This window comes from Cucurbita pepo, unplaced genomic scaffold, assembly GCF_002806865.2.
Source record: "Cucurbita pepo subsp. pepo cultivar mu-cu-16 unplaced genomic scaffold, ASM280686v2 Cp4.1_scaffold000258, whole genome shotgun sequence".
NCBI lineage: Eukaryota > Viridiplantae > Streptophyta > Magnoliopsida > Cucurbitales > Cucurbitaceae > Cucurbita > Cucurbita pepo.
The window spans coordinates 43,679-96,191 of NW_019646506.1; the positions used below are offsets into that span (position 1 = coordinate 43,679).

At 36.6% G+C, this 52,513-nt stretch overlaps 6 protein-coding genes across 6 annotated transcripts; 4 read left to right on the top strand and 2 right to left on the bottom strand.

Annotated features, from left to right (window-relative positions):
• The first annotated feature begins 1,659 nt into the window (after positions 1-1,659).
• LOC111784659 (protein NUCLEAR FUSION DEFECTIVE 4-like) lies at positions 1,660-3,294 on the top strand. The gene has a single exon (XM_023665293.1). The coding sequence runs from the start codon at positions 1,660-1,662 to the stop codon at positions 3,292-3,294; it is 1,635 nt and encodes a 544-aa protein (XP_023521061.1).
• Positions 3,295-9,002: 5,708 nt separating this feature from the next.
• Positions 9,003-10,490, top strand: LOC111784661. The gene has a single exon (XM_023665294.1). It carries the CDS (start codon positions 9,003-9,005, stop codon positions 10,488-10,490), a length of 1,488 nt encoding a protein of 495 aa, XP_023521062.1.
• Positions 10,491-12,953: 2,463 nt separating this feature from the next.
• On the top strand, positions 12,954-13,736 carry LOC111784662 (probable transporter MCH1). The gene has a single exon (XM_023665295.1). The coding sequence runs from the start codon at positions 12,954-12,956 to the stop codon at positions 13,734-13,736; it is 783 nt and encodes a 260-aa protein (XP_023521063.1).
• Positions 13,737-35,242: 21,506 nt separating this feature from the next.
• LOC111784663 (berberine bridge enzyme-like 26) lies at positions 35,243-38,058 on the bottom strand. Its single transcript, XM_023665296.1, has 3 exons — positions 38,055-38,058; positions 36,529-37,314; positions 35,243-36,084 (listed from the first exon to the last, which is right to left on the bottom strand). Exons 1-3 carry the CDS (start codon positions 38,056-38,058, stop codon positions 35,273-35,275), a joined length of 1,602 nt encoding a protein of 533 aa, XP_023521064.1. The 3' UTR covers positions 35,243-35,272.
• A 965-nt stretch (positions 38,059-39,023) lies between these two features.
• Positions 39,024-41,060, bottom strand: LOC111784664 (berberine bridge enzyme-like 18). The gene is made up of 2 exons (XM_023665297.1): positions 40,193-41,060; positions 39,024-39,984 (listed from the first exon to the last, which is right to left on the bottom strand). The coding sequence occupies exons 1-2, from the start codon at positions 41,058-41,060 to the stop codon at positions 39,206-39,208; spliced, it is 1,647 nt and encodes a 548-aa protein (XP_023521065.1). The 3' UTR covers positions 39,024-39,205.
• Positions 41,061-47,174: 6,114 nt separating this feature from the next.
• Positions 47,175-50,054, top strand: LOC111784665. The gene is made up of 2 exons (XM_023665298.1): positions 47,175-47,604; positions 48,727-50,054. Exons 1-2 carry the CDS (start codon positions 47,175-47,177, stop codon positions 50,052-50,054), a joined length of 1,758 nt encoding a protein of 585 aa, XP_023521066.1.
• The last annotated feature ends 2,459 nt before the right edge of the window (positions 50,055-52,513 follow it).

Here is a 52,513-nt window from a genome sequence, read left to right on the forward strand (position 1 = left end):
CATTGTTTATATCATATACAAAAGTGGGCCGCATCCATAGTGTCCCCAGAATAAGGTACTCAGCCTTATCCTTATACTATAGATCATTTTGACTATATACTTGAACTTGATCCACTCTTATGTCTCTACATATAGTTCAAGTAATCATACTATAGCCAGAGTGTTCTTAGTTTATTGGATTTAGATTAATGATCGTAAAGTTCACTTTATTCAATAACAATTTTTACTGAATAAACATCAATAATAACTTTATTGAAAATAGAATATATCTTAGTTTACAAACTATGAGTTTTAGGACATAAAACCCAACATATATATATATATATATATAAACCATACAAAAAGATATTTAGAGAATCTACCTGAAAATTGGTAGAAAATGTGGTAACAAACCAATAAACAAATAAAAAACTCAATCAAATCAAAACTAAATCTAATTCTTAACTATAAGGAGATTTAATCAGATAGAACAATCTAAACAAATATGTCATCTTTAACAAAACTGAATAAACTTTGAAAAAGCTTTAGTTTTGTGTTCTAAGAAGTATGCCCAACTAAAATGAGAGAAATCATCCACAAACACCATCACGTACTGAAGGCCGGTATAGCTTGCTNTTTTAGTTTTGTGTTCTATGAAGTATGCCCAATTGAAATGAGAGAAATCATCCACAAACACCATCACGTACTGAAGGCCGGTATAGCTTGCTGTTCACGTTGGATCCAAAAGATCAGAATGGATCAATTCCAATACTGTTGAAGCTCTACTCCTTGAGCTTGGGAAAGGAAGACGATGAAACTTGCCATATTGGCAGCCTCGGACAAATCTCATCATGTTGAATAGCTTAAAAAACAAGGACACCATTAAGAAGTTGTTTTGTGGATATTTTCTACAACAACTAAAAATCCACATGACTCAAATGAGCATGCCAAAGCGTTGAGCTTGCATTATGACCAATTTTCTTGATAGATTCAGCACTAGCTAATAAAACAGACAAGATTGTTTTCTTTTTCCACAGAATATGATATCAGCGACAACATGAATTTGAATATCTTTAAGACCAAAAAAAAGCATAGCTTCCTGAATCTGTTATTTGTGATATAGAAGCTAAGATTTTTGTTCAAACCAGGAACATGATAATTCAACGTTGTCTAGAGTATCTGCTTGAATTTCTGTGTCATCACATTCAATTAAATTAATTAGAATGATAAATTAATTGCTAATTAAATGTGGGTTAAGAAAAATTGGTGCTTAGTTTTGATGAAATGTTTATTAAAGTAGAATGGACTAAACTTGTAACCTACAAAGGAATGAATGTCTTATTTTGGTGAGAGCATGTAGTTATGCTTTGGGTTATTTTAGGGTAACAAAAAGAAAATGGTTATGCGGACAATAATGATGAAGATGAGGAAGTTTGAGTTTGGTTTGTTGTCCATTAAAATTTACCAAAGGGCACCAAAGTATCGAACTGAATTGGTTTTAAAAGAGTGAGGCACAGAATTGCTTGGCACCAAGAAAAGATATGGGCAACAAGGGAGGATTAGAAGCTTGGGCTTTCATCAAACAAGTGGTAGCAGGACCATGGTTTAGTGTATTCGCGGGACTGATAATGATGATCGGCAACGNCAGGACCATGGTTTAGTGTATTCGAGGGACTGATAATGATGATCGGCAACGGCACCACTTACGTGTTTCCAACATATTCCAAAGTCATAAAAACCCAATTTGATTACAGCCAAACCCAAATTAACACATTGGGATTCGCCAAAGATCTCGGGTCGAACATCGGAATTATCGCGGGGCTTCTGGCGGAGGTGACTCCGACGTGGGTTCTCTTCATAATTGGGGCATTTCAAAACTTCACCGGCTTCTTCTTGATTTGGCTCTCCATAACTGCCCGGATCGCCAAGCCAAAATTCTGGCAAATGTTCATTCTGGTTTGCTTCAGTACTAATTCTTCAAATTGGGCCAACACTGCCATTATGGTGACGAGCGTGAGAAACTTCCCCGACCGACGAGGGATCATTTTGGGTCTTCTTAAAGGGTATGTGGGTATTGGAGGTGCCATCATAAGCCAACTTTATTTAGCCATTTACGGCCACAATGATCCATCCAATCTGGTTTTTCTTTTCGCATGGCTCCCCTCTCTCCTAATCCTCATCCTTTTCCCCTCAATTCGACCCATCCGTATCCGTAAGCATCCCGATGAACTCAAAGTGTTTTACCAATTACTTTACGTCTCAATTCTTCTGGCCATTTTCATCTTGTTTTTAACCATTGCACAAAAACAAGTGGTTTTCTCTCAAGCTGGGTACGTAGGTGGCGCATCCTTTGTGGTTTGCTTACTATGCGTACCCATTTTAATCGCATGTAGAGAAGAGTTGTTGCTCTACAAACTCAACAAGCAAACCGCTGGTCCTTCTATCCCAGTCTCCATGCTTCACCAAAACCCTCCTACCCTCGCTACCTCTGCCAGTTCGGAAGTCCCCGAGGTTTCGCCCTCGTGTTGCCAAAACATATGGAACAAGCCTGAAAGAGGGGAGGATTTCACCATCTTGCAAGCCGTGTTCAGCAAAGATATGGCTCTTATTTGGTTAGCTACATTTTCTGGATGTGGGTCCTCTCTAGCCGCTATAGATAATCTAGGTCAAGTTGGGGAATCACTTGGCTACCCACAACGAGCCATAGGCATCCTTGTTTCGTGGGTTTCCATATTCAATTTCTTCGGCCGAGTTTTCTCTGGCTTCATCTCAGAAACCCTCATGACCAAATACATGTTGCCTCGTCCTCTAACCTTTGCTTTTGCCTTTCTCATCACTTGCATTGGCCAGCTTTTCATCGCCTACCCTTTCGCAGGCTCCGTCTACTTAGCTGCCATAATTATTGGGTTTGGATTTGGAGCACAAAATCCAATGCTATTTGCCGTAATATCTGAGATGTTTGGTCTTAAACGTTACTCGACGCTGTTCAATTGTGGGCTATTGGCAGCCCCATTTGGGTCTTACATACTGAACGTGGATGTTGTTGGGAAGTCGTACGATATGGAAGCTTTACGTGAACATAAGCAGATTGCGGGGAAGGGGTTAACTTGCACCGGAGCTCATTGCTTTGGTGGGTCTTACACAATATTGGCTGCAACCACATTGTTCGGAGCTGTGGTTATGTTTGTGTTGGCTTACCGGACTCGAGAATTCTACAGAAGGGATGTGTATAAGAACTTTAACGAGGAGATATGGATTCCCCAAACCGAAATGGAGTTCTATCGGTTAGATAACAAGAAGAACATTAAGGATTAAATTCAAACCATTAATCTTTCAAACCTCCCATGCTTACTCAATTTGAGGACACCCTAAGGGTCCTTTGAAAAAGATATTTGAGAGGGAATATTCAAATCTTTGTAAATTTTTTAAAATTTCATTTTAATATGATTATCCATTTCATTAATAAATGTTGACCAAATATTTGAATTTTTTTATATTATTCCAAAATATATATAAATATCTAAAACTTTTTAGAGAAACTTCTAAATAGTGAACTCATGCTCTAACGAGACCGATTAATCTTCTTAAATTAGTGATGATCTTTTAAGATAAAACTTTATTAGAAGACCTTCTGGTGGATAGAATATGAAGTATTGGAAAAAATGATTGTTCAATACATCATACAATGATTGTTGATTATCTAGTAGACGCATTTTAAAAACCTTGAGGCGAAGCTCGAAGAGAAAAGCAAAATAAGGAGAATACTAGCTAGCAGTGGGTTTGGGCTGTTACATTTAAAGGGACAATTCTTTTAATAAAATCGAAGGGAAATAAAAAGCCAAGCTTTTCATAGTTATTTGAGCCAAGTTTTTGATAGTTAATTAAATGGTATGAAATTAATTTTTATAGATTCTGTGTGAAAAACTACTTTGATGGAGGACAAAGTTTAAATGAGTTAGGTGGAAAAGATATGAAAATGGGTGAAATGCTAAAGAATAGAACTTGATATGTGCGGTTAAAGAATAGAACTTGATATGTGCTAGTATCATACGTTAAAATAGACATGGGTCTCCCAATAGAGCTCCTACTTTTTCGCCTGCAAGCTCGAAGAGAAATCATACGAGTACTTAGTAGTTGGTAGACACAAGGGTCATTCCCTCTTAAAACTTGACACGACATTATGGATTTGTTCACCAACCAATTTTTTGTAGATAAAAATTCGGTATTGATCAAGTTTATTCCACGATGACCCTAACAAATCATTCAATATTGGAACTAAAACGAGGTAGCGCCTCATAATTATAAGATACACAGGATCACGACATAGACATAAATAAAGTGACTAACTAATTTATCTTAAGGATCCTGTACTCAACCCTAAGGATCATATGTGCTCTAAGAAACTTTGTGGTCAAATGTCACCTCTATTGAATGGATATGGCAACCTAGAGGGTGAATAAGGTTCTAAAAAAAAGTATTTAAATATGTTTAATTTTCCGAATTATTTAGATCAATTAAAAATCACAATTAATAATTAACACATCAAGTAATAATAGTTCTATTCAAAACCATAAATAATTATGAAAGATTTAGAATAAGGAATAAATCACAATATTAATTTCACACTTCAATAGTGTTAGAAGAGAATATAACACTGTAGCTTTACCGTGGTTCAATCAAACTCGACTTACTCCACTCAATAAGTACCTATTAAGAATTTTGAAAATAATCTTTCTCGACTCTTTCCACACATAAGAGTAAAACTGCTACAAATCTTTCTTGACTCTTTCCACACATCAGAGTAAAACTGCTACAAACTCTTTTTACGAGTTTAAAAGCAAACTCAATTCTTTCAACGACTCAAGATCAAACCGTTATAGATGTTGAAATTTTGAAGAATACAACACAGCTGAGTTGAGGAGTAGATTTACAATTTGAATACTCAAAACAATATCTTCAAAACAACTCTCTCTAAAGAATAAGATTAAAAAATAAAAGTGAAAATTTGGAGAGGTCGACAAACTTTAGAAAAGTATAGAATTCAAGAAACATAAAAATTATGCATAAACTAGGGAGATTAGGATGAGTTTAAAAAGGAAGATGGATCAGCAAAAATCATGGTATAAATTGATGAAATTATATTGGTTTGAAATTATATAGTTGTGAACCTATCTAAAAAGATATATGGTGTAGGAGGGAAGTGACGCTTGAGCAAACGTTGAAAAGATCAAGAGCTATCAAAGAACCAAATAGGTATGTCTCTTCATTACATTATTTGTTGCTGATGATTCAAATCTTTGTATCAAGCGTCAGAACATGAACCAAATAGGGATGTCCCTTCACGTCCTTTGAAAGATATATTTTCTAAGAGGGAAGATTCAAATCTTTGTATCCTTAACTTTTTTTTTTTGTTAATTTCATTTTAATATGATTATTCATTTCATTATTAACCTAAGACTTTATTATAAAACTTTTTTGTCGCCAGAACTATAAAAAAAAAAAAAAAAAATGGCCTTTCTCCTAATTGTAATGACCATATTTTCTTTTGAAATAGAGCTGCTACTACATGCATCACATGACTGTTAACTCACGACAACATATTAAGACATTTAACATACATAATGTCACGACCCGATTTTCGAGGCTTCAAAAAACCAAATCGTGACTAAAAAGATAAAATAAAAAACAAATGAAATTAAAAAGAAGATAAAATANAAAAGTAAAGAATTGAAGAAAGGTAAAAATTGTGCATAAATTAGGAGAGTTTACAAAGGAAGATGGAGCAGCAAAAATCAGGGTATAAATGGTATATTTCATGAAATCATGTTGTTGTGAACATATCTAAAAAGATATATGGTGTAGGAGAGGAAGTTAGTGTTTGTTTCCGCTTGCGAAACCATTTTCCATCATTAAACTCTATCTATGTTGCGTTAGGTAAGATGTTTGGAACTGAATTTTCGGCACCAAATTGGGGACTCAAAATCTCATTCCCAATTTTCATTNCAAAATTTAAACAAGAAAAAGAAGTCGACACCAAAATTAAATACACAATTAAAATCAAATAAAATACAATTATGAAGAAAAATACAAAAGACTCTAAAAAAAACGACAAGGGACTAACGCTCCGGAATGACATCTCTCTGTGACAGTGCAGCTCTCGAACACCTCTCCGTATCGACGAGTACTTGAAAAAAAAGGGGAGAAAGGGGTGAGTATAAAAATATACTCAGTAAGCAACCTACTTGTAGTCTCTTTTCGCATCCTTATCTACGTATCCACGGTCTTTCTCAGGTTTCTTAGGAGAGTGATCTAAGCTACAACTCTCTTTTCTGTATCTTAGGAGGCTTGCCCATCATATGCAGTGAAATGGCCAGTGTCCTGAGGTGAGGCGACCTCATAAGTAAATCTGAGGGGATCGTATGGCTGGATCTGAATACATCTCTCTCTCTGAACATCATCCGAAGAGGTTAGCTGACAACCCTCTCACGAGACCATACATCCACTAAACTCGGGGTGCGACCCCCTGTGTGCCGGTCAGCTACTAAGTCATCCTACGTGGCTCCACGTCACAGAAACTTTAGAAAAGTATAGAATTCAAGAAAGGAAAAACTTTTGCATAAATTAGGACGAGTTTAAAAAGGAAGATGGAGTAGCAAAAATCATCGTATAAATGGTATATTTCATGAAATTATGTTGTTGTGAACATATCTAAAAAGATATATGGTGTAGGAGAGGAAGTTAGTGTTTGTTTCCGCTTGCGAAACCATTTTCCATCATTAAACTCTATCTATGTTGCGTTAGGTAAGATGTTTGGAACTGAATTTTCGGCACCAAATTGGGGACTCAAAATCTCATTCCCAATTTTCATTCTTCATTCTTTATTCTTCATTCTTTATTCCTCATTCTCGTTCTCATTTTCAGCCAATTCTCGTTCTCATTTTAAGCCAATGTTGACACCTCTTATTCCTAAATAATAATCAATTTCTAGCGCCCATTAGTCCAGTTAGTGACCATGGGCGACAACCGTGAAACAGAAAGTTGGCTATTTGAGAAACAAGTTGTCGAAGGACGATGATTTTCACTGTTCACCTCTTTTCCGATCATGATCGATTGCGGTTCACCTTACTTGTTCGGAACATACTCCAAACTCTTGAAAACAAAATTTGNGAGGTGAGGCGACCTCATAAGTGAATCTGAGGGGATCGTATGGCTGGATCTGAATACGTCTNACTTTTCGCCGAGGTTGCTCCTCCGTGGATGCTTTTCCTTGTGGGGATATCCTCCAATTTCTTCAGCTACTTTATGATTTGGCTCTCCGTTTCTAACTATCTCCCAAAACCCCATNAACCATACATCTACTAAACTCGGGGTGCGACCCCCTGTGTGCCGGTCAGCTACTAAGTCATCCTACGTTGCTCCACGTCCCCCGCTCAGNACTATCTCCCAAAACCCCATTTATGGCTAATGTTTGTTTACATCTATATTAGTTCTAATTCACAAAACTTCCCCAACACCGCCGTTATGGTCACTAGCGTTGGAAATTTTCCTGATCAACGGGGTATCATTTTGGGCCTTCNTGCTCTGTCTCAACGGTACGGTATCGGAGTAGAGAGGAAAGTGGAGGCTCTGATGATACTACCCACACTGCTCAACTCTAGCGGGCTACCTNGGGTATCATTTTGGGCCTTCAAAAGGGTTTCGTTGGCCTCGGTGGTGCCATCCTAACTCAAATTAATTTAGCAATCCACGGCAACCAAAATTCTNTGTGGTGTTTTACTATTCTTTCTAGGGTGGAACTTGGTGGCTTAGACTTGGATTCATGCATCTCTAGGATTCTCGTGCCTACTCTCACANCATAGCGGTGTTCCTCTTGTTTCTCACCATAACCAAGAGAAACATTGCTTTCTCTCAGGCGGGCTATGCCGGTGGCGTCGCGGTCATCGTTATCTTAATCTGTCTACCCCTTCTGATAGCTATTAAAGAAGAACTTTTTCTCTTCAAACNAAGTTCACACGCAACAGTTCATGAAATAAATCACAATATTAATTTCACAGTTAAATAGGGAAGAGTANTATTCCCCGTGAAGAACTTAAGGAAATTTCAAAAAATTCTTTGCCGAGTGTCTCAAATGTATGTAAGGAGCCGCAAAGAGGAGAAGATTTCAGCANCTCCTTAGAGTGGTTCGATCAAACTCGACTTACTCCACTCACCAATCACCTATTGAGAATTTTGAAAAGAATCTTACTTGACTCTTTCCACGTATCAGAGTAAAACTGCTAGAAACTCTTTTTACGAGTTTAAAAGCAAACTCAATCCTTTCTACAACTCAAGATCAAAGCGTTATAGTTGTTGAAATTTTAAAGAATACAGATGAGTTCAAGAGTAAATTTATCATTTGAATATTCAAAACAATATAATCAAAATATAATATAACTCTCTCTCAAGAATAAGATTAAAAAAAAAAAAAAAAGTGAAAGTTTGGAAAGTCAACACAGAACTTTAGAAAAGTAAAGAATTGAAGAAAGGTAAAAATTGTGCATAAATTAGGAGAGTTTACAAAGGAAGATGGAGCAGCAAAAATCAGGGTATAAATGGTATATTTCATGAAATCATGTTGTTGTGAACATATCTAAAAAGATATATGGTGTAGGAGAGGAAGTTAGTGTTTGTTTCCGCTTGCGAAACCATTTTCCATCATTAAACTCTATCTATGTTGCGTTAGGTAAGATGTTTGGAACTGAATTTTCGGCACCAAATTGGGGACTCAAAATCTCATTCCCAATTTTCATTCTTCATTCTTTATTCTTCATTCTTTATTCCTCATTCTCGTTCTCATTTTCAGCCAATTCTCGTTCTCATTTTAAGCCAATGTTGACACCTCTTATTCCTAAATAATAATCAATTTCTAGCGCCCATTAGTCCAGTTAGTGACCATGGGCGACAACCGTGAAACAGAAAGTTGGCTATTTGAGAAACAAGTTGTCGAAGGACGATGATTTTCACTGTTCACCTCTTTTCCGATCATGATCGATTGCGGTTCACCTTACTTGTTCGGAACATACTCCAAACTCTTGAAAACAAAATTTGACTACAATCAAGCCCAACTTAATACCTTGGGATTTGCTAAAGATCTCGGCTCCAACCTCGGAGTTTTTGCCGGACTTTTCGCCGAGGTTGCTCCTCCGTGGATGCTTTTCCTTGTGGGGATATCCTCCAATTTCTTCAGCTACTTTATGATTTGGCTCTCCGTTTCTAACTATCTCCCAAAACCCCATTTATGGCTAATGTTTGTTTACATCTATATTAGTTCTAATTCACAAAACTTCCCCAACACCGCCGTTATGGTCACTAGCGTTGGAAATTTTCCTGATCAACGGGGTATCATTTTGGGCCTTCAAAAGGGTTTCGTTGGCCTCGGTGGTGCCATCCTAACTCAAATTAATTTAGCAATCCACGGCAACCAAAATTCTATCGATCTTCTCCTCCTTTCATGGCTACCCTCCATTGTATGTTTCTTGTGTTTTCTTCCAATTCGGACAATCAAAGCTCGAAAGCATCCACAGGAGCTCAAAGTGTTCTACCACTTGCTTTACGTGTCCATAGCCATAGCGGTGTTCCTCTTGTTTCTCACCATAACCAAGAGAAACATTGCTTTCTCTCAGGCGGGCTATGCCGGTGGCGTCGCGGTCATCGTTATCTTAATCTGTCTACCCCTTCTGATAGCTATTAAAGAAGAACTTTTTCTCTTCAAACTCGGTAAACAAACCATGAATCCTTCTGTTGTTGTTTCTATTCCCCGTGAAGAACTTAAGGAAATTTCAAAAAATTCTTTGCCGAGTGTCTCAAATGTATGTAAGGAGCCGCAAAGAGGAGAAGATTTCAGCATCTTGCAAGCTCTTCTAAGCAAAGACATGGCTCTTATTTTCATAGCGACGGTTTCTGCATGTGGGTCGTCCATTGCAGCCATTGACAATCTTGGGCAGATCGCCGAGTCACTTAAATATCCAAATCATTCCATAAGTATTTTGGTTTCATGGATTTCCATATTCAATTTCTTTGGTCGAGTCTTCTCCGGTTTCATCTCTGAGACCAAATACAAATTACCCCGTCCTTTCCTATTCGGTCTTACCCAAGTTTTCACTTGCATCGGCTTGCTCTCCATCGCATTCCCTTATATAAATTCAGTCTATGTAGCTTCCTTGATCATTGGGTTTGGCCTTGGAGCCCAAACTCCATTGATATTCGCCATAATCTCTTATCTCTTCGGCCTCAAACATTACTCGACACTGCTCAACTGTGGGCAACTGGCTGTCCCACTTGGATCTTATATAATGAACGTAGAAGTTATAGGGAAGTTTTATGATGCAGAAGCCACTAAAATTGGAAATGTGAAGAACGGGAAGGGCCTGACTTGTACTGGAACTCATTGCTTTAGTGAATCGTTCATGATTTTGGCTGNTTATTTTCATAGCGACGGTTTCTGCATGTGGGTCGTCCATTGCAGCCATTGACAATCNGTATCAGAGTAAAACTGCTAGAAACTCTTTTTACGAGTTTAAAAGCAAACTCAATCCTTTCTACAACTCAAGATCAAAGCGTTATAGTTGTTGAAATTTTAAAGAATACAGATGAGTTCAAGAGTAAATTTATCATTTGAATATTCAAAACAATATAATCAAAATATAATATAACTCTCTCTCAAGAATAAGATTAAAAAAAAAAAAAAAAGTGAAAGTTTGGAAAGTCAACACAGAACTTTAGAAAAGTAAAGAATTGAAGAAAGGTAAAAATTGTGCATAATCGCCGAGTCACTTAAATATCCAAATCATTCCATAAGTATTTTGGTTTCATGGATTTCCATATTCAATTTCTTTGGTCGAGTCTTCTCCGGTTTCATCTCTGAAACCCTTATGACCAAATACAAATTACCTCGCCCTTTCATGTTCGGTCTTACCCAACTTTTCACCTGCACCAGCTTGCTCTCCATCGCATTCCCTTATATAAATTCAGTCTATGTAACTTTGTTGATCATTGGGTTTGGCCTTGGAGCCCAAACTCCATTGATATTCGCCATAATCTCTTATCTCTTCGGCCTCAAACATTACTCGACACTGCTCAACTGTGGGCAACTGGCTGTCCCACTTGGATCTTATATAATGAACGTAGAAGTTATAGGGAAGTTTTATGATGCAGAAGCCACTAAAATTGGAAATGTGAAGAACGGGAAGGGCCTGACTTGTACTGGAACTCATTGCTTTAGTGAATCGTTCATGATTTTGGCTGCAGTGACGTTGTTTGGAGCGATGGCTTCATTTGTGCTAGCTTATAGAACTCGAGACTTCTACAAAGGAGATGTATATAAGAAATACAGAGATGACATGGAGGTTAAGCATTCGAACGTTGAATTATATTCTTCCGATGATAAGAACAATGAACACAAAATGAAAACTGATGATCATAGTAAATAAGAGAAACTACTCAACAAAAGCATACTTACTTTAGGACCTTCTACTTTAGTTTTAACCTTTTGATTTTGTGTTGTTGATGTTTCATTCTTTTGTAAGGATTGCTNCAATATAATCAAAATATAATATAACTCTCTCTCAAGAATAAGATTAAAAAAAAAAAAAAAAGTGAAAGTTTGGAAAGTCAACACAGAACTTTAGAANAGTTATAGGGAAGTTTTATGATGCAGAAGCCACTAAAATTGGAAATGTGAAGAACGGGAAGGGCCTGACTTGTACTGGAACTCATTGCTTTAGTGAATCGTTCATGATTTTGGCTGCAGTGACGTTGTTTGGAGCGATGGCTTCATTTGTGCTAGCTTATAGAACTCGAGACTTCTACAAAGGAGATGTATATAAGAAATACAGAGATGACATGGAGGTTAAGCATTCGAACGTTGAATTATATTCTTCCGATGATAAGAACAATGAACACAAAATGAAAACTGATGATCATAGTAAATAAGAGAAACTACTCAACAAAAGCATACTTACTTTAGGACCTTCTACTTTAGTTTTAACCTTTTGATTTTGTGTTGTTGATGTTTCATTCTTTTGTAAGGATTGCTTTAATAGGTGACCATTTATAAATTTATTATCAAGAAAGTTAAATGACTAGTAAAACAATTTGTGGACATGGGAGGAAGGGAGTTTGAAATTTAATGTTTTTTGAACATTAGTGGCACCTGTCTTTTTATTTCTAACCATTGACATAGTTTACATTTGATATGTCATATACAAAATAGAGACGGTTACTTTTGATTTAGAATGAAAATCGACTCGATAATTTCTATAATTTAAAAAATAATAGTTAATCAAATAGATTTTTATATAATTCAACAAAAATTTACAAAAAGTAGGTTGTGAAAATCATTAACGAACATATCAAAAACAAAGTATATATTCAAAACATAAACTATCTAAACAATGACTTATATCTATATTCTACCGTGACTCGTTTTCTGAAATTAATTTGAGTTGGATGATTGAGAGTAGTCACCATTTTTTGAATAAGTCTCCTGAACCACAAACATTCTTGAGTAGCCATTGTAGCAGCTACATATTTTGCTTCACAACTGAACAAAGATACAATGCTTTGCTTTTTACTTCACCAAGAAATTGCAGTTGAACTTGTTGTGGAGCATCTGTCCTTCACATCACCAGCCCAATCAGCATCCACAAAACTACTTAAGAAAAATGACTTTGATTTCTCATACATTAATCCATAATTTAGAATGCCATCGATGTAACAAATAATCCTTTTTGCTGCAATTAAATGAGTCTCATGTGGCTTATCCATAAATTGACACACAACTCCTACTGAAAAAGCAATGTCTGGCCTCGTGATACGTAGGTGGCGCATCTTTTGTGGTTTGCTTACTATGCGTACCCATTTTAATCGCATGTAGAGAAGAGTTGTTGCTCTACAAACTCAACAAGCAAACCGCTGGTCCTTCTGTCCCAGTCTCCATGCTTCACCAAAACCCTCCCACCCTCGCTACCTCTGCCAGTTCGGAAGTCCCCGAGGTTTCGCCCTCGTGTTGCCAAAACATATGGAACAAGCCTGAAAGAGGGGAGGATTTCACCATCTTGCAAGCCGTGTTCAGCAAAGATATGGCTCTTATTTGCTTAGCTACATTTTCTGGATGTGGGTCCTCTCTAGCCGCTATAGATAATCTAGGTCAAGTTGGGGAATCACTTGGCTACCCACAACGAGCCATAGGCATCCTTGTTTCCTGGGTTTCCATATTCAATTTCTTCGGTCGAGTTTTCTCTGGCTTCATCTCAGAAACCCTGATGACCAAATACAAGTTACCTCGTCCTCTAACCTTTGCTTTTGCCTTTCTCATCACTTGCATTGGCCAGCTTTTCATCGCCTACCCTTTCCCAGGCTCCATCTACTTAGCTGCCATAATTATTGGGTTTGGATTTGGAGCTCAAAATCCAATGCTATTTGCTGTAATATCTAAGATGTTTGGTCTTAGACGTTACTCGACGCTGTTCAATTATGGGCTATTGGCAGCCCCATTTGGGTCTTACATACTGAACGGGGATGTTGTCGGGAAGCTGTACTATATGGAAGCTTTACGTGAACATAAGCAGATTGCGGGGAAGGGGTTAACTTGCACTGGAGCTCATTGCTTTGGTGGGTCTTTTACAAGACTCGAGAATTCTACAAAAGGGATGTGTATAAGAACTTTAACGAGGAGATATGGATCCACAAATCGAAATGGAGTTCTATCGGTTAGATAACAAGAAGAACATTGAGGATTAAATTCAAACCATTCGACTTTCAAACTCAAACCATTCGACTTTCAAACCCCGCATGCTCACTCAATTTGAGGGGAGATATTTTGTGAGAGGATGGATTCTTTCTTTGTATCCCACCACTTTTTTGTACTAAATTTTTTTACTTTTCATTTTAATGTAATTATTCATTTCATTTATGTAGGCCAAACATTTGTCCTTTTCTAAATTATTTAAAAAATATATAAATATTTAAAACTTATTAGAGAAACTTCTAAAAAGTGAGCTCAGTCTTAAGTTGACGGATTTGGTCTTTTTAAAAATTGAACTCTCTAGTTATTGGGCTTGATGTCATTAAACTAGTGATGATCTTTTAAGATAAAATTTCATTAGAAGACCTCTTTGTCGACCGAAACATGAAGTATCGAAAAAAATGATTTTTCTACTAATTATAACGACCATATTATTCTACTGAAATAAAGCCGCAAACCACTATTACAAACATCACATGACTGTTAAGTGCAGAAACATTCATTTAAAATAGTTCATAAACGATGTCTTGGACTTAAGTGTTCCAAGTAATAATCTTTAAAACAACGTACAAAAATATATATAAAATGAAAATAAATGTCGTAACAACTGTGACAACATCAGAAAAACAAAAGAATGTCCTAATCTAACCTAAGGCTACAAAATAGACAAAAATGCAACTACCTAACATTGGTTTCATGACCTCCACCCTGACGCGGTTGTCATTTTTATAGGGGTGTCTTACCTTTACCTAAAATGTAAGAGTAGCACATGGCTGGAGTGTTTTAAGAAATACTCAGTAAATAATCCCACTATTGGGGTCGGGTAATGCAAACACATGGAACGTGATGGGACCTATCCTTTTAATATATCATAACATAATGTGGCATAACATGACATAACAAAGCATAACATCGAACAACATAGCATAACTTAACATATCATGCATACATACGACACGTGTCGGGGCCTCGGGGCACGGGTCATCATACATTATGCAATTCATCCAACTAAGTCAATAATAGAGCCACTTACTTGGCTGGCCTATGCCCAAATCACTCAACAATCCTAAAACTTGTTTGAACCGAAGTTCAATTCAACCTATGTAACTCACGACAACATATTAAGACATATGACATACATAAATTACCTAAAAGTACCCGTTCATTTAACATTTAGCTTAAAATATAATTTATATTGGCCATTTAAAAGTCATACTAACTTTAAATGACTCTAATAAGGTCAAAATAGCTTTAGAGGGGCCAAAAACGTACGGAAGGAGGCCAAAAACCTTAATCCAACCCGAATAAGCAGATTAGAAGTCGTGGAGCACTGAGTCGATTTTAAGCTAAGCCAAGCTGAAGACAGTGGCATGTACAGGTCAAAATTGTGATCGAGTTCGATTTGTGGGTCGATTTTTGGGACAGGAGTGCACGCGAGTTGTAGAACTGAGTCAGGGCAGGAGCGCACGCGATGTGCCATCGAGGAGGTTGAGTCCCGAAGGGGGGTTGACACGAGGCGGTGTGCCAGTAAGGACTTTGGCCCCAATGGGGAGTTGATTGAGGGGTCCCACATTGATTGGAGAAGGGAATGAGTGCTAGTGAGTACGCTTGGCCCGGAAGGGGGGTGAATTGTAAGATCCCACATCAGTTGGGGAGGAGAACAAAACACCCTTTACAAGGGTGTGGAAACCTCTCCCTAGCAGACATGTTTTAAAAACCTTGATGGGAAGCTCGAAAAGGAAAGTCCAAAGGACAATATCTGCTAGCGGTTGCTCGGGCAAACCTCTCCTTAGCAGACGCATTTTAAAAACCTTGAGAGAAAGTTCGAAAAGAAAAGCACAGAGAGGACAACATCGACTAGTGGTGGGTTTGGATGGTTACATTTAAAGGGACAATTCTTTAAAAAAAAATTGAAGGGAAATAACTTTTGGAAAGCCAAATTTAGCCAAGTTTTTCATAATTATTTGAGCCAAGTTTTTCTTGGTTAATTAAATGGTATGAACTAATTTTTTATAGAATTTTTTATGAAAAACTTTTCAACTTTGATGAAGAACAAAGTTGAAATGAGTTGGGTGGAAAACATATGAAAATGGGAAGAACTGAACTTTAATGAGTTATGCTCAAAAATAGAACTTGATATGTGCTGGTATCATACGTTCAAATAAACATGGTCTCCCAATAGAGCTCCTACTTTTTTGCCTCTCAAATGGAAGAGAGGCCATATGTGTACTTAATAGTTATCAGATACAAGGGTCGTTCTCTTTTAGAACTTGACATGACGTTATGGATCTGTTCACCAACTAATATTTTGTAGATAAAAATTTGATATTGATCAAATTTATTCCACGATGATCCTAGAAAATCATTCAATATTAGAACTAAAACGAGGTAGTGCATCATAATTTTAAGATAAACAAGATCACGATGTAGGCATAAATAAAGTGGCTAACTAATTTATCTTAAAGATCCTATACTAAACCTTAAGGATCAGATGTGCTCAAATGTCATCTCCAACCATGGATATGACAACCTTAGAAGGTGAATAGAGTTTTAAATAAATAAAAAGTATTTAAATATGCTTAATTTTCCAAATTATCAAACTTTTTAGATCAATTAAAAATCACAATTACACATCAAGTATGGAAATAATTCAAAACAATAAAATAATCACAATATTAATTCCACAGCTAAACAGGTAAGAGGAAGAGCATATAACATGGTAGTCTTTACGGTTGGATCAAACTCAAATCTTTCTTTTGACTCTTTCCACATATCAGAATAAGATTGCAGCAAACTGTTTTTTGGGAGTTTAAAAGTAAACTCAATTCTTTCTATGACTCAAGATAAAACGGTTACTGATATTAAAATTTTGAAGAATACATCACAGCTCATTTGAAGAGTAGATTTACAATTTGAATATTCAAAACAATATTCTCCTAATACAATATATCTCTCAAGAATAAGATTAAAAACTGAAAAGAGAAAATTTAGAGAGATGAACCATAAGAGTTTAAAAAGGAAGATGGAGTAGCAAAAAAAAAATCATTGTATATATGGTATATTTCATGAAATTATAGTGTTGTGAAATTATATTGTTTTGTGAAAAAGATATATAAGGGGTAGGAGAGGAAATTGCGGTTTGTTTGAGCCTGCCAAACCATTTTCCATCAATAAACTCTATCTATGTTGTGTTAGGTAAGATGTTTGGAACTCAATTTCCAATTATGTTGTGTTAGGTAAGATGTTTGGAACTGAATTTCCAATTGGGGACTCAAAATCTCATTCCCAATTTTCTTTCTTCTTTCTTCTTTCTTCTTTCTTCTTTCTTCCTTATTCCTTATTCCTTATTCCTTATTCCTTATTCCTTATTCCTTATTCCTCGTTCCGTGTTCCGTATTTCTCATTCTCATTCCCATTTTCAGCCAATGCTGACACCTCTTATTCTTAAGGAATAATCAATTTCTAGCGCCCATTAGTCCAGTTAGTGACCATGGGTGACAACCGTGAAACAGAAAGTTGGCTATTTGTGAAACAAGTTGTTGTTGGACGATGGTTTTCAGTGTTCACCTCTTTTCCGATTATGATCGGCTGCAGTTCACCTTACTTGTTCGGAACATAATCCAAACTCTTAAAAACAAAGTTCGACTACAATCAAACCCAGCTTAATACCTTGGGATTTGCAAAAGATCTCGGCTCCAACCTCGGAGTTTTTGCCAGGCTTTTCGCCGAGGTGGCTCCTCCGTGGATGCTTTTCTTTGTGGGATATCCTCCAATTTCTTCGGCTACTTTATGATTTGGCTCTCTGTTTCTAACTACGTCCAAAAACTTCATTTATGGCTAATGTTTGTTTACATCTACATTACTTCTAATTCACAGAACTTCCCCAACACCGCCATTATGGTCACTAGCGTCAGAAATTTTTTCGATCAACGCGGTATCATTTTGGGCCTTCTCAAGGGTTTTGTTGGCCTCGGTGGGGCCATCCTAACTCAAATTAATTTAGCAATTTATGGCAACCAAAATTCTATCGATCTTCTCCTCCTTCTTTCATGGCTACCATCCATTGTATGTTTCTTGTGTTTTCTTCCAATTCGTTCAATCAAAGCTCGGAAGCATCCACAGGAGCTCAAAGTGTTCTTCCACTTGCTTTACGTGTCCATAGCGATAGCAGTGTTCCTCTTGTTTCTCACCATAACTCAGAGAAACATTGCTTTCTCTCAGGCTGGCTATGTCGGTGGTGTCGTGGTCATCGTCGTCTTAATCTTTCTGCCTCTTCTGATAGCTATTAAAGAAGAACTTTTTCTCTTCAAACTCGGTAAACAAACCAAGAATCCTTCGGTTGTTGTTTCGATTCCCCCTAAACAACTTGAGAAAATTTCAAAAACTTATTTGTCGAGGGTCTCAAATGTATCTAAGGAGCTGCAAAGAGGAGAAGATTTCAGCATCTTATAAGCTCTTCTAAGCAAAGACATGACTCTTATTTTCATAGCAACGGTGTCTGCATGTGGGTCGTCCGTTGCCGCCATGGACAATCTTGGGCAAATCGCCGAGTCACTTAAATATCCAAATCATTCCATAAGTATTTTGGTTTCATGGATTTCCATATTCAATTTCTTTGGTTGGGTCTTCTTCGGTTTCATCTCTGAAACCCTTATGACCAAATACAAATTACCTCGCCCTTTCATGTTCGGTCTTACCCAACTTTTTACCTGCACCGGCTTGCTCTCCATCGCATTCCCTTATATTAATTCAGTCTATGTAGCTTTGTTGATCATTGGGTTTGGCCTTGGAGCCCAAACTTCATTGATATTCGCCATAATCTCTGATCTCTTCGGCCTCAAACATTACTCAACACTGCTCAACTGTGGGCAATCCCACTTGGATCTTATATAATGAACGTGGAAGTAATAGGGAGGTTTTACGACTATCTAAGCTTTTGGGAGTTCCTGAGGTACCTAAGGTAGTTTTCATGCATATCATAAACCAAAATGTGGTTTAGAGGAAGTTCACGTAACCTAGGGCCGCAGGATCTCTTGAATGGCCTGAATTCGAACCTACGCGCGAAGAGCCCAATTGATTTCAAACTTGTGGCGTTAGCCACTCAAGCACATCAACATTTGTTAGAAAAAACTATGTTTAATTTCATAAATTATGTAAAAGTCAAATGGTCAATTTGACTTATTCTTTGTGGAGATTAAAGGGGATCGGGAATAAATCTCGTCCACAAACATCTCGAATAAATCCCGTCCACAAACGTCTTTTATCGGGAGACTATAAATACCCACAATATGTTATGTAAAATTCAGATTCGTGGATGAATGTAACTCAGATCTCAAATTGAGACGTTTTTCTTAGAAATCCGAGCATCATATTTGTCATTTCTAAGTTTCAAGCAATTCTTGTGGTAGAATTGCACCCGAGCCATTCAATCAAGCCTTGATCAAGTTAGATTGTGGAGTGACTCAATTTAGAACAAGGTTCCAAATCTTGCTTCTAGATCTTCGATCGTAAGAGGTAATCTAATTCTAGCCTTATCTCTTGGTTGATCCAAATTTCGTATAAGGAGGTGTTAAATACTTTGATTCGAGGGTTCTTGCTAAAACAAAAGCTTGGATCGTTCAGCTGAGGATTAGGGTTGCCTTATCAGTTTGGTATCAGAGCGTAGGTTGCATCTTTGTGGCCAACTCCAGAATTGATTTTATCTTTAATTTCTTCTATTGTTTATCGTCTCTTTAAATCTGTCATTTATTTTCTTACTGTCATTTCCAACGTTCTTCATTATCTTCCTACTTTGTTCATAATGTCCTGTTAAAGATCATATTTAGATCTTGAAAGAAAAAAAAAATTCTTATCATATTGTTCTTAATAAATCCTTATCATTAGACCATTTGCACATTTATTTGAAGATCAAATAAATTTCAATTCTCATTTTTTCCATAAAGCATATAAATCTGGAATTGTTGTGTTCGATCTTCACGATCATTCTTTGTCCCTTATTTATTTGTTCATTTCTTGTTTTATTTTGTTGTTACTACATAATTACCTTGTCTTGATTGTCTTGAATAGCTCGTACTATCAAAATTGCTTTATCCATATTACCTACCTTGATCAGAAATTAGTCACTTTCCTAAATAGCCTACCTTTGTGTGTTAAACACGAGTGTTCCTGAGTGTAAAATCAGTGAGTTGAGTGTGTGAGGTTCTAATCATATAAAACTATTGTTCGTACAATCATGAACCAAGACGAGAAAAATGGAGGGGAGATCAATGATCTAGTTGAAGAAGTCCAGAAGAATGAGGAAAACTAGAAGATGGTATTCATTTGGCACTTATTACAAGAAGACTTCTTAAAACTCAAGTTATGGAGAATGATGTTGATGATCAAAGAGACAACCTATTTCACACGCGGTGTTTAGTCAAGGGGACTGCTTGTAGTCTTATCATTGATAGTGGAAGTTGCACCAATGTAGTAAGTACTATGTTGATCAAAAGGTTGCAAATTTCAACTCAAGATCATCTTAAACCTTACAAGCTCCAATGGCTCAATGATAGTGGAACAATGAAGGTAATTTCCCAAGCTTTAATATCTTTTACTTTGGGAAAATATAAAGATGAAGTTCTTTGAGATGTGTTGCCAATGCATGCTGGAGACATATTGCTTGGGTGACCATGGCAATTTGACAGGAGGGTTATGTATGATGGCTATTTGAATAGGTATTCTTTTGTCAAAGATGGTAGAAAAACCACTCTTATACCTTTGAGTTCNTCAAATAAATTTCAATTCTCATTTTTTCCATAAAGCATATAAATCTGGAATTGTTGTGTTCGATCTTCACGATCATTCTTTGTCCCTTATTTATTTGTTCATTTCTTGTTTTATTTTGTTGTTACTACATAATTACCTTGTCTTGATTGTCTTGAATAGCTCGTACTATCAAAATTGCTTTATCCATATTACCTACCTTGATCAGAAATTAGTCACTTTCCTAAATAGCCTACCTTTGTGTGTTAAACACGAGTGTTCCTGAGTGTAAAATCAGTGAGTTGAGTGTGTGAGGTTCTAATCATATAAAACTATTGTTCGTACAATCATGAACCAAGACGAGAAAAATGGAGGGGAGATCAATGATCTAGTTGAAGAAGTCCAGAAGAATGAGGAAAACTAGAAGATGGTATTCATTTGGCACTTATTACAAGAAGACTTCTTAAAACTCAAGTTATGGAGAATGATGTTGATGATCAAAGAGACAACCTATTTCACACGCGGTGTTTAGTCAAGGGGACTGCTTGTAGTCTTATCATTGATAGTGGAAGTTGCACCAATGTAGTAAGTACTATGTTGATCAAAAGGTTGCAAATTTCAACTCAAGATCATCTTAAACCTTACAAGCTCCAATGGCTCAATGATAGTGGAACAATGAAGGTAATTTCCCAAGCTTTAATATCTTTTACTTTGGGAAAATATAAAGATGAAGTTCTTTGAGATGTGTTGCCAATGCATGCTGGAGACATATTGCTTGGGTGACCATGGCAATTTGACAGGAGGGTTATGTATGATGGCTATTTGAATAGGTATTCTTTTGTCAAAGATGGTAGAAAAACCACTCTTATACCTTTGAGTTCTGCAAATGTATTTGCTGATCAATTAAAGTTGGAGGAAAGAAAGAGTTTGAGGAAAAAGAGTTAAAAGAAAAACAAGAGTTGAGTGAAAAAAGAGAGAAAAATCAAAGAGAAAAAAAAGAAGAATGAAGAAAGAGATGAAATTGAAGAAAAAAGAAAGAGAGAGAGTTATTTTGATACAGTTGGAGAGGTGAGAAGGTTTTCACAAAAATCTATCTTTGTACTTATGTACAATGGAAGATTTTTGGTCTCTAACTACAACAACTTGGCTTTGCCTAGTATTTTTCAATCTATTTTACAGTAATTTGAAGACATGTTTCAAGATAAAGAAATACCTCTCATTAGAGGTACTGAACATAAAATAGACTTCATTCCAAGGACTGTCATTCCTTATAAGCCAGCTTATCAGGTCAATCCAACCGAGACAAAAGAAATTCAAAGGCAAGTGGAGGAGCTCATGGAGAAGGGCTATGTACGAGAAAGTTTGAGTCCATGTTCTATACGAGACTTATTGGTGCCAAAGAAAGATGAAACTTGGCGCATATGCATGGATAATAGAGTCATCAACAAAATCACGGTAAAATGTTGACATCCTATTCCTAGGTTAGACGATATGCTTGATTTATTGCATGATTCGTGTCTATTTATAAAAATTATTTTGAAATCTGGATATCATCAAATTAGAATGCACGTAGGAGATGAATGGAAAACAACTTTCAATATTAAGTTTGGATTGTATGAATGGCTTGTTATGCCTTTTAGGTTAACTAATGCTCCTAGTACACCTATGCGCTTAATATATAATGTTTTGAGAAAATATATGAGAAAACATGTTGTTGTTTATATTGATGATATTATAATTTATTTGAAGATTTTGCTTGAGCATGTGGAGCATGTTAAATTAGTTTTGATTACACATAGAAAAGAGAAATTTAATTTTAATAAGGGTAGTTTTTGCATGGAAAAAGTTCACTCTATTGCCTTCATAGTTGATAAAAGTAGAATAGCATTAGATAGAGACAAAGTTAAATTCATTATGGATTTGCCAACACCAAAGAATGCATGTAAAGTTCGAGTTTTCATGAGTTAGCTAACCTCTATAAGAGATATATAAATGATTTTAGAACCATAACTGAAACTATTGAATGACTTAGTAAAAAAGAATGTTGTTTTTAAATGGGGAGGAATGAAAGATAATGCATTCAATTTGCTTAGGAACAAATTAAGCAATGCATCATTATTTGTTTTGCCTAGCTTTTATAAAACTTTTGAAATTGGATGTGATGCATGTGGTTTGGTCATAAGTGTTGTTTTAATTCAAGATGAAAAGCCGTTAGTGTATTTTAGTGAAAACCTAAATGGGGCAACATTGAAATACCCTACCTATGATAAAGAATTGGTTGTAGTTCATATATTGCATGTGCGGCAACACTACTTATGGCCTAGAGAATTTGTGATCCACTTTGATCATGAAAACTTGAAGTATGTGAAGGGTCAAAGCAAACTGAACCGTAGACATGCAAAGTGGGTGGAATTTATTGAAACATTTTCGTATGTCATCAAGTATAAGCAAGGTAAGGATAATACAGTAGCTCATGTGTTATCTAAAAGGTATGATCTCTTTACTTCTCTTACTGCAAAAATTCTTGGAGTTGAGCATATTATTGAATTATATAGAGATGACCAAGACTTTAGAACTATTTATGCATCTTGTCTTGCAAAAAAAAGTGGTGGATGATTATTATGTGTTTCATAAATTTTTAATTACTAAGAATATGCTTTGTATTCCTAAATGCTCTATAAAAGATTTGTTTTTGAGAGAAGCATATGGTGGTGCCTTAATGGGACATCTTAGGATTAATAAAGTTTATAAGATGTTGTATAAACATTTTTGTTGGCCAAAGATGAAGCATGTGGCAGATAGATTTATGGACGATGCAAAGCATATTGCTGACTTATTCTTTAAGAAAGTAGTTTATGGATTTAATACACTTCATTTGCTTCCTATTCCTACTAATTTCCTTCTAATATTTGTGTGAGCGAAGCATGCAGATTTGATCAAAACATTTCAAAAGGAGGTGACGGAAAGATGATTGCAGATTTGATCAAAACATTTCAAAAGGAGGTGACGGAAAGATGATTTTTTCTGATTCGAGGACAAATCCTTCTGAAGAGGGGGAAGATGATAAGAATCACCATGTTCCAAATGGACCTATAAGAGCTCAATTAATTTCAAACCTGTCGCATTAGCCACTCAATCACATCAACATTTGTTAGAAAAAACTATGTTTAATTTCATAAATTTTGTAAAAGTCAAATGGTCAATTTGACTTATTCTTTATGGAGATTAAAGGGGATCGGGAATAAATTCCGTCCACAAACGTCTTTTTTCGGGAGACTATAAATACCCACAATATGTTATGTAAAATTCAGATTCGTGGATGAATGTAATTCAGATCTCAAATTGAGACGTTTCCCTTAAAAATCCGAGCATCATATTTGCCATTTCTAAGTTTCAAGCAATTCTTGTGGTAGAATTGCACCTGAGCCATTCAATCAAGCCTTGATCAAGTTAAATTGTGGAGTGACTCTATTTAGAACAAGGTTCCAAATCTTGCTTCTAGATCTTTCGTAAGAGGTAATCTAATTCTAGCCTTATCTCTTGGTTGATACAAATTTCGTATAAGGAGGTGTTAATTACTTTGATTCGAGTGTTCTTACTAAAACAAAAACTTTGATCGTTGGGCTGAGGATTAGGGTTGCCTTATCACATTGCTTAGGTAGTAAATTATCGATATCCTAAATTGAAGAGGAGCAACCTCATCAAACATAATAACATGAAGGCCGATATAGTATAATGAATCTTGAACATATTCATGAAAAGGATAGCTGGTAACCCTCCACAAACCATAACGTGACACTAAAATGGAGGAAAGACCTCGTGTGTAGACAAACTACTGAGTCTACCTGTGTTGTCCGTTGTCCGTCTTGAGATGGGTTTATGGAACAAAATTCTATTTAGAGACTCTTAATAGTTTCCACACATGATAAAGCATTAACACAAACAACCTCGATGCACTACCTATATGACCAAAATGAGTCAAACTCAATAGCACTAATCATGAAGCTACAGGACATTTTTAGGTCTATTTATGTCCCTATAAGCACTAATAATTTTCTAGAGGGAATATGAAGTGGTCTCGGCTCTAAGATATCATTCACCACTGCTAATAGGCATGATAAGCTATCCAAGTTCTCCTANTTTTTGTTGGCCAAAGATGAAGCATGTGGCAGATAGATTTATGGACGATGCAAAGCATATTGCTGACTTATTCTTTAAGAAAGTAGTTTATGGATTTAATACACTTCATTTGCTTCCTATTCCTACTAATTTCCTTCTAATATTTGTGTGAGCGAAGCATGNTTTAACAAAACTGAATAAACTTTGAAAAAGCTTCACTTTTGTGTTCTAAGAAGTATGCCCAACNTTTTCTGATTCGAGGACAAATCCTTCTGAAGAGGGGGAAGATGATAAGAATCACCATGTTCCAAATGGACCTATAAGAGCTCAATTAATTTCAAACCTGTCGCATTAGCCACTCAATNCGGTTTATAACTTACATTCTTGTTTTAAGGAGATTTAATCAGATACAACAATCTAAACAAATACGTCATCTTTAACAAAACTGAATAAACTTTGAAAAAGCTTCACTTTTGTGTTCTAAGAAGTATGCCCAACTGAAACAAGAGAAATCATCCACAAGCACCATCACGTATTGAAGGCCGGTATAGCTTGCTGTTTGTGTTGGACCCAAAAGATCATAATGGATCAATTCCAATACTGTTGAAGCTCTACTCCTTGAGCTTGAGAAAGGAAGACGATGAGACTTGCCATATTGGCAGCCTAGACAAATCTCATCATGCTGAATATCTTTAAAAATAGGAACACCATCAAGATGTTGTTTTGTGAATATTTTCTGCAACAACTGAAAAACTCACCTAACACAAACGAGCATGCCAAAACGTTGAGCTTGCATTATGACCAATTTTCTTGATATATTCATCCCTAGCCGATAAAACATACAAGGATTCTTTTCGTTTTCAAAGAACAGGATATCAACAACAACATGTTTCACATTAGAAAGAATTTGAATATCTTTAGGACCAAAAAGAACATACTCTCCTAAATCTGTTACTTGTGATACAGAAAACAAGATTTTTCTTCAAACCACAAATATGATAATTCAACATTGTCTAGAGTATGTGTCATCACATTCAATTAAATTAATTAGAATGATAAATTAATTAGAAATTAAATGTGGGTTAAGACAAATTGAGGCCTAGTTTGATGAAATGTTTATTAAAGTAGAATAGACTAAACTATGTTTATTAAAGTAGAATAGACTAAACTTGAAACCTACAAATGAATGAATGTGTTATTTTGGTGGGAGCATACAGTTATGCTTTGGGTTATTTTAGGGTAACAAAAAGAAAATGGTTACGCTAACAATAATGATGAAGATGAGGAAGTTTAAGTTTGGTTTGTTGTCCATTAAAATTTACCAAAGGCACCAAACTATCGAACTGAATTGGTTTTAAAAGAGTGAGGCACTGAATTGCTTGACACCAAGAAAAGATATGGGCAACAAGGGAGGATCAGAAGCTTGGGCTTTCATCAAACAAGTGGTAGCAAGACGATGGTTTAGTGTATTCGCAGGACTGATAATGATGATCGGCAACGGCACCACTTACGTGTTTCCAACATATTCCAAAGTCATAAAAACTCAATTTGATTACAGCCAAACCCAAATTAACACATTGGGATTTGCCAAAGATCTCGGGTCGAACATCGGAATTATCGCGGGGCTTCTGGCGGAGGTGACTCCGACGTGGGTTCTCTTCATAATTGGGGCATTTCAAAACTTCACTGGCTTCTTCTTGATTTGGCTCTCCATAACTTCCCGGATCGCCAAGCCAAAATTCTGGCAAATGTTCATTCTGGTTTGCTTCGGTACTAATTCTTCAAATTGGGTCAACACTGCCATTATGGTGACGAGCGTGAGAAACTTCCCCGACCGACGAGGGATCATTTTGGGTCTTCTTAAAGGGTATGTGGGTATTGGAGGTGCCATCATAAGCCAACTTTATTTAGCCATTTACGGCCACAATGATCCATCCAATCTGGTTCTTCTTTTCGCATGGCTCCCCTCTCTCCTAATCCTCATCCTTTTCCCCTCAATTCGACCAATCCGTATCCGTAAGCATCCCGATGAACTCAAAGTGTTTTACCAGTTACTTTACGTCTCAATTCTTTTGGCCATTTTCATCTTGTTTTTAACCATTGCACAAAAACAAGTGGTTTTCTCTCAAGCTGGGTACGTAGGTGGCGCATCCTTTGTGGTTTGCTTACTATGCGTACCCATTTTAATCACATGTGGAGAAGAGTTGTTGCTCTACAAACTCAACAAGCAAACCACTGGTCCTTATGTCCCAGTCTCCATGCTTCACCAAAACCCTCCCATCCTCGCTNTGGCTTCTTCTTGATTTGGCTCTCCATAACTTCCCGGATCGCCAAGCCAAAATTCTGGCAAATGTTCATTCTGGTTTGCTTCAGTACTAATTCTTCAAATTGGGCCAACACTGCCATTATGGTGACGAGCGTGAGAAACTTCCCCGACCGACGAGGGATCATTTTGGGTCTTCTTAAAGGGTATGTGGGTATTGGAGGTGCCATCATAAGCCAACTTTATTTAGCCATTTACGGCCACAATGATCCATCCAATCTGGTTTTTCTTTTCGCATGGCTCCCCTCTCTCCTAATCCTCATCCTTTTCCCCTCAATTCGACCCATCCGTATCCGTAAGCATCCCGATGAACTCAAAGTGTTTTACCAATTACTTTACGTCTCAATTCTTCTGGCCATTTTCATCTTGTTTTTAACCATTGCACAAAAACAAGTGGTTTTCTCTCAAGCTGGGTACGTAGGTGGCGCATCCTTTGTGGTTTGCTTACTATGCGTACCCATTTTAATCGCATGTAGAGAAGAGTTGTTGCTCTACAAACTCAACAAGCAAACCGCTGGTCCTTCTATCCCAGTCTCCATGCTTCACCAAAACCCTCCTACCCTCGCTACCTCTGCCAGTTCGGAAGTCCCCGAGGTTTCGCCCTCGTGTTGCCAAAACATATGGAACAAGCCTGAAAGAGGGGAGGATTTCACCATCTTGCAAGCCGTGTTCAGCAAAGATATGGCTCTTATTTGCTTAGCTACATTTTCTGGATGTGTGTCCTCTCTATCCGCTATAGATAATCTACGTCAAGTTGGGGAATCACTTGGCTACCCACAACGAGCCATATGCATCCTTGTTTCCTGGGTTTCCATATTCAATTTCTTCGGCCGAGTTTTCTCTGGCTTCATCTCAGAAACCCTGATGACCAAATTCAAGTTGCCTCGTCCTCTAACCTTTGCTTTTGCCTTTCTCATCACTTGCATTGATCAGCTTTTCATCGCCTACCCTTTCCCAGGCTCCGTCTACTTAGCTGCCATAATTATTGGGTTAGCATTTGGAGCTCAAAATTCAATGCTATTTGTCGTAATATCTGAGATGTTTGGTCTTAAACGTTACTCGACGTTGTTCAGTTGTGGGCAATTGGCAGTCTCACTTGGGTCTTACATACTGAACGTGGATGTTGTCGGGAAGGTGTACAATATGGAAGCTTTACGTGAACGTAGGCAGATTGCAGGGAAGGGGTTAACTTGCACGGGAGCTCATTGCTTTGGTGGGTCTTTCACAATATTGGCTGCAGCGACATTGTTTGGAGCCATGGTTATGTTTGTGTTGGCTTACAAGACTCGAGAATTCTACAAAAGGGATGTGTATAAGAACTTTAACGAGGAGATATGGATTCCACAAACCGAAATGGAGTTCTATCGCTTAGATAACAAGAAGAACATTGAAGATTAAATTCAAACCATTAATCTTTCAAACCTCCCATGCTCACTCAATTTGAGGACACCCTAAGGGTCCTTTGAAAAAGATATTTTTAAAATGTTTGTATCCCTAAATTTTTTAAAATTTCATTTTAATGTGATTATTCATTTCATTATTAAATGTTGACCAAATATTTGTCTTTTTCTATATTATTCCAAAATATATATAAATATCTAAAACATCTTAGAGAAACTTCTAAATAGTGAACTCCTAGTTATGATCTTTTAAGATAAAACTTTATTAGAAGACCTTCTGATGGACAGAACATGAAGTATCGGAAAAAATGATTGTTCAATACATCATACAATTATTGTTCATAAACTAGCAGACGCATTTTAAAAACCTTGAGGCGAATCTCGAAAAAAAAAAAAAAAAAAGAAAATGAGGACAATATTAGCTCGCGGTGAGTTTGGGCTGTTATATTTAAAGAGACAATTCTTTTAATAAAATCGAAGGGAAATAACTTTCAAAAGCCATGTTTTTCATAGTTATTTGAGCCAAGATTTTCATAATTAATTAAATGGTATGAACTTAATTTTTATAGATTCTTTGTGAAAAACTTTTCCACTTTGATGGAGGACAAAGTTAAAATGAGTTAGGTGGAAAACATATGAAAATGGGAAGAACTGAACTTTAATAAGAAGGTAAAGAATAGAACTTGATACGTGCTAGTATCATATGTTAAAATAGACATGGGTCTCCCAATAGAGCTCCTACTTTTTCGCCTGCAAGTTCGAAGAGAAGTCATATGAGTACTTAGTAGTTCGTAGACACAAGGGTCGTTCCCTCTTAAAACTTGACACGACATTATAGATCTGTTCACCAACTAATCTTTTGTAGATAAAAATTCGGTATTGATCAAATTTATTCCACGATGACACTAGCAAATCATTCAATATTGGAACTAAAACGAGGTAGCGCTTCATAATTATAAGATACACAGGATCACGACATAGACATAAATAAAGTGACTAACTAATTTATCTTAAGGATCCTGTACTCAACCCTAAGGATTAGATGTGCTCTAAGGAACTTTGGGGTCAAATGTCACATCTATTGGATCGATATGGCAACCTAGAGGGTGAATAGGGTTCTAAAAAAAAGTATTTAAATATGCTTAATTTTTCGAATCATTTAGATCAATTAATAATAATAATAATAATAATAACAACAATAATAATAATAATAANTCAATAAATAATTATGAAAGACTTAGAATAAGGAATAAATCAAAATATTAATTTCACACTTCAATAGTGTTATAAGAGAATATAACACTGTAGCTTTATATTGGTTCAATCAAACTCGACTTACTCCACTCAATAAGTACCGATTGAGAATTTTGAAAATAATTTTTCTTGACTCTTTTCACACATCAGAGTAAAACTACTACAAACTCTTTTTACAAGTTTAGAAGCAAACTCAATGCTTTCCATGACTCAAAATCAAACCGTTATAAATGTTGAAATTTTGAAGAATACAACACTGCTGAGTTGAAGAGTAGATTTACAATTTGAATACTCAAAACAATATCCTCAAAATACAATACAACTCTCTCTAAAGAATAAGGAACTTTTAAAAAGTATAGAATTCAAGAAAGATAAAAATGGTGCATAAATCAGGGAGATTAGGACGAGTTTAAAAAGGAAGATGGAGAAGCAAAAATCATGGTATAAATGGTATATTTCATGAAATTATATTCTTATGAAATTATATTCTTATGAAATTATATTCTTGTGAAATTATATTCTTGTGAACATATCTAAAAAGATATATGGTGTAGGAGAGGAAGCGACGCTTGAGCAGGTGTTGAAAAGATCAAGAGCAATCAGAGAACCAAATAGGGATGTCCCTTCATTACATTATTTGTTGGTGATGAAGGGGAACCAAGGCCCTCTGATGAGGCCCAAAGTTGGAGGATACAACCAAATGGAAGCAAACTATGGATGATGGGATGTCTACACTTCAGAAATGTATTGCTCTTTCATCTACTGAGGCTTAGTACGTGACAATAGTTGAAGCTGGAAAGAAGATGATACGGATGACAGACTATCTAGATGAATTGGGCAAGAAGAAGCACGAGAATATTCTTTATACAGATAGTTAGTGTGTCATACAGTTGGTGAGGAACCCAATTTATCATTCAAAGACAAAACACAGAAAGCGATACCATTTCACTCGCAAGTTAATGGAAGATGGTGATGTGTTAGGAGGAGATAGAGGGTGCAAAGAATCCAACAAACATGACAAAATGTGTTGATGTTGGAATATTGAAGTTGTGTAAAGCCTCAATTGGTAGGGTGCAGTGAAAATTGATTATGAAACTCTTGTTGACTGGATCAGTCTCCAAGTAAGAGATAGTTGGGGTTGACTGGCATATATAAGCTTTCAAAATGTACTTTTTTTTCATTCTCTGTATTCTTTCTTAGTGTACGTACTGAAGTCATCAATAAAACTTTTAGCCAATATTTCTCCTTGAATTATTTTCTCTCATATTATTTGTGTTAATCTTGATCGAGTGTGTGCGTTGTTGCGCGATCCTAACACAAACTGAGCAACTTAATCAAATCATTGAAGATATAGTACGTGCATATGCGTTAGACTTTCCAGTGAGCTAGGATATACACTTGCACTTGATCAAGTTTTCCTATAATAATAATTATCAGTCAACTATTTATGAGATACCCTTTAAAGTCTTATATTGTCAAAGGTGTCCATATGTAGCACTCAAATATATATTAAAAATAATAATAATAGAAAAATGGTCAAAATCAACGGAGGGAAAAAAATGACACTTTACCATGATGGGGTCGAACCGTACCAAAAGTCCTGCAAAAGAAAAAAAGTGAGAGAGAAAGAGTTGAGAGAATTTGAAGAGAGATGAAAGAATGAACCGCGAGAAAACTTACCGGACCACCGCCGGAGTTCGTTTCTAGCCAAGAATTTGTTGCAAGAACTCCACCTAGGAAGGAAGAAGGAAATTGGGGTGGCTGGAGCTCCCTTTTTCTGTCAAGAAATAGAGAAACCGTGAGATAAGATCTTGAGCGTTTTCCTCATATTTGAACCTTTATCTTGCGAATGGAGATCCAATATTTTGATGTGTTTATCTAGGGAGGGAGCTCCACGAGTTTCGTGAATGAGCTTGGTTGAAATCTTGGACTCAGAGTGGAACTTCGGAGAGTTTATCCAAAAATAGTAAGAAAGAAAACATACCACTTTCAATGTCCATAACTTAACTTATGTCAGAAGTAAAATTCAGAAAAAAAAAAAAAAAAAAAAAAANAAAAAAAAAAAAAAATACTAGAATGTAGTTAAGATTAGGATCTACAACTTTGACGAAGTTGAATCGATTTGAGTAATAGATTAAATGATATGAAAATGAGAAAAGTGGGAAATACCTAATCTATTCTTTATGGGTTTGCAAGGAGGAGAGAGAAAATTTTCTGGTGAGCCACGTGTCAACCGGCCAGAGGAGATAAATGGCTTGGAAACCAAGGCAACATGTGTCGACAGCAAAGTGGAGAAACACGTCGGACGCCGCGTGGAGCAACGCGACTCTACCCGATCGATGACATGCGACCTCTGCACACTCGATTCGACCCGCACCCATGTCCGACCCAGTTCAACCCGATGGACGCTCCAACCTGAACCATGTGTGCCACGCGTCAACGTAAGGAAATTCAGAATTCCAGCACGTACCTCCAGATTCAAACCCATGCACTCGTCCTTCTCCCTCAGGCGCATCCGTATGTGCGCGTGGACATTTTTCTGGCGCATGGAAGCGCTTGCTGCATGCGTTAGGGTTAGCTTTCGACCCGTTCGACTTATGTTTGCCCAATTCTCATCCTGGTTCCAGGTCTAACCATATTTTTTATGTGAATTAAGACCTAATTAAAGAAAACTAATATTTTTGGACACCTTATATGCGTAGAAACGTTAAGCGAAAGGGCACGCGTCAACCATGTAAGTCATCGTACGAATATTTATGAAGAAATACTTATAAGGATCGCTTGGATAATATGAGTGTGGATGCATAATGTGAAGTGCTATGAGAATGTATTTATGTGTTATGTTTCCGCTATATATGTGTGTATGTATGTGTTTATTTCATTTTGAAAGGAAGATGAGAATTTGTAAACTCTGCGCTCTGTGTGTCGAGGGATGTTATTGCCCCGTTGAGTATGAATGTATTAACATATACTAGGGTCTCTATCATTAATTTATAACGTAAGATCATGTAAGATCTCATGATAAGATTTTGTATTCGGATTCATTTAATTTAGTTTAGTTTAACTTAATTTTGATGAAACAAAATTAGTTGATTTGTATGAGAGGTTAAGGGTGAAGATTTAAGATTTCTGTCCAAACATATTTTTTTTTTTTTGTTTTGTTTGTTTGTGGAGAGAGGTTTCAAGTTGGTTGACCTTTATAATGAACAATTCTATGGTTTTTTAAATAATTATTATTTTAAGTCAATTGTTAAATAAAATTATAAAAACACAACAAAATTTCAGGTGATTCAATGTCATACAACATCGTACTCAAAATTCAAAACAAGAAACAATACAAAAAAAACTTAAAAAAAAACTTATTGTTTAAGTTATTTAATAAGTGAGTAACTTTTATACTCACCCCTGTTCTTCTTTCCTTTTCAGGTTCTTTTATGTTGCTGGTCGAGGTGGAGGAGTGTATGAGTGCTGTGCGGTCACAGAAGAGGTCGTTTCGGAGCATCAATCTGTTTTCAGTCGTTTTGGAGTCTCTTTTTTTTTATTATTTCCTTTAATATTTATATCCCCATTGTAATATTCCTCTTTTTCTTTTTATTTTAATTTTATTGAATATTTACCTTTTATTTTACTCTTCTTTTATTTTTGTTTGTTTTTGTCTTCTTCTTTTTAGGGTTCGAATTTTCGAAGTCTCAAAAACTGAGTTAGTCGTGACATGATCCCTAGATTTATAGGTCCATTTTAAACTTTAGAGTGCATAGATCAACTCTTTAGTTAACATTAGGGTTCTTGGATAAGTCTTTCTTCAATTAAATTCTCTTTAATTAGCCAAATTTGTACCGATTAATATTTTGAGTAGTTTTTCTGAAGAAATCTTGAGCAAGCGACACAAGAAAATCGATCAACGAAGCATAAAATAGAAGGGGGAAGGAGAACTGCAGCAAGCGCATATCATTAATAATAAAATCGAAACTATTAAATTGATTCATAGTTCAGAATTGAATAGTGAAATATAGGAAGATCTTTTATCCATACCAAATTCAAACAAAGTGAGATTCTTGGTGCACAACTTTCATATCTACAAGGTGTATCAAGAAATAACCATATCATTTATAACATAACCTCTTATACGAAAATAGTCATTTAAAACATTATCATAAAACAATGTCATGAACTTACCTATTTAAGAAAAAGTTTTTTAAGAAATACAAACGAAAGATTAAATAAAACAAAGTAAATATTAAAATGACAACATACTATACTAATATAAGGTCTAAAAATTTAAATGCAACTATCCTACGCATGTGTCATTGTCTTTACTTGCGATGTCGTCGTCAGTTCTACAAGGGCATCTTGCCTTTACCTAAAAAATAGAAGTAGCACACGGCTTGAGTATTTAAAAAAATACTCAGTAAGTGACCCCACTATTGGAGTTCGGGAATGCAAACACATGCAACTCATGATTAGAGACCTATCTTTAAAATCATCATAGAGGTGGACTCCAGTCCGGACATATTGGATGTGTAGTACTTTCCTACACACGGCCCACACGTGCTAGCATGAACCCACCAGGCGGTTCGTACACCCCCTGGGCCCATCATAGTCGGGCTAGTTGACTGTCCGGAGGTACAACAAACCCTCGAATATCATGCAAAGCATGATGATGATCATCATCATCATCATAGTGTACACCTCTGTACTCATCATCATAAATAAGAAAGTAAGCTGATGTAAATGAACACACAATACACATAAGATTCCTATAATTGTAATCTGAAATTATTCTTATGTCACAACCCTGTAGATCGTGCACATATCGCTCTAGGTAATATGCATGCATAAGCCTTCATACATTCATCATCAATAGCATCATTTAGAGTTAGGTGTTAGGAAAACTCTTCATCATAATGCAACATGGCATCTTGTACATGCACATCATCATAATATGAGATATCATCATATTGTGTCATATCGTTATCATACATCTTATGTCATCATGTCATAATGAATCATCAACATATCGTATCAATTCACATCATCATATCATCATAACGTCATCATAATACATCATTATATCATATAAATCCACATCATCATAACATCATAACATCATCGTAATACCTCGTCATATCATAAAATTTCATCATCATCAGATTATATATAAGACTACATTACACATGCAAGGACCATAGGGCATAAATCAAGTCTTCCAACCGAACTGATAGTAAGGCCACTTACTTGAATGACCTTAGCCGACGTTCTCCCTAAACTCGAATACATTTGATTTTGTCTCTCGAAATTGTTCCAAGTATGGTCGAGTATTTCACCCTACTAGAACATTCACCTAATTCTTTAGCAATTGATGTCCAAAATGCCAACTTGAGCTGGATAAGTTGTTTTTGAGATGAGGAGTCGAGTGAAGCCGAGCCGAACCGAACCGAGGGAGACGGTGGCTGCAGACAAGACATGTGTCAGTCTTGAGTACTGAAATAAAAAGCATCACAGTTCTGTTGTCAGGTACTGAAATAAAATTCAAAAGTCAATCAGATGGCAGGCCAAACCAATTAAAATTTGGAGATACTCTACTTTATTGCAAGACACATACTGACAGGTTCTGAAATAAAATTAAAAAAAACAACACACTTGTGTCGGGTACTCCAATAAAATTATCTTTGATCACATGGCCAAACCAATTAAATTTGGGAGATACTCCATTTTATCACAAGCCACATCATTGCCTGAAGATATCTTTACTTGGGCTGCAACCGGCGGTATGCTTTGTTCATGCCGGAATAAATTATAGGGATCCACCTTAGTTTTCACTTCCACAAGCCTCTCAAAATTATCTCCAAAATACTTCAAACCCCAAACGCTCGCTTCCTCGTAGCTCGTCGGAATCCCCTCCTCGTTGTTTCTTCCAATGTCAAGGTCTCTATAATTGACATACGCCGCCCTGGGCGATTTCGACACGAACGGAGTCATGTAATCGTAGAGCTCTCGGGTCCATTCCAAGTGTCTCGAGTCACCTTCGGGCGTATCCCATGTGACGTAATAGGCGATTTTGATGGGATATCTAGCTCGGTGTGGGGAGGGAGTGTCGGTTTCCGAAAACTTGTTCATTTTGCCACCATAAGGGATGAGTACGAGCTGCACTGTCTGAATGCCTTTGGCATTGAACCTTTCCCATATGCCGTGGAGGGCGGTTTGTGAGATGGGTTCAGTGGCATAATCGGATTTGGTTTTGTATCTGCCATTGGTGAGTGGGGTTCGGTCTAGTAAGAAATTCATGTCCTTTGCTGTCACGAACCCACTTGCTGGATATGCCATTGATTCAACCCAGTTGGATTCTACACAATCTTCCATTCTCAATCCAACCTCTGGAAAATTGTTCTCCATTATGGAAATAACCTCTTCTGCTCTTCCTAGAAAGAGGGAGTACAAAAATACTCCCATTATTCTTCCTCCTCCTCCTTCGCCTGAATTTGCAGCTGCGTCGAGGTTACAAAATATAATTAGTATCTCGACTTTCAAAAGTGACTAAGAATTTCTTGAACAATATCCCATACAGGAGGAAATCAAAGATAAAATTTTTTTAAAAGTAATTGATGTATTAAAGTAAAGTTAAGAATTTTATGTGGTAGGATTCTAAATTCTGGTCGTGATCAAGGTATTACAATGGTAACATAGCGACACTATTTCTAGTAAGATGTGGTTTTGGGATGAATCAAGGCAAGAGTTGATGAGCATGCGACACTCGAGTAAAGGAAGAATACATGAATGAACGGTAACCATGGCGCCAATGAAGAATACAATAATCATTTGAGTTTTATTGGTTTTATAAGATTTTATGATTTAGATGCATTAAGAAAATTTTAAAAAAAAAAAATTGAAAACCAAAAACATATATTTTAAAGAGGGAAAGTCAACATAACCTGTAACCATGGCGCCAATGAAGAGTCGTTCATCAATCTCAGGTGCTACAAGCTGCCATTTATGAACCAAGTTGGTGGAGTTTTGGTCCCAAATCCTAAAAGCCGTAAAGGAAGTAACAATGGATGGAACAGGAACCAACTTCAACTTCCATGCCACAACAATCCCAAAGCTTCCTCCACCACCCCCTCTAATGGCCCAAAACAAATCCTCCCCCATTGAATCCCTATCAACAACCCTCCCATTTGCATCCACAACTTGAGCATCCACCACATTGTCCACTGCCAGACCATATTTCCTAACCATCAGCCCATACCCACCACCGCTAAGAAACCCACCAACGCCCACATTCGGCTGCACACCACCAGGAAACCCAAAGCCTGACGTTTCCAACCCAAGTTTGTAATACAGCTCCCCCATGCTCGCCCCGGATTCAACCCATGCAGTGTTGTCGTCTGTGTCAACACTCACCGAATTAAGCTTCGCCATATCAATCAGCACAAACGCCACGCCATGCGCAACGTAAGACAAGCCCTCGAAGTCATGACCTCCGCTACGCACTCTAATGTGCACGCCATGATTCTTGGCGCAAATGACCCCCGCTTGAACATGGGAAGCTTGAGATGGGTTAATTATGGCACATGGTTTAGGGGTATTAGGGCCCGAGAATCTAAGGTTTCGAACCGTGAAATTTAGAACCGAAGAGTACGTGGAAGAAGATGGAGTGTTAATGAGAATTGGATTCGAGTCGTCGTTCGAAACACAACGAAGAAAATCATCGAGATTTCCTCCGAAAGAATCCGATATTGCAAAAAATAAAAGAAGAGTTACCAAATTCAAATAGTTTATGATATTATCCATTTCTCATGCAACAATTACAGTCCATGGAGTTGCTTAAATATGATGAACAAGCAAACACGTAATTCACGTGCAAGGATTACAGTCCATGGAACAAGCAAACACGTACTTCACGTGGTTATTTATATATACATTTTTGGTTTGAAATGATTCTCCCCTTCATTAAAGAAATGTAATCATCCAAAATGTTTCCAATATATTTATTTATTCATTTTGTTTTTTTATATCAAATTTATAAACAAACAAATTAATCCGTAATCATCCAAAAAAATAATAATAAATTCTTTCTAAATAACAACATAGTAGAATTGTAACATCATAACATAGTTCAATATTGTCATACTCCTAAGATAATAAAGAATCCTCTTATGGTCCTAAACAAACGTTAATTCAAAAGCTACAGTAGACATTAGAACGAACATTTTTAGACAACTTTTGAAAAAAATCATTAATATTTAGAATCCTAAAATACATTCACCATCGCTTACCAACAAACACAAAGATAAAAATCACACAAAAAAATCGGTAAAATAAAAATAATATGCTTTAAAATTACTCGTAATGTGTTAGCATTCAATCTGAGTCAAAATAAATTAAATTGTTTATTTTTTACTCGAGATTTTTTAATACGACACAGGGTGGAAGGGCTTTAATGTAATTAATAATTAACCCATTTGAGAAAGCGCCTTCACATGGGAAAAGTTATGATCACACATTTAAATATAGGATAATATGTAACAACCTGAATCTATTTTTTTATTCATTATTTTAAATAAAATATATCTTCCAAAATAAATTTCATCAAATAATAATAAGCGAGGACGATAACACCATAACATAACATAGTTCAATATTATTATAAAATTAAAGACAACTAAATATTAACATTTATACCGTTTACTCTACAAATAAGAAAAATACCAAGATAGATATTAAAATTATAAAAATAATAAAAGTAATTAGTTTGAAGAAATATGCATACCAAAATAATAAATATTATAAAAAATATTTATTACATAAAATTACATAGAAAAAGACTTAATAGAGTTGAAAGGACTTAAAATCTTACCGATTATTGAGAAATATCTCCAATTTTGTGTCACCTTGTTTACGGTGAAAGAAGGGACAAGTGATAGAGGTTTAGGGGCTGGCAGGTTCCTGAGCAATTTCTCTTTATTCAAAAAAATGTTGAATTGTCAGCTATAGCTCTTCCTCCTTCCCGGCTCACTCATTATGCAAGCAAGCAACGGGTACTGTTTTAGTAGTTTTTTTTAGAGGTGTGACTCCTAAAATAATAAAAAATCCTTACACATGTGTACGGTGGCTTATGGATCTACATTTAATACAATATATTTTAGACAACATTGGATAAAATAAAATATTTAAAATGTATTTGGAGCAAAAACTAAACAAAATAATAAAATAGATTAAAAGAATCTAAAAAAATTAATCCAACCCAAAATGCTAATACAATCCAACTCAACCTCTGTAATTCGGGTTGTCGAATTCAATGTACACCCCTAAAGTAAACTGAGCTACAATTGGTTTTTGGGTTGGTGGAACTAAGTAATTTGATGACTATCATTTTCCTTTTCTGATGACTGTCATTTGCATCGATTCAAATAAGACCATTACGGTGGACTCGTTCATCTACTAATTTATTTCCATTACCACGTCCAATCTTACACCATCATACATATAAAACCCAAATTTTATGAAAGATGCATAAGAAAATTAAACGAAATTACATTATTATCCCAAAGCAAATACACTAGGCATAGTAATCTTTAGCTAGAGATATTGCATTGCACTAGGCATGGTCTAGTAAGACACATCCGGGCATGAAGCCATCTTTGCTTGGATTCCTCCCATCGATGCTACCGGTGGTATGCTTTGCTCATGCCGGAAGAAGTTAAAAGGATCGATCTTCGTCTTCACTTCCACTAACTTTTCAAAATTAATCCCAAAATATCGATACCCCCAAACGCTTGCTTCGTCATAGCTAGTCGGGATCCCGTCCTCGTTGTTTCTTCCAATGTCAAGGTCTTTGTAATTCATATACGCAGCTCTCGGCGATCTCGACACGAAAGGAGTCATGTAATCATGGAGCTCACGGGTCCATTCCAAGTGTCTCGAATCAGCATCGGGTTGGTGCCATGTAACGTAGTAGCCAATGTGTATGGGATGGCTAGCTCGATGTGGGTTGGGGGTATCTGTTTCAGAAATCTCATTCATTTTACCTCCGAAAGGGATCAGTATGAGCTGCACTTTTTCTAGTTCTTCAATTTTGAACCTTTCCCATATGCCATTGAGGGCGGTTTCTGAGATGGGTTTGGTGGCGTAATCAGATTTCATTTTGTATCTGCCAGTGATGAGTGAGGTTCTATCGAGCAACAGCTCCAAGTTTTCAGGAGAAACATACTCACTTGCTGAAAAGGCCATTGCTTCAACCCAACTTATTTCGAGACAGTCTTCTTTCTTGAGCTCCAGCTCTGGGAAAGCCTTCCCCATAAGAGAAACAAGCTCGGCTACCTTTCCAAGAAATAAGGAGAAGAATGAAGCCTTCATAACTCTACCACCTCCATAGCTTGAATTTGAAGCTGGTAAGATATTTTTGAGTTAGTTAAAGTTGATTCAACCAAACAAATGTCACCTCAAACCAATTCTCCTTTTGTTTAGGTGTTTTTTTTTTTCTTTTTTTAAATTAATTCAACCCAAATTAAAAGAAAAAAAAATCTAACCAATAATTTTTTGTTAGAAAATAAGTTAGCTTAGTTCTCGAATATGTGACGAAAGAATTAAGCAAACCTGTGACCCGAGCAGTGATGAACAGATCTTCATCTACCTCGGGCGCAACGTATTGCCACCGATGGATTAACTTAGCTGCGTTGAGGTCCCAACTTTTATGAATAGCAAACGACGTAACCGTTGGAGGAACTCGAACCAACTTCAACTTCCATGCCAAAACAATCCCAAAGCTTCCTCCACCACCTCCTCTAATAGCCCAAAACAAATCCTCTCCCATTGAATCTCTATCAAGAAGCTTCCCATTTGCATCAACAAGATATGCATCCACCATATTGTCCACGGCCAGACCATATTTTCTAACCAGCATCCCTAACCCACCGCCGCTGAAGAACCCACCAAGCCCTATGCTAGCCGTGAACCCGGCCGGAAATGCAAGGGTTCGACTTTTCTCACCGATTTTGTAATACAATTCGCCCACGGTCGCCCCGGATTGAGCCCATGCAGTCTCGTCGTCAACGTCGATAGTAATTGAATTAAGGTTGATCAAATCAATCAACACAAATGGGACATTAGAGACGTAAGAACGACCTTCGAAGTCATGGCCGCCGCTGCGAGTTCGGATTTGGAGGCCATGAGTTTTGCAGCAAATGACTGTGGCTTGGACTTGGGAAGCTTGCCATGGTGTGACGATGGCGACCGGTTTGGGCGTATGGGATTCGGCAAATCTGAGGTTTCGAATCGAGAAATTTAGAACGTAAGGGTAAGAGGAAGAAGATGGAGTGTGAATTAGAGTTGAATTTGAATGATGGTTTGAGGAATGAAGAGAAATACAGTGAAGAAAATCTTCAAGATGACTTCCACAACCCCATGATGCAAATGATAGAAGAAGAAGAGAGATGAAACTAAAATTGCTCCAATAAATTTTCATTTCTATTTCCTTCTTGTAGATCTTGTGCAAACAAGTTGTTAATTATTTATAATAGTATGTAATGTGTATTTAATAGAATATTTAACTTGAGGGTTCATATCCGACCAACTCAAACTACTTAATTCAACTTAGGGTTAGATTTTTTAGAAAACAAAATTTTGAGTCGGTTTACTGGTTGATATATTTTTTTGGTTGGATTAACTCGACCCATCGAAATAGGGTCACAATCAAATCCAACCCTGTCCTACCTTGAGTCTATTATGAAAATTAAGAATATTTGAAAGTGACATATTGTGTAATAATCTAAAAAAATTAGAAAAAAAAAAAGAAGGAAGAGAAATTTTTCCGATGTTATTGAAGATGAGAAGTGGGGAGTTGGCTTTGACGGTAAAAGAGAGGTCCCTCACTTCATTTTAGCATCCCACTTGAACAGTTTGAAGCTCGTCGGATAATGCATTTCTTACAACTCTAGGCCAGCATTTTGGTTGATTCGGCTTTTAGTGTGATACGCTCGGACCCTTTCCTTTTAGTTTCAACTTTTTGGCTTTCTAGTTTCAACTTTTCAGAAACTTTTAAGATTAGTATGACTACCATCTAGCTAGTTTAAATTATTTATGAACAATTAGGCTTAGGTAGTGTAAATTACCAGGAGTAAGTTTTTATGCATAATTAGGCTTAGCTAGTTTAAACTTTATGCATAGGCTTAGTAGTTTAAAGTATTACAAGTTTAAATTATTTTATGTAAAATTAGGTGAGCCAATTACCACATTGGAATTCTAATCGATGATTGTGGGACTCCTTAGGTATAATTAAATTTCATAGAGTATCGTTAAGCTAGTATCAAGTATCAAGTATCATCAAGCATCAAGGGGTGGTAGTAGCTTCGACCTAGGCCAACCAAGTAGTGGCCTTACTATTAGTTTGGTTATAATTGTATGTTATATGTTGACATGTGCTCGTGGCTTCGCACGTGTCATATGCTCGTTATATGTGAAAGGTTATGAAATATATGTGTACATATGATATGTGAATGAGATGATATATGTGATGACATGATATCTTTACAATACGATATGTTAAGATATGATATGCTTGACGACATGCTCGTGATATAATATGTGAATGTTATGATATATGTTATGATGTAGTATGATTGACGATACAACACATGTTGTGACACGACATATGATATATATGTGCATAATATGATATGAAACNAGATATGATATGCTTGACGACATGCTCGTGATATAATATGTGAATGTTATGATATATGTTATGATGTAGTATGATTGACGATACAACACATGTTGTGACACGACATATGATATATATGTGCATAATATGATATGAAACGTTCAAATAAATAATATGATTATGATATGATAGCGGTTGTTGGTTGTTGTATGATAATGAAAGAGAAAATGTTCGAGAAATATTTACCAAACTTTTAATTCCACCAATATGATATAACATTATAATGCGGAATTGAGAACTCTAATGTATTAATTGCCAACTTAAACATGGAAGTAATTGCCCTCGTTATTATTTTTATTATATCATTAATATCGTTATAGGGCTAATAGTTTGATAGCTCATGGCATGTCCAAAAAAGAGGATAGCTAGGTCCTCGAGAACTGTGATATCGAAGAACAAGCTCGTGAAAGTGATTGTCACGGTAAGTCAATTTCCAACTCGTTCGTTTTATGTCCTTCTATTCAATTTTTTTTTTTCACTGTTCTTTCTATTTGATGTTAGGAAAAATTATAATAACTATAAAAATAAATGTCGAAATTGATTGTCGTGTTTTATGGATTTACCCTACGAATCCGTCATAAAAAAAGAGCTAAGAATCAAAATTAAACGAACTATCCGTGACTTTGGGAAAGAAAGAGTATATACGTCAAGATATTTTTTTATTTTCAATAATTGGGCTATAAGGTATCTGATCCTTGTAGTCGTCTTGTTTTACGAATATCATCAAGATGATGGATCTAAGGTTGAACTGGACTGTAAGGGACAAATTTAGGCTAGTACCAAGAATAAATTAGTAACTCCGGGCTAGGCCGACCATGTAAGTGGCTTTTCTACTAGCTTGGTTGGATCTATTGTTTGAAGTACGAACGATGCGTGCCCTGTGGCCCCTCGCATACATGTCTTTGTGATTGTTTAATGCATGTTTATAACTTTATTTGTGTGATGTGAGTATGTTATGTGATGAAGTTTGTTATGTTATATTATGATGTAATTACGAGATATGTTATGTTACGGAATATCACGTCGACATATTTATGCTATGGAAAGTGTTGTATTGCATATCATACACTACATTATGAGATGACATGACGTGTACAAGTTANGTGGCTTTTCTACTAGCTTGGTTGGATCTATTGTTTGAAGTACGAACGATGCGTGCCCTGTGGCCCCTCGCATACATGTCTTTGTGATTGTTTAATGCATGTTTATAACTTTATTTGTGTGATGTGAGTATGTTATGTGATGAAGTTTGTTATGTTATATTATGATGTAATTACGAGATATGTTATGTTACGGAATATCACGTCGACATATTTATGCTATGGAAAGTGTTGTATTGCATATCATACACTACATTATGAGATGACATGACGTGTACAAGTTAGGTGTGGAATGAACCAAACCATAAATTGAATTCTTTACTGATTTAAAAAACAAAAATAAGTTTTGCCGACCAAAATTGTTAGTGACAAATTTTTTAATTATGTTTCATAATTGAGAAATTAACGACATTAATATGTTCTTTTAAAATTTTAAATTAAGTAAATATGTTTTAATAAACAAATTAATTTAGTTATTATTATCATCATTAATGTTATTAAGAGAGAGTAATTGTTCCTTTTTAGAGATAGAGGATGAACATCGAAATCAATTTTATAAAAAACTTTGATTAAAACACTCTTGAAATTTCGAAAAAAGTAATATGATTGAGTTTTAGTTTTGAATAATTTAGTTGTCGATGATTATTAAAAAAGTATTCCCACGTTCACTAATTATGAGAAAGATCATGAATTTACAAGTAATGAACAATATCTCTGTTAGTACAAGACATTTTGGAAAAACAAAAAATAAAAACACAACCGTTTATGCTCAAAGTAGACAATATCATGGATTCAGTCATTTTTGTAAATCCTGGGCCTTCATTAGGCTTATGCACTCACGTGCACTGAACTATGGAAACAAATAGAACTCAAAATCATTCTTATAGTTACACATTTGGACAAGCATATGAGGAGAAAATCCCGTAATGTATACACCACAGACATGAAATCTCACCTAAAAATCATGATTTTGTATGATGATACATACATTACTTCCAAAAGAATATAATGACATATATTCTTTACCAGGCTAATATACATAATCATAGTATTTTAGTCACATTTTATGACACATTTCATATTAGTGTCTCGGGAATCATACATATAGTTATATCGTTATAGTCATGAAATTTACATACATGGAAGCACGATACATCAAATAAAGCATGCATAGTCATATAAATATAACATGCAGTACGAGTTAATTGTGCAACACAACATTTCATCCAACTAGCCTGTAGGCATTCCAAAAACGAGTCCACTTAATCTTTCAGGCTTAACTTGGTGCTCCTAAACTCACCTGGTTGATCGTTCTTAAGTTTGACTCGATCACAATTCAATTTCACTTATTATAGTTCATTAATTCAATGAGTCAATGAGTCGCGATTGAAGTTGCCACGAGCCACTAAACCTAGATCGTGAGCCATTGAGCCGTCCTCAAGCTACATGTGCCACACGCTAGAGGAGAGCAAGTCTAGAGCCAAGCACACATCAGCCTTTGCAATTGGGCTAGGCGCCTTGTGACTGTGGGCTAGGTCGAGTTGGTGAGGCACATTTGTGAGCCACTCGAACGCTTCTGTGCTGCATGTATGTGTGTGGGCTTCATCGTGGACGTAGGTCAAATTTATAACTCACTTAAAATTAAAATCAAGTCGCACATGTGAAATATCAATGTTTTCAATTAACAAATATATGAAGAAAGATTAAATATTTTGTGGTTTATATAAACTCATTGTATAAGACACCTCTAATCGTATCTCTCGACATGAATGCTTTTTATCAAATCATTTGAACAATTTTAAAATGGGCGACATCAACAATATTACCAAAATAGGACAACCTATATTATAAATTCTTTAGGTTATTACTTCAACGTGAATCTCCCATATGTCAACTACATACGGTTCAAAAAAATATGTCAACAAAAGAATTCGAACCTACACGCGGAGAGCTCAATTGATTTCAAACTTATCACATTAACCACTCAAGCACATCAACATTTATTAGAAAAGACTATGTTTAATTTCATAAATTATGTAAAAGTCAAATGGTCAATTTGACTTATTCTTTGTGGAGATTAAACGGGATCGGGAATAAATCCCGTCCACAAACATCTCGAATAAATCCCGTCCACAAATGTCTTTTGTCGGGAGACTATAAATACCCACAATATGTTATGTAAAATTCAGATTCGTGGATGAATGTAATTCAGATCTCAAATTGAGACGTTTCCCTTAGAAATTCGAGCATCATATTTGCCATTTCTAAGTTTCAAGCCATTCTTGTGGTAGAATTGCACCCAAGCCATTCAATCAAGCCTTAAAGTTAGATTGTGGAGTGACTCAATTTAGAACAAGGTTTCCAAATCTTGCTTCTAGATCTTCGATAGGTAATCTAATTCTAGCTTTATCTCTTGGTTGATCCAAATTTCGTATAAGGAGGTGTTAATTACTTTGATTCAAGGGTTCTTGCTTCAACAAAAGCTTGGATCGTTGAGCTGAGGATTAGGGTTGCTTTATCACATATACATGGACGAACTAGGCAATCACCATTACCGTATTCTCTAGGTCTGACTTTACACATGTGCATACTCACGTGACTGAAACCGGTAGAAAGAAAGTGAATGCAAATAAAATATCATAAATGTACACGTCCGCACAATGATGACTACGGAAGTACTCCGTGACTAAATGATCACACAATATGCATGAGGTTTCACTCACACAAATACTTTGGTGCAACACATGCCCGTTCATTCTCTATATTATGGTAGCATGTGCCTTACACATAGTTATGATTAATCATTCACAAATGTGCATTCATCACCTAATTGTTCATTTCAATAATTCATAATTAAAAACATCATGCATTCATACATCAAACAATTCATTGAATTAAGCTCATAGGTATCTAACAGCAGACGCTCTACCTAGCCGTAGATGCACAATAGATATAACAAATACGGTCCAAAATTCACTACCACAAAATTTATGTCATTTTTCTTGATGTTTTTTTCTCCCATTAATGAGAATTGGATTGTAACGGCCCAGACCACCGCTAGCACATATTGTCTTCTTTAGGTTTTCTCCTCAAGCCTTTAAAAGCTCGCACCCTTACAAATGGTATTTTGTTCTCCACCCCAACCAATGTGAGACATCACAATCCACCCCCCTTTGGAGCCGAGTATTCTCGTTGGCACTCGTTTCTTTCTCTAGTCGATGTGAGTACCGTACCAAATCCATCTCCTTTGGAGCCCAGTGTCTTTACTGGCATACTGCCTCGTGTCTACCACTCTTCGGGGAACAGCGGAAGACTGGCACATCGACCGATGTCTGACTCTGGTACCATTTGTAACGGCCCAGACCACCACTAGCAGATATTGTCCTTATAAAGGGTGTTTTGTTCCCCTCCCCGACCAAATGTGAGACATTACATGGATTGATCTGGAAATGACTTGTAATGGACTTATACGACCAAGAATAATTTGCTCCGAAAAACCATTGAATTACTTCATCAAAACTCTCCAATTTTAACACCAGTCTAGCTAAGCATCTGGCCTATCTTTTACCTTACTAAAATTAAACATCAGAGATGTCACGAATGAGCATCACAGTTCATTAGGCCATATGCTATCATTTGATTTTAGTTGTCAAACAATATATGGTTAAATTTGTTACCCATAAGAGTATATAAACATGAAAAGGCAGAAATGAAATAATCATACAAATCCCTTCCTTACATTCACTGAATAAAGAAAATGGTTGTATCGACGATACCCATCTACCATGGCAGAATTGAGACTGTAGAGTTCTCCAGCTTCACTCGGCAAGTGTTGGGTGGGCGGTGGTTTTCTCTTTTTGCTTCGTTTCTTGTAATGACAAGCGCCGGTGCGTTTTATTTGTATTCTCATTTCTCCAAAGACATTAAAGAAACGCTCAAATGTGACCAAACAACACTCAACAAGATTGGGTTTTACAAAGATATTGGATCAAACATCGACATTTTCTCTGTTCTTCTTGTTGAAATCGCGCCATCTTGGATCCTTCTCGTCATTTGCTCTGCGGTTAACTTCATTGGCTACTTCAAGATATGGCAAGGCGTCGTTGGAAAAATTGTGCAACCATCTGTTGAGTACTTTTGCTTTTACATGGCCATGGGGGGAAACTCTCAAATTTTAGCCAATTCAGGTAATGCCAGGATGGTTGGGAGGGAGTCTCACGTTGACTAATTTAGTAAATGATCATGAGTTTATGATGGTAGGAGGCTTTTTGGGGAAACCCAAAACAAAGCCATGAGAGGTTACGCTCAAAGGGGACAATAACATACCAGAGAGTCGTGGTTCCTAACATGGTATTAGAGCCAGACATTGAGCGGTGTGCCAGCGAGTAAGCTGGGCCTCTAAAGGTGGTGGATTCTGAGATCTCACATTGATTGGAGAGGGGAACGAAACATTCTTAAGGATGTGGAAACCTCTCCCTNAGGATGGTTGGGAGGGAGTCTCACGTTGACTAATTTAGTAAATGATCATGAGTTTATGATGGTAGGAGGCTTTTTGGGGAAACCCAAAACAAAGCCATGAGAGGTTACGCTCAAAGGGGACAATAACATACCAGAGAGTCGTGGTTCCTAACATGGTATTAGAGCCAGACATTGAGCGGTGTGCCAGCGAGTAAGCTGGGCCTCTAAAGGTGGTGGATTCTGAGATCTCACATTGATTGGAGAGGGGAACGAAACATTCTTAAGGATGTGGAAACCTCTCCCTAGTGGACGCGTTTTGGAAGCCCAGAAGGGAAAGGCCAAAGACCAAAGAGAACAATATTTGTTACGGATTGGTTTGGGCGTCCTACATTGACTAATTTTCTTAAGGCCTTTTCGAGAAGCCCAAAACAAAACCAAACCCATGAGAACTTAGGCTCAAAGTGGACAATATCATACCATTGTGGAGAGTCATGATTTCTAACATGGTATCAAAGCTAAACACTGAGCGTTGTGTCAGCGAGGACACTGGTCCCTAAAGGTGGTGGATTGTGAGATCCCACATTGGTTGGAGAGGGGAACAAAACATTCTTAAGGATGTGGAAACCTCTCCCTAAGTAGACACGTTTAAAACCTTGAAATGAAGCCTGGAAGAGAAAACCCAAAGACCAAAGAGATCAATATTGTTAGTTGTCGGCTTGGGCATCCCACGTTGGCTAATTTTTCTTGAAGTCTTTTAGGAAAGTCCAAAAAAAAATACCACATCATATATACCATTATGAAGAGTCGTAATGTCTCATAATTAGCTTATAATTCTTGTTTGCTTTCAACAGTGGTGCTAGTGACATGTGTGAGGAACTTCCCGGAAAGAAGAGGGGTGATATTGGGGCTTTTAAAGGGCTTCTTAGGCCTAGGAGCGGCTGTACTGTCCCAAATTTACCTAGCCATTTATGGTCATGATACCAAATCTCTGATTCTGTTCATTGCGTGGTTTCCATCCTTGATTACTCTGATTTTTGCCTTTTCAATCAAGGAAGTGAAAATTGTGAAACACCCACATGAGTTCAGAGTTTTCGTTCAGTTTCTATGCATCACCCTCATTTTAGCTATATTTCTCATAGTGTTAACCATCATTCAAAGAATAGTTGAATTTGATCAATCAGCACACATATTAGTGATGATTGCAATCATGGGTTTGCTAATTCTTCCATTGTTCATAGCCATTAGAGAAGAAATGGTTCATTGGAATCTTAACAAAATGACCAAATTTGAAAAATGCCAAACATCAGCCTCTATAATTTCATATTCCTCTTCCACATTACAACATTCAAGAAATTCATATCTTTCAAACATTTTCAACAAACCCGAAAGAGGAGATGATTACACAATTCTTCAAGGAATTTTCAGCATTGACATGCTCCTCATATGCCTTACAATGTCAATTGGTATCGGCTCAAGCCTTACAGCCATGGACAACCTCGGCCAAATCGGAGAATCCCAAGGATACTCAGCTCAATCTATCAATGCAATAGTCTCCATCATCAGCATTTTTAACTTCATTGGAAGAATCTTTTCCGGGTTCGTTTCAGAAATCTTGCTCGAACAATACAAATTTCCCCGACCCTTGATGCTGACACTAACCCTTTTGGTGTCGTGCATTGGTTACTTATTGGTGGCCTTCCCCTTTTATAATTCACTCTACATTGCATCAATCTTAATTGGGTTTGCTTTTGGGTCTCAAGTTCTATTGGATATCACCATAATTTCAGAGATTTTTGGTCTTAAACATTACGCTATATTTTATAACATTGCGCAACTCTCTTGCCCAATTGGGACTTATGTTCTAAACGTGTTGGTGGCTGGGAAACTCTACGACAAGGAAGTGAAGACATGGATTGCTTCAAGTGAATATAAATGCCATGGGGAACAGTGTTACAGAGATTCTTTCACGATTTTGACTGGGATGTCGTTGTTGGGAGCTGCAATATCTTTGATTTTGGTGAAGAGAACGAGGGAGTTTTATAGAGGGGATATATACCAGAAGTTTAGGGAAGATATGGATTCTTTGAGGGAGGAAGTGGAACTTTACTCTCTTGATGAGAGGCAGAATGAAGCTGAAAGCATACATGTTCATAAAGAAGTTACCATTTTCAAGAAATGATGTTTGCATGCAACTCTATTGGTTCTTCAAGATGGGCACTTCCCCAAGAGAAGGTTCACCCTTTCTCTTGTTTACAAAGACCATGGTGCATACGAGAAGTTGGATTTGAGATGAATAAGAGGCGTCATCGAATGTGAGAAGGAAGTATTTTCAATTTGGGGGAGACAAATGGCTAATGAAGTGTTTGAGAGGGCCAACCAAATTGACTATGTGCACAATCCAAACTCTCCTACTTTGTAAACATTTTCTCACGTTTAATTATTGAACCACTTTTGAAAGGGTAGCTAAATGTTAAAGGCTCCCATTTATTTATTTATTTATTTATTTCATATCATGTAAAGACCATATTTTTTTCGAATAAAAACAAGATCACCACTGTATGGTGTCCATGGCGACGCCGTTATCTGTATAAGAGGTGTCTTACCTTTACCTAAAAAAATAAGAATAGAATGTGACTTGAATATTTTTTAAAAAAATACATGGTAAGTAACCCCACTATTGAGGTTGGGAAATGCATACACAAACAATCATAGTAGACCTATCCTTTCATAAAAATATTTCATGGCTTTGTAACTTTGTTTTTCAGCCTAAACAACAAAAGTTGGATGGGTAGTACTTCTGTACAGTACATGGCCCACGTACATGCACATAGACCCACCAAGTGGGGATATATGTACCCTCGGGCTTGCCCTTCAGGTAACTCATGCTCACGCTGTTAGAGCAACGGAGAGAAAGGAGCCCACATAATATTATGGTGTACCATAGTGTAGGTGTCTGTACTCATCATAATGGAAAAGCATCTTGATGCACGTGACATACAAAAATGCATGAGGTTTCCAAAGCTTAAATCATGACATAAACGTATGATGCAGATCATAGATTCATTCTTTCCTAAACATAACTTTCATGAATACATACGTGGCTTAACAGTATTACATAATCTTGAAGTGATCGTGATAACATAGTGTGCATGTCATATCATATAGAGGTATTATGCATCATACCACATGGAAGCCAAAAGTAATGTGTGCAATGGGAAATGCTAAGGTGTTTGAAGTCCTAGCTTATTAGCTCGCATATCTACCGCTTGGTGTATCTAAACTCTACACAATTTCTATAATATTAAGAACTTGAAGTGGGTTCATGGCTCAGGTTCTTAACTAAAATCCGCATCTCGTGTTAATACTAGTGCTAGAAAAATTCAATTACCTAATCCCAACTTTTCCACTTCTTTCTAGATTACTTGCTTTCTTCTTTAACGTCTTTTTTAGGGATAACCCCCTTTTGGTGCATAGTTTTGTAACGAAGTTCTTGATTCTTGTCCTTAAGACACTCATTTCAGAGACTTGTGGAGTCCATAGTCAGTGAACGACTCAATCTTGACATATGCCCGAGGCTTTATACATTACCAGCAACATAGTTTGATACCTATATTCAGGGTTTTATGTGTTTCCTACGATATAATCTACATGCCAATGTCCAGGGCTTCACGCGTTTCTTGTGACAGTCTAAATACCTATGCCTAGATGGTAAGATAAGGAATCAATACAAGGGGAATAAGATTCGGACTATATTTTTCAAGTCTACTAAACGATTAGAAAAGCACAAACTTAGCCATTGGTTATATAAGGCTTTATATAACCTAAAAAATGAAACTACTAAAGGTATTAGAAGAGTTGTAACATTCCTACTTTATGGCCATAATTAGCCATTATGTAAATGTAACCGAAATTAAATAAAAAGTCTTAAAATACAATAACTCTAAATTACTCTAAATTGTAACCCACCCAAAATTTACAACAATCAAACTTCATTCTTCTTCAATGTAGCATGAATTGAAACATCTTTTGATAATTTTGACAACCTTTTTCTTCACATCTTCATTGAAGTATATTGTATGATTGATGTCTCTTGGTTTATATCACTAGGTTTCATGTGTTTCCTACGACGTAGTCTCTGTCATTGGACCATGTTGCACTGTCACAGTTACATAATGAGGTTGGATAGACCTGTATGACTGCTCGCCAAAATGACATCTACTCGAGAACGATTAGAAATGCCTCAAAATGTACAGAGGGAGACATAGTGTCAGCCCTCCATCACCCTTAGGCTCTGTGGCCTAAGCAAGCTACCATGTGGCACATACGTGTGTCGCAACGTGGGCAAGCATCGCAGGATGACCATCTCGTGCGTCTTCCTTTGTAACAGGTATTTAAAGAACAGTATCGGACAACACGGGTGTGTTGGTATTGCACCTCTAGCCATGTTGATAAGGCAACCCTAGTCCTCAGCCCAACGATCCAAGCTTTTGTTGAAGCAAGAACCTTTGAATCAAAGAAATTAACACCTCCTTATACAAAATTCGGATCAACCAAGAGATAAAGGCTAGAATTAGATTACCTATTATGATCAAAGACCTAGAAGAAAGATTTGGAACCTAAATTGAGTCACTCCACAAT

Bases quoted from the DNA above. Each gene is read 5' to 3' on its own strand.
- LOC111784659 (XM_023665293.1), top strand. From the start codon at position 1,660: ATGATGATCGGCAACGGCACCACTTACGTGTTTCCAACATATTCCAAA.
- LOC111784662 (XM_023665295.1), top strand. From the start codon at position 12,954: ATGCTTCACCAAAACCCTCCCACCCTCGCTACCTCTGCCAGTTCGGAA.
- LOC111784663 (XM_023665296.1), bottom strand. The intron at 36,085-36,528 runs GTTATGTTGACT...ACCTCGACGCAG, and splicing joins CATTGGCGCCATGGTTACAG to CTGCAAATTCAGGCGAAGGA.
- LOC111784664 (XM_023665297.1), bottom strand. From the start codon at position 41,060: ATGAAAATTTATTGGAGCAATTTTAGTTTCATCTCTCTTCTTCTTCTA. The intron at 39,985-40,192 runs GTTTGCTTAATT...ATATCTTACCAG, and splicing joins CATCACTGCTCGGGTCACAG to CTTCAAATTCAAGCTATGGA.
- LOC111784665 (XM_023665298.1), top strand. From the start codon at position 47,175: ATGGTTGTATCGACGATACCCATCTACCATGGCAGAATTGAGACTGTA. The intron at 47,605-48,726 runs GTAATGCCAGGA...TGCTTTCAACAG, and splicing joins TCAAATTTTAGCCAATTCAG to TGGTGCTAGTGACATGTGTG.